The 70,266-nt window shown below is 36.2% G+C and overlaps 8 protein-coding genes, 1 non-coding gene and 1 pseudogene across 24 annotated transcripts in view; 3 read left to right on the top strand and 7 right to left on the bottom strand.

The window, feature by feature from the left end:
- Positions 1 to 5,342, bottom strand: part of LOC104603766 (uncharacterized) — a 10,197-nt gene extending 4,855 nt beyond the window's left edge. Inside the window, exons 1-5 of the mRNA XM_010267882.3 lie at positions 4,741 to 5,342; positions 4,038 to 4,083; positions 3,845 to 3,923; positions 3,703 to 3,748; positions 3,522 to 3,620 (exon numbers count right to left, since the gene is read on the bottom strand). Coding sequence (XP_010266184.1) covers positions 3,522 to 3,620; positions 3,703 to 3,748; positions 3,845 to 3,923; positions 4,038 to 4,083; positions 4,741 to 5,253 — 783 coding nt within the window. The 5' untranslated portion in view covers positions 5,254 to 5,342. The remainder of the gene's footprint in view (positions 1 to 3,521; positions 3,621 to 3,702; positions 3,749 to 3,844; positions 3,924 to 4,037; positions 4,084 to 4,740) is intronic.
- A 6,271-nt stretch (positions 5,343 to 11,613) lies between these two features.
- On the top strand, positions 11,614 to 20,255 carry LOC104603767 (uncharacterized). 3 transcript variants are annotated; one of them, XR_736261.3, is made up of 7 exons: positions 11,614 to 11,813; positions 11,895 to 12,274; positions 12,378 to 12,561; positions 13,860 to 14,066; positions 19,393 to 19,584; positions 19,667 to 19,908; positions 20,004 to 20,255. XR_736261.3 is itself a non-coding variant. In XM_010267883.3 (6 exons), the coding sequence occupies exons 2-6, from the start codon at positions 12,192 to 12,194 to the stop codon at positions 19,799 to 19,801; spliced, it is 801 nt and encodes a 266-aa protein (XP_010266185.1). In that variant the 5' UTR covers positions 11,614 to 11,813; positions 11,895 to 12,191; the 3' UTR covers positions 19,802 to 20,255. The 3 variants fall into 3 exon arrangements, 2 of the variants coding, with proteins under 2 accessions (XP_010266185.1, XP_088745241.1); XM_010267883.3 differs by having other exon boundaries at positions 19,667 to 20,255; XM_088889115.1 differs by having other exon boundaries at positions 11,614 to 12,274; positions 19,667 to 20,255.
- A 1,382-nt stretch (positions 20,256 to 21,637) lies between these two features.
- On the top strand, positions 21,638 to 24,728 carry LOC104603768 (pentatricopeptide repeat-containing protein At4g21300-like). Its single transcript, XM_010267884.3, has one exon. It carries the CDS (start codon positions 22,000 to 22,002, stop codon positions 24,445 to 24,447), a length of 2,448 nt encoding a protein of 815 aa, XP_010266186.1. The 5' UTR covers positions 21,638 to 21,999; the 3' UTR covers positions 24,448 to 24,728.
- EMB975 (Tetratricopeptide repeat (TPR)-like superfamily protein) lies at positions 24,729 to 27,321 on the bottom strand. The gene has a single exon (XM_010267885.3). The coding sequence runs from the start codon at positions 26,675 to 26,677 to the stop codon at positions 25,148 to 25,150; it is 1,530 nt and encodes a 509-aa protein (XP_010266187.1). The 5' UTR covers positions 26,678 to 27,321; the 3' UTR covers positions 24,729 to 25,147.
- Positions 27,322 to 29,688: 2,367 nt separating this feature from the next.
- Positions 29,689 to 37,367, bottom strand: LOC104603770 (RNA-binding (RRM/RBD/RNP motifs) family protein). 2 transcript variants are annotated; one of them, XM_010267886.2, is made up of 3 exons: positions 37,349 to 37,367; positions 36,763 to 36,889; positions 29,689 to 30,715 (listed from the first exon to the last, which is right to left on the bottom strand). In XM_010267886.2, the coding sequence occupies exons 2-3, from the start codon at positions 36,777 to 36,779 to the stop codon at positions 29,929 to 29,931; spliced, it is 804 nt and encodes a 267-aa protein (XP_010266188.1). In that variant the 5' UTR covers positions 36,780 to 36,889; positions 37,349 to 37,367; the 3' UTR covers positions 29,689 to 29,928. The 2 variants fall into 2 exon arrangements, with proteins under 2 accessions (XP_010266188.1, XP_010266189.1); XM_010267887.3 differs by lacking the exon at positions 37,349 to 37,367 and having other exon boundaries at positions 29,689 to 30,626; positions 36,763 to 36,901.
- LOC148791177 (small nucleolar RNA snoR101) lies at positions 32,588 to 32,652 on the bottom strand. The gene has a single exon (XR_016076984.1). It is a non-coding gene; the product is annotated as a small nucleolar RNA snoR101 (small nucleolar RNA).
- A 2,274-nt stretch (positions 37,368 to 39,641) lies between the features above and the next one.
- Positions 39,642 to 44,885, bottom strand: LOC104603886 (tyrosine decarboxylase-like; annotated as a pseudogene).
- A 4,968-nt stretch (positions 44,886 to 49,853) lies between these two features.
- Positions 49,854 to 51,553, top strand: LOC104603771 (HMG1/2-like protein). Its single transcript, XM_010267888.3, has 8 exons — positions 49,854 to 50,014; positions 50,094 to 50,148; positions 50,330 to 50,452; positions 50,583 to 50,640; positions 50,751 to 50,795; positions 50,893 to 50,973; positions 51,102 to 51,197; positions 51,286 to 51,553. Exons 2-8 carry the CDS (start codon positions 50,102 to 50,104, stop codon positions 51,301 to 51,303), a joined length of 468 nt encoding a protein of 155 aa, XP_010266190.1. The 5' UTR covers positions 49,854 to 50,014; positions 50,094 to 50,101; the 3' UTR covers positions 51,304 to 51,553.
- Positions 51,554 to 55,074: 3,521 nt separating this feature from the next.
- Positions 55,075 to 60,073, bottom strand: LOC104603772 (uncharacterized). 4 transcript variants are annotated; one of them, XR_016075883.1, is made up of 7 exons: positions 59,894 to 60,068; positions 59,680 to 59,767; positions 59,393 to 59,483; positions 56,623 to 56,707; positions 56,088 to 56,244; positions 55,631 to 55,893; positions 55,432 to 55,523 (listed from the first exon to the last, which is right to left on the bottom strand). XR_016075883.1 is itself a non-coding variant. In XM_010267890.2 (6 exons), the coding sequence occupies exons 1-6, from the start codon at positions 59,933 to 59,935 to the stop codon at positions 55,778 to 55,780; spliced, it is 579 nt and encodes a 192-aa protein (XP_010266192.1). In that variant the 5' UTR covers positions 59,936 to 60,068; the 3' UTR covers positions 55,432 to 55,777. The 4 variants fall into 4 exon arrangements, 2 of the variants coding, with proteins under 2 accessions (XP_010266192.1, XP_010266191.1); XR_736263.2 differs by having other exon boundaries at positions 55,075 to 55,523; positions 59,680 to 60,073; XM_010267890.2 differs by having other exon boundaries at positions 55,432 to 55,893.
- A 3,756-nt stretch (positions 60,074 to 63,829) lies between these two features.
- The window catches only part of DAW1 (Transducin/WD40 repeat-like superfamily protein), a 23,901-nt gene continuing 17,464 nt past the window's right edge, over positions 63,830 to 70,266 (bottom strand). For 8 of the 10 annotated variants that reach the window (XM_010267891.3, XM_010267893.3, XM_088888798.1 and 5 more), the window contains 8 exons: positions 69,661 to 69,790; positions 69,515 to 69,573; positions 67,065 to 67,161; positions 66,785 to 66,974; positions 66,343 to 66,441; positions 65,092 to 65,210; positions 64,562 to 64,621; positions 63,830 to 64,054 (listed from right to left, as the gene is read on the bottom strand). In XM_010267891.3, coding sequence (XP_010266193.1) covers positions 63,950 to 64,054; positions 64,562 to 64,621; positions 65,092 to 65,210; positions 66,343 to 66,441; positions 66,785 to 66,974; positions 67,065 to 67,161; positions 69,515 to 69,573; positions 69,661 to 69,790 — 859 coding nt within the window. In that variant the 3' untranslated portion in view covers positions 63,830 to 63,949. The remainder of the gene's footprint in view (positions 64,055 to 64,561; positions 64,622 to 65,091; positions 65,211 to 66,342; positions 66,442 to 66,784; positions 66,975 to 67,064; positions 67,162 to 69,514; positions 69,574 to 69,660; positions 69,791 to 70,266) is intronic. The other 2 variants (XM_088888794.1, XM_088888795.1) reach the window with 2 other exon arrangements.

The following is a 70,266-nucleotide window of genomic DNA, read 5'->3' as shown; positions in this document are numbered from 1 at the left end:
TTTTTTTTTGATAATAGGAGTTTTTGATTGTTTTTTGATAATAGGAGTTTTTGAATCATTAAGAACCCAGAGAATATGTAAGGCTTCTATCCCAATTTTAAACTCCCCTTACAGTTTAAACCCTTATACTCTCAACAACAAACTCCAGTTACTGACAACATCCATTACTGCTCCCCTATAATCAAACATATTAAATCTGTACTGAACCTGTTCTTACCATCACTTTTCAGCCATAATTTTAAATTCTATTTCATGACGTTCCAACATCTTTAGTCTGGTGAAACCCTTGCACCCCTCTTCCTTTAATTTAAAAAAAAATAAATAAAAAACAAAAACAAACAAACAAAAAAATGCATTCCACTTTTTTCAGTCCCTATGTATTGGCGTAATTCTTTAGTCACTAACAAAAAACTTGGAGATCCTATAGCATTGTTGAATGATGATTCTTTGTATTTCAAGTTGTTCCCCTAATAAACTCTAAATTTCCCAAACACTAGTGGTTTGGTGTCTTCTGTTGACTTGAGTTAGTTGTCATTGCTCAATGGTAAAATATTATGCTGGAAAAAACTACAAAGGTTAGATCCATATTCAGTCTACCCCTCCTAAATAGCTGGGACCATCGTTGAGTTATAGCCCTTTAACCAAATGAAAGACAAAGCCAATCCATCCCCCTTTCACTCCTTCATAACTGCATTTATCTGGTTAGAATTTATGTTACTTTCTTAATCATTGTCCAGACAAAACATTGTTCATTGAAGCTTGTCCATTTCTGTAATTGTGTCACTATTGGAAATAACTCCTAATACATGCTCATGTGGCCCTAAATCAATACAGTTCTTTTTGGCCTTTGCTGATTTTATAGTAAATGATAATGATAAGGGGGTAGGGGCTTATAGCTGATTCCTCATCCATAGTTTGATTACCTCACCATGACTTGACTCCTGTAAACTGGGTAAAATTAAATTTTGATTGCCGCAGTCTTGGTAACCGAGTTCCATCAAGAGAGTTGGAGGGGTGATCAGGAACTCTGAAGGTCCTGTTTTGGCCACCTACTCAGGAGTCAGGACCTATAGACCAAGGGAACTCGATGGGGGCAGAGCTGATGGTATTACTTTATTGTCTAAGGTATAGCAGGCTCCTTAACATCATAAATAGACCTGGAAATCGGGTTGGGTGGGTCGGTTCGGGTTGGGTCAAGGTATTTCGGGTTGGTTTCGGGTCGAGTTAGATTTCGGGTTGGGTACCTGACCCTAAATGTTCGGGTTAGGGTTGACCCATGGGTCGCTTCGGGTCATCCCAAAAAATAATTGAAATTTAAAAAATTAAAAAAAATACATGAAAAATGTCAAAATTAAAAGAATTAACCTTAAAATTCCAAATATAAAATAAAAACTTAAAAATTTAACAATTTAAAGAGTAAACAATAAAAAGTAAAGACTAAATAATAAAAATTAAAGAGTGGAAACTTCTAACAATGCATAAATAATCCCAATTAGACTTGACAATCGGGTCAGCGGGTTGACCCATGACCCAACCCAGCCCATTTTTTCGGGTCGGGTTGGGTCAACTTTTTGCCAGGTCTAATCATAAACCTTCAAGTGGAAAGTGATTCAAGGACAGTAGTAACTAGTAAGATGGATGCAGCATAAAGACCTGGTTCATAGTGGTTTAGACAAGACAGCTTTCGAGAGCCTTAAACATAAGATACATTTGGGTCCAGAGATCGGCAAATGGCTTGGTTGGTTCACTTGCCAGAAAGGGGTTATTACTTATTAGGGACCAGATGTTTTGAGGAACACTGTAAAAGGTTTTCTTGCTGCTAGATAGTATGGGCAGTTGGCTATTTATTTGTTGTATATAGCTTTTTTCTAAGTTAATGATAAAGTTTCTCATTACCTATCAAAAAATACAGTTTTATGGGTTCCATTTTTGAAATCCCATGATCTTCAAATAGGGTCAACGTGCACCATAATCTGTCCACTTTCCTGTAACTCTCTTCAGCAGCAATTTATATCTTAGCTTAAAGTCATTGTTTGTCAGAGAGTTAACACCTTTCTAAAATGTACTCTACCAGTTTTATTCCCCCACCCCTATCGGTTAGAGAATTGGCACCTTTCCTAAATGCACTCTGCTTTCTTAGTTATTCACATAGTTGTCAAGGCAGGCACCTAGGCGACAAGGCGCCCTTGGAGGTTCGCCTCGCCTAACCACCAAGTAGTTTTGTATGTTGTGTTATAAAATGCTTTTATATTTTTTTATCTTTTGAGATTATAATTATAAAAGAGACATTATTAAAACTAAAATATTCATTTTGTGTTTATATACTAATTTCTTTTTATCATTTTCTTATTTGTTAGGGTCTAATCAACCCTTGTTCTTCCACCTTTTCTTTTCTTCTTTTCCTATAAGAAAAATAAGGGTTCCGCCCCTATATTTTTGAATTTTCTTTTCTTTCTTCCTTTTCTTGTCATGAATATGTTGATTTCTATACTTTAACATGAAGTTTATACTTTCTTATGGAAATTATGGATAATTATTAAGTAAATATGATTAAGGAACCTAGGGAACTACCCTAGGATATTTGTTTTTTACTTAAAAATAAAATAAAATCCACCGCCTAGGCAGGCGCCTAGACAACTAGGTGACAAGGCGCCCCCTGTCACCTAGACTCGCCTTGGCACCTTGAAAACTATGATCATTCATCACCCCCCCCATCCATCTTTCTGTTCAGCTAGTAAACTGTTGGCCCCTCAGAAAATTACTCCCCAGTCCTAAGGGCATTACATCTCCAAGTTAAAAAGGCCATTCATCCTGCTTATAAACTGCATTGCCAAGGTCGTTTCTTCATTAATGAAATACTTTTATAAATGAAAACAACAGGAGATTGATTGAAAAAAAAAAAAGACATAAAACATGAGTTGGTTAAAATTGACATCAAGAGGGTGAAGGAGAAAAATGCTTCGTGAAATCAAATGTAGGCAATGTTATATTAAACAACATCTGTCTTACAAGTTATTTGGATCCATGAAATAGCCTAATATGAAATATACAGAGTTCAAACCAGAAGAACGGGTGTAACATTCTAACAACGACCTGTTGTTTGATGGAATAAAACCAGACCCACTCTGTTTTTTTTTGGGGGGGGCAAACAATAAAAACCAGACCCATTCTAATTACAATCTTATAATCTTGCCATATATAAACTTATAAAGTAAAAAACAAGCTTCAATGGGATGAAACTGTGTTGGTGTACCAAGAAGCACCTATTGTTCAATATCAATGAAGAAGAAGGAAAAAAAAAAGTGGCAAGGTAATTATGATCTTATAAATTCCTATGGAAGAAAAAAAGAAACATCAAAGAGCATAGGTCCATTTTCTCTTCTTTTTTTGCCTCCACGGAAAAAGGAGATCAAATAGTAAATAACAGTTAAATTCCTACATGAGAATCAACAAAGCCTATAATGAAAATCTTCCAAGATTTAAAGTGCACCTCAGACATTATCAATTAAGTATAAACTAACCTCAAATTGTTCCAAATTGGCATAAGATCCAGCAGCCAGTTTTTTCCTCACAGTTCCGAAATCCATGGGATGCTCTATAACTTCATGGTAGTCGGGAAGCTATACATAATTAATTTATCAGATTTTAGACTACAAAAAGAAGTCTAATGTCAAAATTAAATGCATTAGCTTCAAAACTCACCTCTTTTGGATCCACTGGTTCAGAGAATACACCGTACGTGTCCTTCCTGCAAGTAGATTGGATCGTTAGAAAACCTCAGTAGGCTCAAAATAAAGAGCAGAATGGGGGAATATATTAGCATTTAAGAAGCTAGAAAACACACTTCTGAAGCCTATCGAGGATGAACACCAGCAACTTTTTATCCGGTAAAGGTGTTGTGGGTCCAGACTCCAACGGTGTCCCTGTTCACAAAAAAAAAAGCATAAATAGATAAATAATTTATTGTACATTTCTGGAAATATCGTCATGAAAAAAAATGAATAGAAAAAAAAAAAACAGAGAAACAAATAGCGAACCTGGGAGATTGACTGTCCCTTTCGAGGAAGAATTCGCCTTTTCTCCCTGCAACTCAAATAAAGAACAAAAAATACAGCTATATAACTTTCTGTGGCAACAGAAGACTCAACTCGGAAGAGAGAGAGAGAGAGAGAGGAATTTACAGCAAAAACTACAAAGTCGATAAGACGCGGAGAAACTAAGCGGCAAAAAAAAAAATAGATATGCGTTTGAGAAACTGAGAACAGCAAAAAGAAAAGGACAAAATTAAACTTTTTCAGGACATGACAGTCCAGTATTATTAAGTACATATGATTCGATTAAATGCAACACCAGAATATAATAGAAACCCGTAAACAAAAATAGAAAAGGTTATCGCACACCAAATTTCAAAAACAGAAAAAAAGGAATAATCAAAACTTGACCAAGTCAAACACAATATACATCCGATTCTGAAACCCAACAAGAAAGTTGAAATAAAGAGCGAATATCAATGGAATTTCAGATCATATCGACAAAGATTCTCCAAGAAGCCAAAAAGGATCAAATAAGTAAACCGAATTCTTCTAGTATTGACAAAAATCCGGCCTTCAATATCAAATATATATATATATATATATAGATATATAGATATATAGATATATAGATATATATACTTCAAATCTCTACGTGACGAAATACAAAGAAAACAATTTTGCCAGCACAAGTCAGAAAATTCGTCACCTTTCCGTCATCAACGTTATTGGATCCATCAACGAAGGCATTGATCTTTCTCCTTTTATGCGGCGTCTCGCCATTCTCATCCTCCACGTTCGAATCGGACCCACAGGAACCAGAATTCAAAGAGGAATTGACCGAAGACATATTCTGCTGATTTGCAGGTAGTCGGAGAACAAACTTGAGCTTCTTCTCTCTCCGCCTCCCGTTCGAATCGTCGTCATCGTCGTCGTCGTCGTCGTCGTCGTCATCGTCATCGTCATCTGCACCTTCATTCCTGTCCGACGCCGCTGCGGTTCCGTCGGGATAAGGGTTCCGGCGAGTAAGTCGGTGGTTAGGGTTAGGGTTAGGGTTAGGTATGATAGGGTTTCTAAAATTATTGGAGTGAGGATTAGAGTTAGGATTCCGTTTCTGTTGCAGCTGTTGTTGCTGTTGTTGTTGTCTGAGACTTCGCTTTTGGAGATCTAAAAGAGACGGTCGTCCTTTCTTCTTCCTCTTCTTCTCCACTACCTTACCCATTGTGGCCTCACCCCGCGCGCTCTCTCTCTCTCTCTCTCTCTTTCTCTCTCTCTAAACAGGGGTAATTTTTTCTTTATTTTTTTATTTTGTTTCGGGGTTTACGACCCTTTAGGAGATCAGCTTCGCGCGTGAGAGTCACACGGTTTATGTGGGTGTGACGCGTGAGTAATCGGCACGTGATTATGTCAGCTCCACCTTCCGGGTTCCGACGTACCTTCTGTATGAACCTAGGTTGGGCAGTTCCCGCCTTCCCGGATCCAACGGGTATGTACATTTCATGTTGGGTCGGGTTGAGACAGCAAGCTCCCTCTTCGGAAGTTAAATGTCTATTCAATCACATGCACCGAGTAGGGTTATCATTCCGGGTCTAGCTCCAGGTACACATGATCCGATACCTATATCTAGAAAATGAAAATAAAACAAAGGCTTAAGAGCGGGTACATGAGTGACCCACTTACTACCGTACCCTTTTGATTTTTTTTGTAGGTCTGACTATCATACAAGAGCTGCACTCCACCATCCGAATAAATCCAAGATGTTCAACATGTGGGTCCCTCAACTGCTAAACAAAAAGAAACAATCAAATGATATTATTCGTGACCCCACTCACGAGTTATTTTTGGATAGAACAAATGAAAGCAGCAGTCTTTAAGATTAACAGTAGTCTATCAAAAGTGGACACGTCTTTTCTGCAATCTGCATGGCAAAAGAAAAGTAAGGGGCTGCAAAATCAGGTTACCCGATGAGTTAATTGAATTTAAGTGAAAGTTAAAAAATAGAAACATATAGGAGTATATAATTATTTTTTATTTTATTTTATTTTAATAATTAATGTTTATTTATATTATATATATTATTTTTAATTTTTTTATAATACAAAAATTACAATAATTAATTTCAGTCGGGCTTGTTCATCAAACTAATGAAATCAACCAATTTACCAATTAGACCTGTGTTAATCAGTTTTTTAAGTTGGCTTTGCTTTAACAATTTCCCAACCTACCTATGTTGGATTGGTTTCATTTTGGTCATTTGTAAATTCAACCAAAATCAAACGATTTTATATATTAATACGGAAAGTATGAAAATTCCCATATATTTTTTGTTTAAAATATTTTATATTATAAATTTTAATTTTAAATTTATTTTTTAATAGTCACTATAATTTTTTTAATTTATATTTATATTTTTTTAGTTTAAATGTTTTGAACCGATCGACCAAGCTGAAAATTGACCTAAACTGATACAACCCAAGTTGGCCAATTTTCACTAATGATCAGTCGATATAGGGTGGCCAAACTACCCAACCTGACCAAGTCAATTTGGTTTGCCAAACACCCTATAACCAATCCGAACCAACCCATGAACACTCTTAATTTTAACTAAATTAATAGTCTAATATCTAATAAATAACAATAGTTTAATCTCCAATAATTATTAAAAATTTATAGTGAAAATACACAATTATTGAAATATATTGATAATAAAAATTCAATAAATAACTAATAAAATGCAATAATTACAATAATTGCAAAAATACAATGAATACTAAAAAATATATTAAATTAGTCATGAAATAGTATGATCCCAAACAATAGTCTAATCTCTAATAAATATTAATCAATAAATTATAACAAAAATACAATAAGTACAATAAATTAAATTTAAAAAGTTAAATAATAGTAATTAATTTCCAATAATTATTGAAAATTTTCTATTAAATAACAAAACAAAAATAAGCTTATACTTAATTATTGAAAATATATTTATCAAAAAACACAATAAATAATAGATATTACTTTTTTGAAAGTTATTTTCTATAATTATTATTTAATATAATTGAAAATAGTTATTTACAATATTATTTAGTTATTTAAATGATATCACTATATAAATTTTAAAACATTAATTATTTATTGTATTCAATAATCCATAAAATTATAATTTATATTATTATTACATAATTCTGTTATTCATTTTGTAAAATATTAAATTATTATTAATTTGAACATTTTGTTATAATTATTTTTCTACTTTTAAGAAATTTTTTTAATTTATTACATAATTTCGTTATTTTAACTATTTAAAATCTATAATTTTCTGTTATTTGAAATTTATTTATTTTGAAGTTATTTCATAACATTAAATACTTTGTTATATAATTATTTAGATATTTTTATTATTTTTTATTTAAGATTTTTTAGTTATTACATTTTTTAAAATAATATTTTAATTTTTTATGTTATTTTTTTATTATTTTAATAATATTTAAATTGAATCAACTAGAAAATCATAATTTATAATGTTAGTATATAATTTCATGATGAATTTTGTAAAAATATAAAAATATTAATAATATGAATATATTAAATATATTATAATTATTTTTTGTGCTTTTAATAAATATTTAAATTTATTATATAATTTTGTTAGAATATTTAAATATTTTTCAAATTTTTAATTTGAACTTTTTTTAAATAGATTTAGATAAAAGGTTGGGGAGAGAATAAATAGAAATTATAGATACTTTAGAAGAAGGTGGGGGATAGTAGGGGCGGTAGTTTAGGAGAAATTTTAGGAGAGGATATGATTTAGGTTATTGACAATGTGTAGGATATATATATAAGAGAGAGAGAGAGAGAGAGAGAGTGATAGAGATTTTAGGTAATATTTTATGGGGAAAGAGAGCATCTCATTGGTTGTTTCAAAAATGACATAAATGAGTTCATATGTGCTTATTATGATCAAATTTCATATATATCTTGTTCGTGAAATACAATATTAAAGACTTTTGTACTTTATTTTATTAATAATGTATGATATTTTAGTCATTTTTAGTTTAATTTATCAACACCATTTAATATCCCATTGCAATCCTAATTTAATTCAAATTTAATATAAATCCAATGATATGATCCAATTCGAACTTAAATATGAACGAATCAACTTTGGATCTTACTATATCTAATTCAATTCAAGGGAATTTGTCAAAAACCCACCATCACTTTTTATGAATTCTCTTAAACTCACCATAACTTTGTCCAAAAACTCACCATGTTAGATGAGTTTTATTTTCCAAAACTCACCTTCCGTTAGTGCATCGTTAACGTTTCTTAACATAAATGGTCATGTCAGCATAAATAACACTTTTCATGACCAAATTACCCTTGAATGGCGAATTAGGGGAAAAGAGCCATTTAGGTTAGGGTTAGACTAAAACTCTCTCTCTTGCTCAAATATGGTTGCCGCACCATCTTCTCTCCCTCAAATTTTGAAGGTAGTCACTACATCACCCTATCTCTCGCTCAAATCTGGCAGCCGCACCACCTTCCTTTGCTCAAATTTTGAAGGTAATCACTATGTCACCCTCTATCTCGCTTAGATCTAGCCACTACACCACCTTCTCTCGCTCAGATCTTGAAGGTAGTCACTGCATCACCCTCTCTCTTTCTCAAATCTGGTCGTTGTACCACCTTCTCTCACTTAGATCTTGAAGTTAATCACCGCATCACCCTCTTTCGCTCAGATTTGGCCGCTACACCACCTTTTCTCGCACAGATCTAACTATTGCACCACCTTCTCCCTCATTCTTGAAGGTTGCCGCACCATCCTCTCTCTTGCTTATATCTTGTTGCCATCGTAGCACCTTCTCTCTCGCTCAAATATTGAAGAAGACGATCTACTAGTTTGGAGATTTGAAAGAAGACGATCATAAATTTCAAAGATCTTTTTATGTTTTGAAACATTTGCAATGTATTCTTTTGAATATGGAATGTAAATCCCCATTGAGGGTTCTACAAATTTATGCAAAAAAAATATTTTTGTAATTGTTTATCTGATTGTTTGAAATTTTGTTGCAACAATCTTCGGATTCAATGTCTAATTTTTGAAAAATTTTATCATTTTATTAGTTTGTTTGTAATTTTTTATTATCTTTTTGAAAATTGATCACTTTCTTGTGTTTTTCTACAATTTTTTACTTTTTTCTATAATATATAATTTTTTATTTTTTATCATTTTATGTATATTTGTTGTTTTCGTTTTTATCCAATCTTTATATTTTTCAAGTTTCTTTTGTATAAAAACCACTGGTTGCATAAACTTACTCCCCTCTTTTAGAATTAACAAAGTCTAAAACAGCAAAACTAAAAGTTGTCAATGGGTCAGGTCAACCAACAAAACCGAATCGATTATGTTAGTTCCATATTAATAAATGAATTAATACTAATAAACCGATTAACACCAGAGCCAACTGAGGGCTGGCTCATTGGTGTGTTAGCTGGTTTGTTCCAATATTTGATTCTGCAACCAACACTTTGGGGAAGAAGGGGGTCGGGGAAGTTATCAATGATGCATGACACTAGGAAAAAAATTAAGACTGGAAGCAATTATATACATGTTTTTCTTATAATTTTCATGTTTTTGCAATAAATCAAAAGAATTTTTGTTAAGGCTTCGTTGGAAAGAGTACACAAATATGTACAGTGTAGGTACATTATAAAATAATATAAAATTCAAGTTTTTGCACTCAACATATTTATATTTGTACTTGAGGTTGTGATTAGTTGCAAATGCAAATAAATTTGCACTGATGCAAGTTGTAACATTATAATTGATTTGTGTAAATTCTGACCTATTTTAGTTTCACATTTTAGCTTATTTTGTTTGATTGTATTACAAATGAAGAAAATTAAGACATGAAGTAAATAAAGTAAAAACCCAGAACAATATTAAATGATAATTGTTTTTTTTTTTTTTTTCATTGCACTCCTATGCATTTATACTAGTGCAAATAAAATTACGCTACAACCAAACATAGCCTAAGGCTCAATTTGGAAGGATATATATATAGTGCAAACAGTGGCGGAGCTAGGGATTTTCTTTTTTTCTTTTAGGGGGGATGGAGTTAAACAAAAACAATGTAAGAGGGAGTAAAAGCAGGGTTGGAAGGTTTGGATCTATCACAATTTTTTTAAGGGAAAATAAATATTTATTTTTAAAATTATAGGAGTTGGATGAGCAATACAAAATGATCCTTAACATCTATGTTCAAATTTGAGGAGGGCCAAACAACTATATAAATGGTGGTTTAGCAAAATGTTTGGGGGGGGGGGGTAAATACATATAGTTGGCTCTGCCCCTAAGTGTAAATACATATGAAATAATATTGATATACAAGATTTTGCACTCTACGTGTTTGTATATAGTCATTTTAAAATTTGCACCCTAAACTTTGTATTTGCACTCTTCCCAAACTAAGCCTTTGGCTGTATTTGGACATTTGAATTGGTCATCGATTCAACTATAATATGGAAAACTTGGGAAAATTTAGAGTTCAACCCACCTCAACTTGTATTGTTTTTTTTTTCCCTTAATTTTTGATTAATTCTCCCACTTTGTCAGTTGCTGTTCCCAACTGTATAAATTGTACTAAAATTTATGGGGTAGACTAAACAATAACCGAAAAAGGAAAAAAAAAAAACTTATAATCAATGAATCTCTATATCAAAACTCATGTGATTTGATTGATCAAAGCTCTTTCGGTATCGTATTAATATATATATTAGCGGAGGGGCCCTTGCTTCGCAGGGGCTGGAGTCATAACATTGCCATTTGCTACATTAAAAAAGACAATGGTTTTTTAATAAGAAACTTGACATTATAAGTACCCAAGTATTGAAACTCATATAAAGACTTAAAAGAGATCATCATGAATTCGTGACTTGGGCGGTCGATTCGTTCAATGGTTTTTGACCATTTTTTATTTTATTTTTTAATTTTTGTTGTTAGAACGGGCCATCCATTCGAACCGAACGATCGAACCGTTGACTTAGAAACCGGTGGCCATAACGGTTCCATTGCCGAGTCATTTTTTCTAGATGTCAATAATTAGACAAAATAACTTTGTAGTCATAGTCATGGGAAGGGTGAACACTGCAAGGGATTTCAAAACCTTAAAAGATCAATTCAAAGTGACCTTAAACATAAAAAAAAATTGACAATGAATCCACCAAACGGAAAAACCCAAAGAAAAAAAAATCAGAAAATCAAGTTCAAAGTTCCGCTTTAAAATAGAGCTAAACATACATGCAATCAAAGAAAGAGACAAAGCAAATATTCTTGTAAGAAAAAAAAAACATTACACAAAAAAAACCAAAAGGAATAAATTAAATGGTGATAAACCTTAGACCATTTTGGAGGATCAAGAAGAAGAAAAAAAAAAAGAAAGAAAAACAGGAAATGAAAAAAAAAAAGAGCATACCACATACGTTTGAATAAAGCCAACCGTAAAAGAACATTTGAATAGTAAAAATCTAAAATCACTGGAAATGAAAAAAACAAGAACATACTGACATGTACCTTCTCGTATATTGTAACTTCCCGAAGATCTGGTTTATCCGTTCTCCCGCAACTTCCTGTTTCTTTCATATTCTGTCTAGTATATTCAACGCCGCTTTCAGAAAATCATTTTAATAGTCAAAGAAAACAGAAGAAAAGCTTCCCTGTAGGCTGCCGCCACGAGCCGAGGTTTCACCTGCTTACAGCATCCGGTGTTACAGGTTTCTGATGACCCCAAAGCTTATCCACTTGTTATTTATTTATTTATACCAATTCATTCATTACACGTTTCGTCAATGAAGGGATATTCAACGGAACGGTGGTGAAAGTCGACTCCAATTTTATTCTCATGGAAAAATTTGCTACGTAACCATTAGGGGTTCCCTTATTCTTGCATCGGAGTTTTTTGCATTCCATCTTTTCTCAACTTTTCATTGAATTTGGTTGGCCAATTCCAAACATTGAAATCTCGAGTGGATTGAGAGGGTCAACTGGGCTAATGAATCTCCAAAAGTTGATAGTTTGATAGGATTTCGCCCCCTCGAATATTTCCTTTTGATTTTGCTAATGTTATTTTGATTGTATTTAAGTTAGATAGTATGTGCATAGCTGTGTTTGTTTGGCAAGATCACCCTCTCTATCCATTTCTTCTCTTGCTCAACAGAGATGAATATCATAACAGGTAAATTGTATTTCATTTTCAGTGAAGTTCTTATGTTTTGGTTTCATTTATGTGATTTCACGGAGTTGGTTGTGATGGGTATGTCTGTGTTGGATATATCAAGGCCTACGAAACCAATATCATGGTGGGAAGGTTGTAAAATAATGGGTGGAAGAGATGAGCGTGCAGGGGGAACATGGCTAGCCTGTACAAGAGAAGGAAAGTTGGCGTTTCTAACAAATGTACTCGAACTTAACCCTGTCCCCGAAGCAAAGAGCAGAGGTGACTTGCCTGTGCGTTTCTTGGAGGTAATTTTCTCCATCCATTACCAACATTTCATATGTTTGTTTGAATTTCCTGTTGATTCCGAGCTATGGTCTTAATTACTTGGATTTTGTTGAGAGGGAACAACCACCCATGGTTCTCTTTGATGTCCAATTGCTTTTTAGAGATCACACTTGATCTAATCGCCCCCCTTTGATTTGTTCTCTTTTGAATTTGTTTTCCCTCCAAATACATTTTATTTCCTTTAGTGGCTGATATCTGCTGTATATAGTTTTCTTAATCACCATGCAAAATCAGGTTTATAGACAACTGCATTAGAAACAAGAGGCTTTAAAATAAATAGGACTAAAACAAAAAATACACGATACAAAATTAATAATAACAGAAGTGCAAATTAGGATACACTTAGGAGCGGAGACCAAAAGATAAATCAATGTGACCCCTTTCATTACCTTGGTTCAATGATCCATAATAAAGGGGGGATTGAGGAGGATGTTGCCCATAGAATTAGAGTAGGATGGGAAAAATGGAGGGGTGCATCTGGTATCTTTATGTGATAGGTGAATAGCACTTTAGCTAGAAGGAAAATTCTATAAAACAGTTGTGAGGCCAGTTATGTTGTATAGAGTAGTGTTGGGCAGTTAAGAAACAGCATGTCCAAAAAAAAAAAAAAACGAGTGTGGTAGAAATGTGAATGCTTAGATGGATGAGTGGTAAGACTAGAAAGGACAGGGTTAGGAATCAAGTCATAGGAAGGAACCTAGAAGTAACTCAAATAAGTGATAAAATGAGAGAAAGTAAATTGAGATGGTTTGGTCACGTGCATAAAAGACCATCTATAGCACCTATTAGGAAAAGTGGCTTGTTACAAGTTGAAAGGGATAGAAGAGCTCGGGGAAAAACTGAAAGAACTCTTAATAAGTAATAAAAAATGATTTAAGTACCAATAGTTTAATGAAGGATATGGTACTGAACAGAACACAATGGCTAAACAGGATTCATGTAGCCAACCCCATATAGTTGGGACAAGGCTTTGAGTCAATTGATAGGTTTCTTATTTTTATTCAGCTTCGGTCCATTGTTCTTTCTGCTTCTTTTCAATGGAAAGTAACTGCAGGTCCAGCATGTGGTTATGACCCATTCTTTTTTATATTATCTTGCTTGGTTACTGGTCACCAGGCCATTTGTTATTTTCTTTACAACTTATTTTCCTCTATACCAGTCTTAACGGGTTAATCCCCTTGGAGTATCTCAAATGGTTATAATTCACCTCTATTTCACTTTATTGATCTTTTGTTTTTTGCTTTTCTATTGGCTGTAGAGCAGCAAGAGTCCCCTGGAGTTTGCAGAGGAAGTGGCAGAGGAAGCAGATCAGTATAATGGGTTCAACCTAATATTAACAGATTTTTGTTCCAAAGCTATGGTTTATATATCTAACAGACCAAAAGGAAAGCCTGTTTCCATTGAAGTGGTTTCACCAGGTATTCATGTGCTCTCAAATGCAAGGCTTGACTCCCCATGGCATAAGGTAAGAAACTATCAATCTCCCTAGTTTGGCAGAGTATTATGGTGAGGTAGATTTTTCCACTTCCATTTAATTTTTTTTATCTCTTCCTTTTTTTCTCAATTATAAATTTGTGAATTGTCATTTTCTCCTTGTTGAATTAAAACAGAGCTGAAATTGAAAGTAGTAAGCATCAGTGATAGGAATCTCCAATACTGCCACAAAGCAATATGTAAACCAACTCCGGTCCATGTAGTAAAATTTATCTTTTTTGAATTCAAACAGAGCTGAAATTGAAAGTGGTAAACATCCATGATTGGAACCTAAAATACTGGCCACAAAGCAATATGTAAACCAACTCCAGTCCATGTAGTACAATTTATCCATCCAAATCATTTTTTTACTAGAGGAGTGTTCTGTTCTTCCTCTCTCTATGCTACTATGTAGTTTGTGAAGCTTATTTAACTTGATAGATGGTATTTGGGAGTCCCAAGAACTATAACAGCTTACAAAGAAGGTTTTAGGCAGCTTTTTGCCTTTTACAGGGTGATCATTACACTAGGCAGGAATCCTTGTCATAGTCCAATCTCAATCATTGATTGCATCAGGAGTTGTTTTCTTAGTGTTTTTGGAGTCATTTCTCCTTGCTTCATTTGGTATTGAGTTTCTTGGGCCAGATTTCTTCTAGAGCTGGTGCTCACAGGGACTTCTTGTTTAGTGATAGCTTTCTTCCTACTTACATTTGAGTTGTAATTTCTGTGTACATCTTCTTATGTACCCACTGTTTCATTAATAAGTTACCATTTTTTTCAAAAAATTCTTCAGGACAATTAAGATAATTTTTCCTATATGCACATGATAAGTTTTAGTTTAATTTAGATACAAGCAAAGGGGAGAAGACGACTTAATGATAACCATGATGTGCCAAGTACTCTTGCAATGGCATCAATGATTAGCATATCAAAATATCTGCTATAGTAGCTAGTGAACCATAAATGATAAATCTATGACATGGCAATAATTTGCCACTTGCAGTGGAAGAGTTAACTGCTACTGATGACATTTTCTCAAGTGCATTCTCATAAATTACCCATTCAATATATGCCATATAAAGGGTTATTACCCAATGTTTTTTTTTTTTTTGAGAAAAAGTTAACCAGATTTCATTAGAAATAACAGGAAGTACATGAGCAGATGTACTACACAGAAGAACTCAGACAGCAGAAAAGCAAAATTACAAGGGGGGGAAGCCTGTTGCTTTACAGATTTTCTAATCTTGCTCCAATTTTAGCTAATCCATCTGCAATATGCTTCAACTCCCTTGGTATCCACAGCAGTTTTGCATTTATATTTTCCAAGGAGTCTCTCCTCAGCCAGATAATGACTCAACCTCCAAGGACCCCTCTCCTTGTCCTTCAGCCATTTGATAGTATTAGCAGAATCTCCTACAATGGATAAGTTCTGAATACCCAATCTTTTTATTATTCTGATTCCAGTGAGAGCTGCCATCACTTCAGCCTTTGTTGAATCAGCACTACCTATTGGGCCACTGAAAACCCAACAGATATTACCCAGATCATCCCTCAAAATACCCCCTATCCCAGCTATACTAGGATTGCCTGCAGCACTTCCATCAAAGTTTAAAATCATCTCTCCTTCATTACGCGATATCTGTAGTCTTTGGATTGGTTGAGGGTAGGTTGGAGGAAACAAGATTGTTTGGATATTGCTGTTAAGGTCATTGAGAGAGAGTCCTTGGAACAGCTCAGAATTAACTGTCCAAAAATTGCAATAAAAGGAAATATCTGAAATTAATTCTTCAAGAGATCTGCTTTTGTTGTCAAATACGCACCTGTTTCTTTCCTCCCAAATTCCCCACAATACTGTATGTAACACAGTTTGCCAGTACACTTTACCTCTTCTACTCAAACCTGATCCATGCCACTGATTGAGAAGGGTTATTACCCAATGTTGGTCCCAACTATCCAGGGTCTTGGAAGGGTTGACTGGATAGGGACCTAAATTTTGGCATTTTTTGCACAAAGTGGCTGCTCTCAGACTTGAACTGGCATTCTCATGCATGTCAACCTGAGATTTTACCATTATAACAAGCATTGGCCCCTCAAGCCAAAATAAACTATCAGAGTTTGTGCCCAATCTTGCTTCTAGTCATGAACATTTTATGTATTTTGAGGTAGTTTGAAACTTTTGAATATCACATCACCTATATATGATTGTAAACCAAAAACCTGATTCTCAACCATATAACTGATTTCTCCATATGATAAGATCATGAATCCAAATACACAATATATGCTATGAAACAGGGTAAATGGTTTTCTTAGGGTACATGGCCATACCAAGTATGTTGGAAACTTTAATTATCAAAAGAATTCATGGCTGTATCTATGGATGGATTTATGAACTCGTGGATGTCTAAATGACAGCTGACAATAAGTGATTTAAAACTGTATACTATCCTGGCATTGTTTTGGAAATGTATGTGGGATGTTGGATTGCCATAATTAACTAAAGTTGCCCAACAAAATTCAAGGACAAAGAAAACAACAAAGAAAGAAAAAAAGAAAATAGATAACCACTACAGTGCATGTGTACAGGAAAGGAGACATATACAGTTGCATCAAGAATCATGAGATAAAGCGTATAAGGCAAATGAGAAAACTTGAGAAAGTGAAGAAGAGAGGTCACCCTATGATTGTGCAAAGGAGATTTCCAATTACAGTAGGTCTACACTAGTAGAGGTTGGTGTTGAACCAGCATCTTCTTGCACTGGTTGTGAATGTGATAAACCATAAACTAGATAGTAGGTTTGTGCTGCATAGAATTCTCTCATGGCACTATATTGACTAGCATTACCCACTTACTGCTCTGATGTGTCCAAAAAGATTAAAAAATGATGTTTATCCAAAAGTAATTCTCAATGAAGAATGTCATTTTTACATGTTGACTAAAAGTTGGATGTGGTCATTGAGAAATTTACATGTAATTGGAAGTGATACCAAATAATTTCCAACTACAGCAAGAGAAAATAGGATATAGGTCATATGTCAGGTTTGAAGGGTTGAGGGGGGGATGATATGTGGGTGGATGATCAGGTAATAGGTTGGTTAGTTAAACTCGACCAAGAAAATAGGACAATGCTTGACCCCTTTAAAGTAGGAATTATAGAAATAGAGGATCTTTTTAGTAAAACTATGATTACATAAAAATAATTTACTTTAACTTAACTCAATGATACGGTTCAACATACATTCTTATTGTTGTTGTTGTTGATGATGATGATGATGTTAAAAGATAAGGTAATTGTTTTGAAGTATATCAAAAGATTTATAAATATATACATAGTAACCCATTTACACTAAGGCTGTGTCTGGTTTGAAGGAAAAAGTAGGGAAAGGAAAGGAAATGCAAAGAATCTTTACAAACCTTGTATTGGTTTTCCTACCTTTCATTTCCTTTCCTCACCTTTTCCTTCAAACCAAACGTAGCCTAAGGGACTCTAGTATTGGAAAGTATGTAAAAGATTTTATATGGCTATATCTATATGCATTAATTTCAAGCATGGTATTCTAGAATCTAGAAGGTATTACCAAAGCTTACACTTAACTGACTGTGTACATTGTGGGATCCATTATAGATGACACTGGCAGACAAAAGCTGACAGAGTTGTGCCCTGTTGGCTGTATGGTTGAAGCCCATGATGAAGCCTTTGTGATGCCTGTTAGCATGCCTCATATCTTGTTCAACACGAACTGGACTCTTTAGAGGGTTGAAGTTGAACCATTCAGTTTGGTTGATGTATTGGACTTCTGTTTGCAGATTATTTTATTTTTCTAATAGTTTTCACAGTTTTACAGTGTGAATTTGATGGTTTTTATCCATGTTTCACACAAGATTTGGCAAAGGGAGAAAAAATAGAGGGGTGAGGGGGTGTGTGTGTGGAGAGAGAGAGATCCCAAAAGTTTTGATACTTTACACTGTTTGAAGTGTTCATCAAACCTTTCTTGGCTTTTGCATTGATTTCTTTCTTTTTACACGTGGAGGGACCACTGTTTGACGTGGACAAATCTCAGACTAATAATCATGGGAATATGGGGTTGAGTCTAAGAGTATTCATTTTGTGCAAAAAATGCTGGTGGTAGGTCCATATACTATCCACCCCTCCCAATACCATGCATGGTCAGGATCAGCATTGGGTAACCCCTTCCAAGATCCCACATAACCATGATCAGCACTCGGTAATATTTTTTTTCCTTTCTGTGTTTGGTGGGGTGGGGGAGGTGATTCATAAATCTTCAGCTTCTGCTTATCTCCCTGCATACTTTTAGGGCATCTTTTTCCCTTTTTCTTTTCAGATTTGCAAGTCTCAGTTGATGAGAAACTTCCTTCTGTTGGCTTTCCTTCTATTCAATTTTATTTTGGCTTCCATCTCTGCAGTTCTTTCTTTCCAGCTTTATCCAACAATCACCTTTTTTTTTTCAAGATCCAAGAAAATAAATTTGTTTACAGCAACTACTACTATTCTTTGGAAAACTTCTTTTTTTTTTCACTTTAAATAGCTATGAAATGGTAGGCCAGAAGAAGGCAGCAGAATACCCTTTTAACTCTCCTATACAAATTATCTTTTGAAGTAATTAAATACATCACCATTTTGATTTCATGGCTCTACTGGTCCAGTTGAACCACCGAACTGTCATGTGGGTGCCAAAATCAGCAAATAAGGCAGAAAATACTTGCAATAGAAGGGATTGGGAGAGGTAATTTGCTTCAGGAGGCATGATCAGGGGTGATGCTGCAACTGGCTTACTCTCATTTCAGGTTGTATAGTTAGTAAAGAGAAATGTGCATATGGTTCATGTTTCCCTCCTAGAAGGTAGGGAATACTGCTACTGCCACTCTAATGATGCTTTGATCACGTTGCTTCAGGAGGCATGTGGCTCCACATGCTTGGCCCATGTGGAGCCACACCTAGAATTTTCTATACGCATATTAACTCCCAAACCTATATTCACACCCATTTAGTCAATCAGCTAACTATCTGTTTTTCTAAGATCCACTAGTTCTCACTATGTTATCAGCAATTATGTACAAATTGGTTAGAGATACGCTTGAGTAGAAAATATAAGAGCCAAATGGAAGTGGTTCATTGTCAGACAGTGAAGGTTGAATTTCAATTCAGGACTGGAGTACAATTCCTTGATCATCGTACCAAATGACAACAATGAAGAGAATTATTATGCTGTCTCTGTAACTATATTGGTGTCCATCACCTGACCCCTCTCAACTCTTTATGTCAATAACCAACTTTGAAAATCCATTCTCCTTGCAGGCACAGCGGTTGGGTCAGAATTTCAAAGAACTGCTATGTAAATATGGCAAAGATGAAGTCCCTGTAAAGGAGATGGTTGAACAATTGATGAAGGATACAGTTAAAGCAGATCAAAACAAGCTACCACGAATCCGCTCCCTCGAGTGGGAATTCAATACAAGTTCCATTTTTGTAGAAGTAGACACTTCATTGGTAAATTCTTCTGTTTCCTTCCTTAGTTCTAAAGTTATTTTCTGGATCCAGATATATTATTGAGTTTCTCTCCAATATCTAGGGGCGTTATGGAACTAGAAGCACTGCAGCAGTGTCTGCGAAAGAAAGTGGGGAAGTAAGCATTTTTGAGAGATATCTTGAAAAAGAAATTTGGAAAGAGCACTCTCTAAAATTCGAGATAGAGAAGGCGCACTAGATTGAGTTGGTGAGGTCAATTCTTGATCCAACTTATATTGCTAAGAATAAAAGCAGTAACTTTGGTCTACAGCAGGGGTCGGTCACCAGTACAGTTATCGCTGTCAGGTATTCTTGGCATGCCTTGAGAGGGTTAATGTTTATATGTTCTACTCTGTCATTTCTGTAATATGTGATTCTTTAAAAGTTACCTGCATCATCAGGGATACTGCCGATGATGCTGGACTGAGTCTGAGAGAGGGTTTGGCTGTTGCACACATTTGAGATGGCTGTGTATGCATTACAACTTGATCTGCTTGAGACTGAACCTTGCTGATCAAAATCAAGCCCAAGCTGTGGTTGGTTTGGGTTAACGCCTCAGGCGGTCCAGCTCAGTCTGAGTCAAACTATATTGTTAGTTATTTGTGAGCAATAATTTTTGTAATGCTCCATAGACATTGCTAAATTTCCGTTCGGATTTACGTGTCGGCCCACTTTAAGTTGGATAAGCTTGGCTTTCGTCTTTGGAAAACAAAAATGCGGCAGAAAAAAATGTTGCAGCGTTTGATAGGAGCTGCTTTTCAAGACACAGCCCGTGAGCGCGTTTTGGAGGGCTTCAACTTGGATTAAGCGTTGACTGAGCCACTTAAAAGAAATTACTAAAACTAGTTTCACCACGATGTCCATTTATTAGCTTAATTAAAGCACATTCTGGCTTTCTGGGCTTTTCATCAAACATTGCTTCTAGGCTTTCCATATGGGATCAACCTTGCAATGCCAGAAACCACTGCATGAAATATCCTTCCAACATTGCAAGGTAGGCATCACATGAAAATCTAGCAAGCTGTGTTTGGTGAAAATCCCGGAAAGCCAAAAACTACTTTAGTTAAGCTCAGAGCTTGACTTTTCGGTGAAGTTAGTTTCGAATCTTGCTTATTTGAAGCCAATTCGCTCCGTCAACGCAGATCAATCTTAAGTTAAAACACTTTTAAGCCCCAAAGCATGCCAAAACACTGCTTTTTAAATCCCAAATCACATCCAAACAAAACATGGATCATTAGACCATTTAGTACCTATTCAACTTAAGGACTCACCTTGGATCTTTCTGAGAGTACTGTTCTTCTAATCTTTTTTAAGCCAGAGAGTTCTGTTTATGTCCTCCACTGTCCAGACGTGTTAGGAAGTATAGGCATAGACTGCTTTTGACACAATTTCAAAGAATTAATTCTGATGAATTTTCTGATTTTAAATCAATTTTGAGTTTAGATTTATGAAAACAGTTGGAAACTTGGAATTACTCTTTTTAGGCTCAAAATTCATTCTTAGCTCCAAAAAGAATAATTTTTTACTCAAGCTCATATTTTCAAATAAAAGGCCTGTTGCAGTTTTCAATTCCAAATAGACGGCAGCTGATATGCCACTTTCGACATGGCGTTAGTTGGTGTGAATTTTTCTTGGGGTCCACAAACATATGATCCAGAGAGGAATGGTATCATCTCACTATCTCAGGCTGGGCCATATTAAATCCAGTGCCGGTGCCTAGTGCCAGACCTCTAGCTAGGCACACCATGCCATTGTTGTTTATATATATATATATAAGGGTCTGTAATTGGAATCGAATAGAAATTGAAATAATTTATTCCCATAATCTGTTTGGTTTAGATAGAACTGGGGATAAGAATTAGCATCAACAGGAATAAAATTTCATTCTTAAAAAAGAAACAGGGAATAGCCATTTTCTTAAATGGGGGAATATTATTCCAGTAAAAATGGGATGGAATTCTGATTCCGCTCAACCAAATTTTTGGAATCTGAATAGTCCACTCCAATTTCGATTTCAGACCCCTATTCCGTAAACGAAAGGAAGCCTAAATGTGCACATAGTTTTTGAAAATTCCCGTATAACTGAGATTGGTGAGTGTGAGTGTGAGACACAAACTGTGAAATGGATGGCTAGCGTTGTTTGTATATTTGCACCTCTAAAACTTTAGGCTATGTTTGGTTTGAAGGAAATGGTAGAGAAAGGTATTTCCCTACCTTCCCTTCCCTTCCATACTTTTTCTTTCAAACCAAACACAGCCTTAGGGTATCCAGCTAGCTAACAGCCTAACATTAGCCGCTATAGTCCCGACTCCCGAGTCATCCTTTTATATTTGTAGTAATTTCTTCTTTCTTTCAAGTTCCTCGACGCCGAGATGACACATCGGCCGTCTGATCGGAATGTTCCGTCGTTCGATCGTCGGATTCTTTCGCCAGCGAAATCACAGCAATACCGGTGCTGATTACACCGACGTCGCAGAAACGATGTCTCTGATACTTGAGAAACTTTCAAAATCAAAATCAATTACAAAATGCAAACAAATACATGCAAAGCTGATAGTCTCACACTCCACTTCCAAGATCCACACGACAAACACACTCTTGAACTTCTACTCAAGGTGCGCGGATTTACACCATGCGCACCTAGTGTTCGATCATGCCCCACAGAAGAACGTCGTGACATGGACATCCATGATTTCTGCTTACGCTCATCACGGGTTATCCCGAACAGCACTCCGGTTGTTCGAAGAAATGCTTCAAGCCGGTGAAAAACCAAACCAGTTTACTCTTTCTGTAGTTATTCGAGCATGTACAAATCTCAGTTTTATGGAATTGGGTCTGCAAGTTCATGGATTGATCGTCCATTTCGGCCTTGAGAGGGATGAGTTTGCAGGGAGTTCTCTTGTCGATATGTACTTTAAAATCGGCAGTAGTCTTCATGATGCTTGCCGTGTTTTCAATGGGTTATGTAGAAGAGATTCAGTTACCTGGAATGTTATGATCTCTGGGTTTGCTCAGGTCGGTGATTCTAGTAAAGTTCTCAGTTTGTTCTCAAAAATGCAGCTAATTGACCAGTTGAAACCAAATGATTTTACATTTACAACTTTGCTCAAGTGTTGTCATTGCTTAAGAGATGTGGACCAAATCCATGGGCTTATTTTGAAATCTGGAACTGAACTTGACGTCGTTGTTGGAAGTGCTCTAGTGGATGTGTATGGTAAGTGCGGCAGTATGCAGTCAGGGCAAAAAGTTCTCGGTGCAATGACTAGAAAAGACAGTTTTGTTTGGAGTTCGATAATATCTGGCTATGCAAGAAATGGCAGTGGAGGGGAAGCTATAATTTTGTTTAAGGATATGTGTACGGAAGGTCTGAAGCCTGACCAGCATGCTTTGTCAAGCGCTCTTAAAGCTTGTGTTGAGATTGGAGATCTAAAAACAGGAATTCAAATCCATACCCAGATGATAAAGAATGGGTACCAGAGAGACTGTTTTGTGGGTAGTGTTCTTTTAATTCTTTATACAGACTTCAACCATATGGATGATGCAGAAAAAGTTTTCAAAAGGATTTCTGACAGGGACCTTGTTTCTTGGAATTCTATGATGACGGGTTATGCTCAAATGGAAGAGGGATCTTCTCTCCACTGCATTAAACTCTACCGTGAACTTCGCCAATGTACTACTTTCAAGCCTGATGAACCCACTCTAATTGCAATTTTGAAATCTTGTCGAAGTAAAGTAGATTTGGGTATTGGTCTTCAAATCCACACTGAAATTGTTAAACTGAGCAGAGGTTACGAAATTTCTGTTGTGAATGCTGTGATCAACATGTATGCCAAGTGTGGGGAAGTTGACAATGCTCGAAGAGCCTTTGACACCATGGTTCAAAGAGATGAAGTCTCGTGGAGTTCCATCATTGGAAACTACGTGCAAAACGGGATTGACTTAGAAGCTATTAAGCTCTGCAAAGAAATGTTGTCTGCTGGGATATATCTAAGTAGTTTTAGTATCCCATCTTGCCTTACAGCTTGCTCTGGTTTGGCAGTTATCGATATGGGAAAGCAGTTCCATTCATCTGCCATTAAACTTGGTTTTGATAAAGACATCTATGTCCAAAGCTCTGTGGTAGACATGTATGCAAAGTGCGGTAATATGGAGGACTCTGTAAGAGCTTTCAATGAACAAAAAGATGTAAATGTGGTATCTTCCAATGCTTTGTTATCAGGATTTGCACAGCATGGAAAAGCCTGGGAGGCAATTGAAACATTCAACATAATGGAAAAGATGGGCATAATTCCAAACACAATCACCTTCTTGGCAGTTCTGTCAGCTTGTAGCCATGTTGGTCTTGTTGAGCAGAGCTTATTCTTCTTCAATTTGATGCAGCAGAAATATGGTATGGAGCCAGAATCAGAGCATTATTCCTGCTTAGTTGATGTATTTGGTCGTGCTGGAAGGCTTGAGGAGGCATACCTGACCCTTCAAAATAAAGTATGTCTGTCGGCATGGAGAACATTACTTAGTGCTTGTAGGATTTATGGCAACCTGAAGATAGGAGAGAAATCAGCAAGAAGGATAATGGAACTGGAGCCAAATGATCATGCTTCTTATGTTCTTCTATCAAATCTTTACTCCAGGGCTGGAAGATGGGAAGAAGCTCTGGAGTTGAGGCAGAAAATGGCAAAAGCTGGAGTTAAGAAGGATCCAGGAAATAGTTGGTTGGTCATCAGAGATCAAGTTCATGAGTTTACAGTGGGAGACTTTTCACACCCTGAAATCAGAAAGATATTGGGGCAGCTGAACAGCATTAACCAACAGATAAGAACTAATGAACTATTCTGTCATAGTTGATTGCTTACAGCACTGGAACGCAGTCAATCCACAATAACTTATGAATCAATATTTTACGGCAGTAAATGGCCCTACAAATCACTTAGCTATGGCAGTACATGCAGTCAACCCACCATGGAAGTCAAATAATATGATATGATACACATCAATGCTATTACTCCTATACTGGCCCTTGCACCACACTTCTTGAATCGAGTCTGTACTGAAATCACCCTCTTCTGAACCTGATTTTTTATGGGATGGATAGGATTATTCCAGATTGAGAAGTTTACATGATCAAATGAATACGATTGACCTGTTCATATTTATATATATATTTAATAAGACTAAAAATTGTGTACAGGACTAAGCACAACTATTAGGTCAATTTTCTTAGCCAGCTGCTTTCTCATGTAGAGGCAAGACCATTTACTATTGACAACAAAATGCCCCTCACATGATACAGATGAGTGATGCACTGATGCTTGTTCAACATCCAGAGAGTTAGCCCAGGACTATTAAATGTAATGTTTTTTGCCTCACTGATAGCAGACTTTTGAATGAATTATTCATGTCTGTCCATGGATGGCTAAAAGCCTAAAACTAGTGGAACTAAAAAGAAGGCAGGTAATTTTCTCAGTATTTTGGAAATGAGTCAAACAAGAAGCATGCCTGTTGTAAACTAATTACTTCCTGTTAATGAAATTTCCAAGAAACAGGCTCAGACTGCTCCTTCCACCTGCAACAAAAGAGAAACAATCTGTTTATCAAATTTGTATCCCGCCGTCTCTGCCTCCTTGTAGACCTCCTTACACTTGGCCGACCTTCCACAAGCTGCATATATCTTGATCATGTTTCGGTAAATGTCATATGTTGGAGTGAACCCTGCCTCCTTGAGTTTTGAAAAGTATCTTATGGCTCTCGAGATATCATTCAAAGCCACAAATAGCCCTATCACCACACGATATGCGGGAAGATCAAAGACACATTCAGATTCTTCCATTTCCCAAACTACAGCAAGAGCCTCCCTATATTTCTTCTCAGAATACCTGCTGTAAATCAAAGTAGTGTACATAACAACACTCAGTTCACGCCCAGAATCCTTGAACCAGTTAAACAGACTCTCCACAATGTCGAATCTTCCAAGCCTGATACAAACTTTCATGACTGCTGTACAGTCCTGCTGATCCAAATCCAGGTCATCTCTCTCTCCAAGCTCGTCTAATAAAGCACATACAAGTTTGTATTTGTCTGGATTCTTTCCAATCTCCAATATCAGCTTGGCATGAATGCTAACGTCCAATGTTCTTTTGTTATCCCTGGCAACCAGGAGGAGCTTACGAGCAAGATTTAAACTGCCGCTGCTTATGAATCCCCTTGCCATTGCTTCAATCACACTCCGAGTGGCCGACGTTGTAAACTTCTCCAAGTCAAATGGCTTTTTCAAATTATGGGTCCTTGCAAGGATTTCAACCGTCGAAGCGAGTATCCTATCATCTGGGAAGAGATGGGGTTGTTTCTGAGCCCAGCAAAAGGTCTGTAGAGCTCTTTCAGGTAGACCAAAATGACCCAATTCCCGAATTGTTAAGGAGAGCGACCCTTTCCTAAGGAACCGAGCCCACTTGTCCAGAACGTCAGACGCATCTTTCTCTGAAGGAAGGCTCCTGATTTCTCTGGCTACAGAGATAAGAAACTGTGGGTTCTTATATACTTGCTTGCACAAGGAAAACCTCGATGAAATCGAAGTCGGGGAGACTGTTCTCACATGTTTCTTAGATGAAGGCAGTCCCAAAGGTCGAAGTTTGTAAGGAAGTGGGAGTGGAAGAGGCCTCTCCCTGTATAGATTCCCAGGTTTTTGAGGAATTCTACCTTGGAAAAGAGATGAAATTGCTTCAATCTCATCCGGGCTCCACAACAAACCATCAGTGGTAGCAGCACTATCATCATTATCAGATGATTCAGGCCTCACGTAGCAATCCGAATGCATTTGAGGTGAGTCCGTGTCGCTAGGACTATTCTTCTTCAAAAAAATGTTAATCTTCGGGTCCGGTGGAAGCTTTGCACGCCGCGGGTAACGGAGATTTTTGGGTGGTTTTCTATGGGAAGGGCCTAAACTCGATCGAGCCAGGGCAGCAACACTAACGGGGTTCGACGAGATTCTTGTCAACTCAAATCTGCGTGGAGGCTTGAGTTGAACAGCCTGTAGTTTTACCATTAAATATACTGGAGAGGACGTAAGTAAGGACTCCATATCTGCAATTAAAATTTTAAGGGACTGGAACTCTGCGAATGGTGTGGGAGAACCAGGCGGAACGGGGCTTATGTTCTTTTCTATTTTAAAGAGGAATTTCAGCAACTTGTTTGTGTGCAATCCTGACACTTTCGATATCAATAAACCGTCTTATAAAAAATGAAATAATCGTGTTGGTTCGGCGATTCGCATCCTCCACGTGGCAGCATCTCATTCTCTTCACAAGGTTGTACCCCCTTCACCTTATTATAGAAATAGAAAAATAGATAGGTTCAAAATATCTATCCCTATCTTACTGGTATTTTTTTTGTAAGTTGCCAATACAAAATATACAAGGAATTGGAGACAATTGTCAATTTTAAAACAACAGTGTACAATAATGATGAAAAAACAAGGTAGATACGTTGATTTTTAGAAGCCAGGTAATACGTTCATTAGAACGGATTTGTAAAACAGGATTCATGTGCTCAATCCTGGGATAAGGCATGGATGGTGATGATGAATGATGAAAAAATAAGATTTTAATGAAAATTAATCTAACATTAAATAATATTGGAGGTTTTAATGGTAGATGTTAAATTTTTCAATATTGGAATAGTAATACTTTTTTTGGCTATGAACATATTATTTGACCCGGGCAGTCAATCATTTGGCCTAGAAATTGGTCGTCTATTCAATTCCATTTTTTCCCTAACTCATTCTTTTGTTAAAAGAAAAAAAAAAATCGTTGAATTGGTCAGCAAACCAATGACCCAAACTGTCAAAACGTGGAACCATTCTATCTCGACAATTGTTCGTGGTTCAATAAAAAATAATTTACATTTTTTGAATTAAAATAATTAAAAAATGGTGACAATTACTCTATAGTAGTTAACTTATCTAATAACAGCACTCTATGTTATTGAAGTCCATTAGACTCAGTTTGAAAGGAGTATAAATATAAATATGTAGAGTGCAAAATCTTATATTTTATACCTATTTGTACTGTATATATTTGTATTTGTACTCTTTCCAAACTAAGCCTTAGTTTCACAAATACAAACTTACTTGAAAGTGGGCTTAAATCACTATACCAGATGTCAAAGTTTGCCCTATGGCCAAATGTATGGCCACAACTCTCTACCCAGGGGCCCTAGTGTATGGCCTCGATGACTTTTCACTCTCTACACGGGGTTTGGGCATTCTGGATTTCCTGCCCACAACTCTCTACCCATACTCTACCTACCTTGATTGTAGTCACATTCACCATTTTGTATTGTGAGATGTGTGGCCTCAATTTACTGTGAGTAGAGAGAGTGGGCAGGAAATCTGGGTTGGGGTTTGGACCTATTGCAGAACCAGGAACTGCTGTAGACTTGCAGCTAATGACTTTGTTGTAGACCCAATGACTGATCACCACATTTTTTTGCACATGCGGTGGTCCTTTCACGAGTGGTTTACTTAATAGAGCCCATCGCTAGGCTAACAATTTTGTTATTTATCTTTTAATTTGTATAGCTAAAGGATCCTTGAATTGTACATCTTTTTCTTTTCATCCTATTTTCACCCTTTATCTCTTCCTCATCCTCTCTTCTGTACTAACTCAACTAAAGCAACCAGAGCACTTTGAATACAGATATTGATATGCCTATCCCTCCTTGTGAGTATGGTTGTGATTATATAGGTGATCTCTGCTACTCTACAAAGTCTACCCAAGTCACGTAATAGATTGAGTCTTAACACAATAATATAATAATTATTTGTCTTAATAAACTCATATAGTGATTATTTGTCAGAAACAACAGAGGCCAAAAGAGGATAAAATCATATTCAAATAATCCATTTAACTTATATTGTTGAAATATGCCAGTATTTAAAGTAGAATGAACACTTACCAAATGCTGATATCTGTATTCAAAGTGTTTTGATTGCTTTGGTTGAATCAATGTATATAGTAGCCTAAAAATCCAATGAAAACTTGCCAACACAAATATCTACATTCAAAGTGTTCATGCAATGAATCAATATATTACAGTTGTCTATCTTCAGGTTACATTCCAAACAATATTATACAACAGCCTAGAAATTCAATCAAACAAACATTAGAAACCCAATTAGAAGTAAAACATCTAGTTGTTAATCAATATGGATTTCTGACTTTCTTTGGAATTGGTAGATTGGATTCTTTTAATTATAGAGTCCTGGTTGTATGGTTGAGTTGGTGTAGAAGAAAACTAGTGGATTAGGAAGAAATGAAGAGTGAAAATAGGATGAAAAGAAAAAAATGTACACTTATATAATAACCAATTACATTAGTTCAAAGTTCAAAGAATAATGCCCAATTTAATTTAATTGAGTTGAGAATCCAAGGTTCAAAGTATCATTATGTATCAGCCCGTATCGGCCGATACGTATCATTCTGGGACCCTTCCGATACGCCCCTACAGTGGATGTATCGGGGGTCCGACCGATTCAGGGGATGGAGGAGTCCTAAACTGACTCCCCTGAACCAGTTTTGAAAAAAAAAATAAAAATAAAAAAACAAGTATCAAAATGCCCGATACGCCTGGCGTGTCAATATTTTGAACCTTGACCCGATCCTTGTCGGTTTCACTTACAACTATGAGATTATCCCATCTGGGTGACACGATGAATAACCAACCAGGTGGATTGAAAATACTGAATTCTATAATTGAACTCATTCAATTTGAATTTTCCGAGTACTTTATTGTATATGGATCACTTTTGTCAATATGGTTTACCAAGGGGAAACAACCCTTTCAATGACTTTGACGGGTTTCTGACTTGAGAGAAAAGCACATCTTTGCTTTCCAAAAAAAATGAACTCGTCTTTCAGAAAAAACACACCCATAAGCCCAATACAGATCACTGTTTTTCTAAGAACGAATTAGATAATGAACTTCATGGTTTACAATCTGAGCGACGGGTCGACCAGCCAGGTAAACTAAAAAAATTGACACGATCTGGGAGTGCAACCGGCAAAAACCCAAGTTTCTAGGACGAAATGCAGCTGACATCAATAATAACATAATAATAAAAGCCACAATTTTGATAAATTGTCTACATTATAACATTAGAAGGAATATATTAAACAACCAGAACTAAATATTCAAATAAAAGAACCTGATAGAAAGTTAGAAACCAAATTGGGGTCCCCTAGCAAAAGTAGTTGACATCGAACCAGCATGAAGTTAAACAGCCAGTACTACACCAAAAAAAAAGAAACATCATCAAGCAGACAAGCAGCCACATTAATGACCAACCAAATGCCTTGATCTTGATTCAGCTCGCCTTTCCTCTTCGGGTGTTGAAGGAAACAATTCCACATACCGAGACCCAATAGTCATCTTGTCCTTGCTCATGGCTTTCTTGGCCTCATCAGCTGAAATGAACTCCACGTACGCCTCACCAGTAGCCTTCCCATCTGGGCGGCATGCGATGTGTATCTTGTCTTCTGTCAAATCAAACTCTTCAAAGAAGTCTATAATCTCCGACTTGGTCACAGAGAACGGTAGACCTCGTAGCTTTAGAACCGCAGTGTACTCTAACTGATCCTTGTCGATGGACCTCTTTGATCGTGACGGAGGGGGGCTGCCATGGTAATCGTTGTCAAGAATTCCTTCATAGCTCACCTCAGCAGCTACCGCATTGTAGTAGTCCTGTTTCTTGCATCTAAATACCTCCACATACCTACGACCCATGTTTTGGCGATCTCTCTGGAGTGCAAAGTCAGCCTGCATTGGGCTTGCAAAGACAACAAAAGCCTCCCCTGAGAACCGTCCATTTTTGTTGACCAGAAGTGCATCCACAATATCAAGCCCAGCAAAGAACTTGAATATGTCCATGTCCGTACAGTTGAATGGTAGTCCTCGGAGACGAACCACAGGAAAGATGGGGTGAAACCCACCACCATAACTGTAAGGCTGGTAACCGCCGGCACTTCCGCTCACTGCGAAGTAGGGATTCGATTCGATCATTCTTTGTCTCTTTGAGCCGACCTCGTACCCGTCCGAAACCCCCCCGCTCCCAAACATTGCCCTTCATTTATTCAATCCCAAAGAAAACATTCCCCACACTCAACCTTGTTAATAAAACCAGACCCGACCCACCATTTTCTGACTACTTTCGTCATCTACCATTCTAAAGCATTTTACCATCCCGCATGGGAATGTATACCAAAATGACCCATAAACCAAGCAATGTAAAAGAAAGAAATACAGCATGTTTAAGCCTCCCAAAGAATGGTGGGACCTCAATCCCCCAGCCTGCAATATAGACATAAAAAGTGTCCAACCAACAGAACACCTATTGGATGAAATTCTCATAGCCACCCAAGTGGCATGCTTTGGCAGGTGAATCAACAGAACACCTATTTTGCCTGTAAACCATCCAAAAGGTGGCCTTTTAATTGAACAACTCCAATCAAGAAGTACATGGAGGCAGGGCACACCATTTTTGGGCTTAAGGTTAGAGCAATCATGCCATGTTTCCTAACAAGTACCCATAATAATATTTGCAGTATAAAGTATATACACATGGATAAGTGGCTATAACACAACATAATTCAACAAAAGCATGAAGTATTGAACACAAGATGATAGTTTTAACAAACTGAGTTTATATGACACTCAAATGTTCCAAGCTAATCTATGTTACAATTTACACACTTAATACGGAGAGGTCAGCAAAGAAATACACAGATTATCTGCTATTAAGTAAGCAAAGGGTGCAATTAGTAGGTTTGCTAAGTTCACCACAAGATCATTGTAGATAGACACTAAAAAATCAGGTTTAAGAGTGGGAGCTCTCACTAAAAGCCACATCACCAGAATAACCAAATCAGTCTATGTTAAGGAGGTAAAGAAAAATGAGTTCACATCTGCTGCAACCATTTTTCAGCATTTTCTTATAACCACCCAATAAAACATTTCCCTTTTCCATGGCTATGGCCACTTTTAAATGGAAAGCTTCCTTCATTCAAAAATATTTAACAGGATGTTTGTCTATGCTTTACTGGAAAACGGAAATAATGACTTGGCAATGGTCACAACGATTGTGAGCTCAAAAAAACTGACGCATTTGAATGAAAGAACCTAGGCAAATTCCACTCTAATTTGTCCAAAAATGAAGAACAAGGCAAACGAGGTATGTCCAAAAGTAAATGAACCCCTTGGGCAACCATGAAAACTAAATTTACCCAATTTAGAACATCTAGCATATTTTTTAACAGTACAAGGATCACTACAATGACTCCATTGAGTTCACCCCTACAGAACTTAAAAGTTACACCTATTGGTTTGACACTATACTTCAACTCGGTCCCTTGCATGGGAATAATGTACCAAACCATGGAACTTGTTCAAAAATATTGTCACTTAGGTGCATTCAGATCTATTATTTTCACACTATGGTGTGTCAGACCGTTCATGGAAACTCAACATGATCAAATTTACAAAATTGACTATAAAAAGAGGACAAAGTAGCAATAGCAATAAGAAAAATACATGGAAAAACATATATTTAACACAAACTACGTAGTATCTATTGCTTACATTCAAAAACCTTAGTAGTTTATATTTTTTATATCGTCAAAGGCTAAGAAAACATTATACAAACATTACTACAAATAAAAAAAGGTAACCCAACAGGTGATAGTCATCCCTGTTTCTTTGAAAAACCATGGACTTTGATCAACATAATATGTAATTTATGCCATTGCGGTAGCACCAAAGCTTTTAAGTACTTTAGCTGGGCTGAAATCTAGGTCCAAGCTATCTTAGCTTATTCGAGGCCAAAACAAATAAATAGTGACAAGGGAAAAATTTTGAAAAGGTAAGGTATAATGGCAAAACTAACTAAACAGTATGCACTCCGGTCACTAGCCAAAGTTAATGACTAGGCCAAAGTAAAAGCATCAGCAATATGTACTTGTCAACACATGAACTTACCTTAAGTTCAGAGATCAAGTGTAAGACATCATATGCATAGACTTCACTTAAAATGAAAGAGTAAAAAGCCCAAATTGAAAAAACAAATTTAACATCTGAAAGTATAGGCATCAAAGGCCAGAATATAAACAAGAAAATCAATTATTTTAGGCAAAAAAAATTAAAATCTAATCAGTGATGATAGTTTTTTGTTAGGTATGTTAAAAAACAAATTTAACATCTGTAAAAGAAAGACATCAAAAAGCCAGATTAAAAACAGGAAAACTAATTGTTTTAACAAAAGAAAAACTCACAATCCTATTAGTGACAAAGATAAATTTTGTCAAGTATTTTTAGATGTTTTATGTTAGCTTAGCAAGCCCAACACAACAAACAACCTCCTATATGCAGAATAAGAACTGGACAACAATCAACAAAATCCTTCCATGAGAAATACCTTTGAGCATTTACAAATCTTATTGTTATTTCATAAACTGGGGGACAAAGATAATAATCTGAGATTTGCTAGCATACTTAAAATCTGTGTTGCCTTCCCTCCTTTACATGGGGAACATTTACCTCTCCAACTTCTCCATGACTGTCCCAAATAGACAATGCTGCATTTGATCCCTAGTTTTGAATTGGTAAAACCATTAATCCATTGTAGAATCCTTATCAAGTATTTTAATTGTTTTCAAGAAGCATCAATTAAAACAATGATTGTGTCATCTTCTAAATGGAGAACCTCCACCTTCTCAAAACCAGCACCAACCCTGAAACCTCCAAGAAAGCCACTTTTGTTGTTGCCTAGCAAAAGCCACCACCCCTCTACCCTACTGAATCCCTCAAGAGCTCTTGAAGAAAACCAGTGAGTCCCATTGAGGAGAACAGAGAATTCAGGAGCAGATAATAAACACTCTTCCACATCCACCCCATTTAGCCTGGAATTCATCCTTCCTGTTTACATGATCATAAGCCTTTTATATACCAATTCTGAATAGAATAAGATCTTATGAAGATTCTTGAACCAATCAATTTTTAGCCATGAGAACATCATCCAACATCTACCTACTGGCATGCACCCTGAGACTAAGGTCTGTCACAATGTCATTCTGAAAGAAAGAACTACCAGAATCTTTAAAAAATATTCCAATTGTAGTAATTCGCCTAAAAATTTTCAGTAGCACCGCAACAACTATCTCAGGAATTGGGAGTAATGAAAGTCACATTCAGGCTTCTTCCAAAAGATGATTTTTATAAAAATTTTCCAATCCCTTTAGTACATACTACTTCACCACATCCCAATAATTCTTACAAAACAACATTGTGAAACCACCATTACCCAGAGATTTATCTTCATTGGGAGACAGCATTATTACAATATCCACCATATTTCTGACATTTGCTACCTTATCCCAACTATATGGAGCTGGTTACATGAATCACGTTTCACCATTCTATTCTGTCTAATTCCACGTTCATTGATAAATTATGAGCACTTAAATCACTTCTCACAGGTGCTGTCAATGGTGTTCTTTGCACATAAGCAAACCATCATAATCTACCTTCTCTCATTTCATCACTTATTATTGAGCTACTCCCTAGGTTCCTTCAAAGTTCAAATGACTTCATTTCTGACCCTATCCTTTGTAGTTTTTCCATTCATCCATCTCAGCATATACACATTTCTGCCACACTCATTTTTTGGACATGTTTCTTCACATATTGATATGGGAAATTGGGAACTACTCTAATGTTCTTTCATATAAATTCGTTTTTTATCCCATCCTTCCAGAGTTTCCACCCATCCATCTAAAAGTTTGTATTTCTGTCATGTCCTTTTTTGGATATATTGCTTCTTCCCTGCCCACTACTCTGCCCCATACAACATTGTTGGCCCTATAACCGTCTTATATACTTTGCTAAGAAGGGAGATGAACCTGGATGATTGTTTGTGTACATTGTAGCAACAGATTTAGAATCAACAAATCATATCTCTTTCCATTACAAGTTCAAATCGAAGTAAATAGTCAGCTGTACTACAATACGTTAGAGTACATGGGTGCTTTCCTGACCTAGTAGTGTCACTATTCAGAGTTTGACCTCTAACTCAACAAGAGAGGCAAGTTACAATGGGAACGTGTCATGCTGCAATAATTTGGGTCACATGGACTATGATTTGAAAACAAAGCATGCTTTGAAGATGATGTGCTAAGAAGGTTTGAAAACAAAGCATGCTTTGAAGGTGATTTGAAATGTTTTTTTATTTTTGTAAACTGGAATATAAATCATTCTTATCTTATATATCCCCAACAACTAGCTCAGTAATGTACTTTTTCTACAAGTAGCTCCTTGATGTACATGGACTAAGATTTATGCAAATTTATAATACAGCACTTCTTCAAAAACAGTAATTGAGTTATAATATATAACACAACTCCTCAAACTCGATGACATTGACTCAAATCATGTCTCTTATAGATCAATCATCCATCCATCTACCTTAACTGTCCTCTTTGTTCCCCATGTGGCTCCTTCACAATCAGATCTTCGCTAAATCCCCATGTTCATCCTAACTACAAGTGGGTTGATCTAAAATGTCCATTTCCAATCCAACAAAACATTCTTTAATAATGCTTCTCAACTAGGAACCAGAAATCTACCCAACAAACCATCCACAAATTTTTCATTTTAATGGATCCTGGCAATCATGATCAATTCCCATAATACTATTAAAATGTTAATTAACAACTTCCCATGCTTCCGCATCACCTTGTTCTTCATGCCACACTAATCCCTCTTGAGCATGTTGACTTTCATCCTCCATCTACTACATCTCAGGTGAAGACCCATCACCTCTACAACCCCTAACAACATGTCACTTTCCACAAGGACTTGTAATCTTGAGATTTTCCTTGACTACAACAAAACCCCCACATCAAACACATCACTACCGTCTTCCAGCTTTTTAGTTTAGACTGAATCGTTTCCCCTATCACTTAATTATGTTTGGACACCACAATAGTTAAAAAAACCAAAAAACAAAAACAAAATGTCCTCCAAATAATCCTCAAATCATCTGGACTATTAGGTGCACCAGCAATCAAGAAGTAACTTCACACCTTTCACTCTCTAAGGCAACCCATTAAGGACTTCCCTTGCTTCATTTTTGGATGACGTGATGTACAAGTAGAGATTATCAATCATTCACACCTTCACACTCAACTTCATCTTCCATATCTCAATCTCCCACCTATCCATCTGCGCCATTTCTTCAACATCTCCCTTCGCACAACATTCCCTATGTTCTCCATGCCTAGAACTGGAGCAACATTCAACTTCTTACATGCCTTTTGCCTTTGATCTCAACCGTGTCTTAGCAATTAATCCTTAGCAGCAACTAGAATAGTCGCCATTATATTCATCATGATTGACTTGGGCTAAGATCTTAATTATCCTCAAGTTCACCTTAACTCTTGGCTTGCCATAGTTACAATTTCTCTTAGGTGGTAGGAAATCTAATCAGCACAATCTTCACCCTCCCCCGACCTCCAGTTCCCCTGATAGGTTTTGGCAGTAGAGATCACCTGCACTCCTGTAGGGATCATGGCAGTGCAGAATAAGGCATTGGAAAAGGGGGAGAAACGAGTTGGTTAGAGAGTTGAGGGAGGAGGGAAGGAGGATACAAAAGGCAACTAGCCGCAAGAAGAAATAACAAGTCCAGCATACAAGGTTAGAACTATGTCCTATTCCATTACACTTGTTGATATATTAGGATTCCGGTGACATCTTTGATGCTTTGCACCAATAAATCACGCATGATCGTAAGCATAAAATACGATTTTTTCCTGGCTTTAACGGGAAAACCCTCCTAATTATTCGAATAGCCTTCCAGGATTAAAATCGTCAATTCCCCTTATGGTAAAACAAATGAGCATTCATCTATTATCTAATCTGGCCAACAATAAGCTGGTAGTGATTAGGGTTCACACAACAGCCAATACAGTCACTTAAAACCATACAAACACCATTAAAATCCTGCAAATTACGCTCCTACCTCATACAAAGCAATCAAAGGAAACAGGAATGAGAAAATAAATAACAGGCAGAGAACAGAACCGATAAAAGCAGAAAAAAAATAAGGATCTGTCGACTTACCCTCTGGATCCGTACATGGTGTTATGCCTTTGAAGGAGGGAAAGAAAGAATTTGATACTTGAACTTTTTGTAGGTAGAGCGGAGAAAATCGCCCCGAGTCCACTAGCGCCCAAAAGAAAAAGAAACCCTAGCCAGCAATTCGCCCAACTCCTTTTATACTTAATTTCTTAATGGGTAAACTTTTTAAAGTATCTCTCCTAAGTTTAGCAAATTGACTTATTCACCCTTATTGTTTAGAAATTAACTTAAAAGAAACCCTAAGTTTTATAACAATTGACAGTCATTGGTTACCGTTTAAATGAAAACTAAAATGACTATTTTACCCTTTAATTTCCCTTCAATTTTCAAAATAAAAACAACCAGCGATTCAAAAAGACTAACTTGTTTGGATTCAAAAAACATCAATGGTCTTTGAATATTTTAATTGCACATGATGGTGAGTGGTGAGAGGAAAAGGGAGGTGATGGGCTACAAAATCGGTGAAGAAAAAAAAAAAAAGAAGCAGCTGCAGATCTGAAACACCATTTTTGCCTCCAAGAAACCCTACAAACAACAGATGAGAATATAAAGAGAGAATGTCCGTTACCTTATGTATTTCGAAAGAGAGAAATAGCTTGATGCGGTTGCCTTTGAAATTCTCTTTTCGATTAATTAGAGATTTAAATCCACAACCATCGGTAAAGTACGAAACATAAATCACCTTCAATGGATGCGGTTGTTAAGGTGTTTTATGTTCAAAGGGAGCCCAGTTTCTCTGCAACCAAAACAATGAATGCGGTGATTCAATCATTACAAGCAACAGAGATGAATCGGCCTCCACCTGCACAGATCTCTCCCTCAGTTCCTCTTCAACAAGAGTTACTCCTAGTTTTTTCACCGGATCAGTCCACACGTGAACCCATCTACCTGCCCTCCTTCTTCAAACTTCAAAAAGCAATGAAGTCTCTCCCTACTAACCGCTGAACCTACGGCAGCGAGTGTGACTAACAATCATCTAAACAGAGGTAGGAGGGTATTTTTAGAATTTTTGAAAAAAAACAACGGTCACTAATGTTATGTGTGATGGAAAGCTAACAATAAGGGAATAAGGGAAGTTTTAAATAATTGTCAAAAAACTTAATCATACTTTAAGACAATTTAAGACAATATGTAAACAATAAAGGTAGAGCTACTTAATTAGATAAATCTTAAGGGTAATTTAAGAAATTTGCCATTTCTTATTGGATACCATTCTTTTACCTTGTGTTCATTGTTTGGTTTGATAGAACAGGTAGAGCTTCATTTGTTTGCTCATATTGTTCGAACAACCTCTTGCAATCTTGCATTGAGAATATCTCTCCATGAAATAAAGTGCATAAGTACAAAAATATTCCCAATGCAAGGTTGCAAAAGTTGTTTGAATTGACTTTACATTGACCAATTACAAGGTACACCGAGGGGCAAGGAAAATTGCAACCAAGCAACAGATGTGCCAACTAAGTGGTGGCTGATTGGCATGTAAACTTGGTAATTCCAGGCAATATGTGGTTGCCCCACTAACGATTCTCCCCACATTTGAGAATAATTATTAAGGTTGCTAGAAAAGTATTGTAATATATGTCAAGGAAAATTGAAATGCAGTTCGCAAAGGTGCGTGTTTCAATACCAAAAAAAGCAACAGGCGTTATAATAAAAGTCAAAAGACCAATCAGGCGGGCTTTCATCAAAATTCACTGAGTTTTGATTGGTCAAAGGCTGAAAGCCTTTCTTGTATCAAAGGTTGGATTAAGTCCTCACAACACTTATATACTCTTCATTTAGAACATCTATGTACTTATATGTTTACATTTATGGGAGATGTTCACAATGCATGATTGCAAGTGTTGTAATTATGGTGCAAGGATAAAATTGTGAAGATTAAATTTGAATTCCTGTATTGTGTCTTTCCACATCATATAAAAAGTAGGATTCAAGTTTCACTCAACACAATGAGGTATTCTATACTTTTCAAACCTTGCCTGTATCTTAGTAAATGACTTATCTGGGTAAATGTACTTATCCATGTAAATGTTTATTGAAAAATAATTATCCGAATAAGAGCACATACCATTGTTATTTTATTCTCCAAGTAAATGCATACAATGACTGTTTTTATCAAAAAAATGACATATTTAAAAGGATAATATTGTCCCGTCGTGTATTAACAATTTTAAATGCAGATGAGTATTAATTTACCCATGCATAATGAGAGTATTACTTCTCTAACTAAATGAGCCACTCATGAATTGTTCTTTTCCGTGAAACTCACTAATATTAAAAAAATGAATGCAAATTTATTTATTATTTTCATGAAATTTATCAAATTACTCACTCTCACTTCCCAAACAAAAACATTCCACAAAACATAGGCGTGACGCGTGTCATGACACACGCTCATTAGGATGATTCTTGCGGTTTCTATTTCACGCCGTTTGTATCACGTCCGTTAATTCCTTATCGTCCAAAAGGGTTTCTTCTCCCATTCTGGGTATTCTTTCTCCTATTATTGAAACCCTTGTGCCCCCTTTCGTAACCCACCCACCGAAGATAAATTCTTTTGAGTTCCGCTGGCCTACTCCAACAGCCATACAAATGGAGAGAGAGAGTATTAAGAACCGTTGTTGTAAAATCAATAATAATTTGATAGTTTCATAGTAGAAACAATTCAGTGTAAATGATTTAATAGATACAAAAGAAATTTAAGAAAAAAAATTACAAATGATGAATACGAACAAAATTAATGAACCTAAGTAATTAATTTCTTTTATTTTTTTCCTAGGTCTTACTCTTTAATTTCGTAAATTTGAATTAAACCCTCAATTCAACGAATACGGAGAGGTGGTCGCAGGTCGCCACCTTAATCAACACGCTTTGAGAATGGCCTCTGCATGTTCCTGCACTACCTTCCATGCCAAGTTCACATGGCAGTCCTCCGCAAGGCTTGCACCAACAGCGAACCTGATCATGTAAACACCCCCAACCACCGCATGTATCATGTATATGCGCCCAGTCGAGTTAATCGACTCCAACAACTTACGATTGATCTCGTTTGCACGTTCCAACTCCGACGATTGCCTGAGCGTCTCATCCTCAAGATCCTTCACCGACGGCGGTAGCAGCTGGAAGCATACCATCGCAAAATTCCTCGGCACCACAATTTCAAACCTCTTGTCCATGGTTACCTTATCTTCGAAGTGCTTAGCCATTTTCACGTGGGTCCGAAGGAAATTTCTTAGGTTGGCCACACCATAGCTCCAAAGCACCATCTAGAGCTTCATGGCTTGGAATCGACGACTGAGGGCTATTTGCCAGTCTTTGTAGTCTATCACTTGCTTTGATTCAGTAGCTTTGTTCCTCAAATACTCAGGACTAGTTGACAGGGCCTTAACAAGGGGACTAGGGTCCTTGACCCAAAGGCAGCAGCAATCGAGAGTGGTGAAGAACCACTTGTGTGCATTGAAACCGAACGAGTTTGCATCCTCTACCCCATTGATGAAGTGTCTGAACTCAGGACATATGCATGCACTTCTAGCGTATGCTGCGTCGATGTAAACCCAAACTCCATACTCTTTGGCCACTGCGCATAGAGGAGTAATTGGGTCGACGGCTGTCAACGATGTAGTTCCGACATTAGCACAAAGGAATAATGGGTTAAGCTAGTTAACTTTAACGGAAACAAATGATAATTTTTTGAATATCTTTAAATTTTCCATTCCATTTCTATAATTAATAATGAAAATGATTCTTGTTCATCACACTTATATTTGTTTAATATAACATATAATATTTGATGTTTTTCAGATTTTTATATATTTTTTGTATTTCTATCAAATTTTAATTATTTGTTTAAAAAACCGTTGGTTAACCCATTTTGCCAAAATAGCTGGATTGCTCGTTCACCACTTATATGGAAAAATAGTTTAATTTCATAGATAAAATTATTTTTATTCCACTTTGCACCATTAATAAAAAATAACGCCTACCTATGGCACTTCCGCACTTGTTCTTGTTTAGTATGATGAGCAAAAAAACAAATGTACCCAAATGTTTTTTTTTCTACAAAATTTATGCATTTTTTATTTTTTTGTGTTTTTTATAATGGAAAAAGTATGTCTACGACTTTTAATTTTTTTATATTTAATTATAACATCATTGATTGACCCATTTAACCTAAAAGGTTGATCCATTGACCCACCACCTAAATAGAAAAATGCTTTAAATTTTATGCTCATTGTACATCTTCTATTTCATTTACATCATTAACAAAATACTTTCTACCTACCATACTTAATTTTGTTTAACATGATGAATATGCAATATTAGACATGTGCCCAAATATTTTTACATTTTTTTTAGTTTTATATTTTATTTATTTATTATTCCTTCATGGGTTGACCTTTTGACCATAAAGAATGGCTTTATTTTTTAGGTCTATTTTACACACAAAAGTTGTGTATTAGTAAAATTGTAGAATTTATTGATTGATGATAAATAAAAAAATACCTTAAACATAGGATTCAATCAAAGACTTTAAGTCAACACATTAAAAATATGACTTTAATGAGACATAATTAGATGAAGTGATAAGTCAAAATTCAAATTGCATTTTACACGACCAAATCAATGAATAAAATTTCCCAACACATTAGAGCATATCAATAGGTACGTATCATATCAGTGACCCCTCCGATACATTCCTACAACAACCATTTTTAGGGTTCAACCTATTTCAAGGGGTAGGCAAGCATTTTATATCGCCCCCTAAACCAATTTGAAACCAAAACTAAAAGTGGCCAAAGATACAAGCCGATACATCGGATGGGATGTATCTACTTGCATCCATATTTAGAACCTTATACCAAATTAAAAAAGTATGGTCATTCTAGGGGGCTGTTATGTAACATGGATGAGAAATTGGTGGATAATGAATAATCCACACCAGACTATTGTTGCAGGCATGGTTAAAAGTATCAATACACCTTTGTGTATCGGCATAGGTGTATTGGTGCTTTATATAATGCACATTTTTTATTTTTTTTTCCAAAATTTAATTTGTATAAGTATTTTTATCTTAATTAATAAACAAAACAAATATGTTACTAATAGCACCTTTAAATAGATGTATTGAAACATTGCTGATACGATACAAAATGCTTAATATGGGGTGTATCGTATCAAAATTTTGAACCTTGGTAGCAAGGACCAATCCACACCATGGTGGTGTCTAAAAATGTGTGTATTGGAACTATCACCGCCAAGGGGGCATGTTGCTTGTTGAATCTATACATTTCACGTATAACTTATGAGATAATCTACGTAATGATCATGAATGGAAATTTCTTATATTTTAAGCCCAAAATAAATTGAAAAGATAATACAAAGTAATAATAGATAGAATAAAACACTAGTGTGTAATTACTAATAAATAAATAATATTTCTGTTGTATATGTCAAATATTAGAGGATGAAATGTAGAATATGAAATCATATAACGATAGAAAATCACTTTTATTAACAAAAAGAGTAATAAAAATTATTTTAAAGCATTTACTTTTTAATGTCAAATAATTTTATTAACAAAAAAAATAATGGAAATGGTACGATGTTAAACAATATCATAATATTACCTTCAAATATTAAAAATTATTGAAAATAATTTAAAAATAAAATAAAACATTTCATAGATAAAATAAAATAAGAAGGAAAATAAACTAAAAAAATAACTATGATGAATAAGTCTCACTGGCCCCGGTTAGTGGTTTGTTCGCATTAGTCCAACAACAATATATTGGTTCAATTGCCAATATCAAATTGGTATTATAGTCCCACTTTAGATGGGGTGGATGGTCCTCATCCATTAGTTTTATATGTGGACAATATATTGGGGAATGGACAGTCCTGCCTACAATATATTCATGCAACCAAATATGACATTGGCTAATATAAAGTCCAAATAGCTCATTTATTTAACATATTTGACTATAAAATGTAACAAAGGAGGATAAGAGTTAATACCTTAAATATATGACTTAATGAGAGTGACTAGTTTGGACTTAAATGTAGTAGTTAAATTATGTAATTTTGCCCTCATAGTAAAGATGAACCAAAATCAAAAGTAATGGTATTTTAGTCAATAAAAGTATATAATCTAAACCTTATACCACTCTTCAATATTAATTATAATAGTAATATAGATGGATCTTTGTCATCTAGACCGTGATTGTTTGCGATACAAAAATGAAAGTCATATACAAATTTCGAACTGAGTTAGTTATGTATTCATTTGTTTGTGCATGTGTGTATGTTCATGGGGGTCATGAGTCTATACAATCAGGGGGAGTCCATTCCCCATACTTATAATCTTCCGAATCCTAATGAAAACATGATTTGATTCCAAGTATTTGCTATAAACAACCACTTGTTTCTATTTATATGCTTTGCATTCATGATACAAAATACTTACCTTTTTCTTTATCCCTTTTACACTCACCATGAGTGCAATTTGATGCAAAAATTTTGCACCACCTTCATTCAGGCTTAAACCTCATTAATGCGGAGATCATACTATTTGGCTTGCTATTTTACCTAAACAAATAAGACAATCTCAAATGTGAAACAACAATAAACTAAAACATACTTTTAGACTACTTGCACTCTCATGAATTTACATTGCATTGCAAACAAATTGACTGTTATAGAATGTTGAAAAAAATGTTTTTTTTTCAATGGATTGTCTAATGCTATCAAATATGATATTGGTGCATTATTCTAGTTGAATTAAGGCTCAAAATATCAACATGATATGCTTAATACAAGGTGTATATCCCATTGACATGGACAGGTGGCTTGGATACACCTAGGAGAACTTTGTTTGTGTTGTCATTGTATCACATAGCATCACATTGTATCGGTGGATGTTCTTTGATACCAGTTAGTACATGTGGATATGTTGGAAGTTGGTAGAATCTTTTGCAGGTTTGGACTTTTTGACAAAATTTTCAAGACATTCAAATTTTTATCATTACATAGCATGTAATCAGCTGTGTGGGAGTTATTTCCTTACATTTTATTAAATTTAGGGAAAATTCCCGATTAGTACTTTGGGCTTAGTGCCACTTTGGTCCTTGAACTTTAAAATGTGACAATTCTATACCTAGACTTTCAAAACGTGCCAATCTAGTACTTGTCATTAACCAACCGTCAGTTATGTGTATCACGTGAATGACATGTGCGATTTAAAATGTCAAAATTATCCTCAAAACATTATTCATCATCTTCTTCCTCTAGAATTAAGATTGAACCAAAGCAATGGTGAACAACCCCAAGCTCGCCAGGAATCTAATAAATATGACGAATAATTCTATAATTTATAGTGAAATAGAAGAAAATAAATAGAAAATAAAAAATCCAAGAGCCCATTAAACTTATGTATGATTAGGGGTGCAAATGAATCAGATCATGATTCGATTCGATCCGAGATCAGTTCCTATTTGGTCGGATTTGGATTACCCCTGTTAAGATCTTCGGATCGGATCATATCATATAACAAGATTCGATCATAAATCGGATCGTGTTTGGATCACCCCTATCCGACCTGATATATATTATATATTTATAAATATAAATATAAATAATACATATACATATACATGTTATTTATTTATTTATAAATATTTTTTATATTATATTTATTATACTATTTACTTTTTTTTATAAAAACATGTATATATATGATGAAAATAATTAAAAAAATACTTGTATTTTTTTTACTTTATTTAAATTAGTATATTTTATTTCTCTTTCAATAATTTATTAATTTTTAAAGAAAATAAGTCGGACTGGATCAGATTCGAAGATCCGACTTACCGATATGATTCGAATTTAGATCGAGTCCTATTAGATATGTCCGTTTGCGTCCCTACGTATGGATTTCTTTTGGCAAGAATAGGATGGGCAGAACCATGATCCCTTTGGCATGAAAACAAGGATTAGTCGGTGGCAGAAGATGTGAAACCCTCAATCACGTTTATCACTGAGAAGAAGCTCATTACCTGCATCACCGAATCGACATTCCTCACAATAGGTATCGTTGTAATCTCATTCATCGTCATATGTATCCATCAATTGAAGATGACAGAGGGATCATGGATCATGTGTTATTCTCTTGAGAGTTGCTGTCCAATGACAAAATGCTTATTGCATGCATTTTGGCTAATAAATTGTATGGATCAAGTTACACAAGATATGGGAAAGAGACTATCGACAAAACCAGTAAAATTCCAAGTACTCTAGATATCAAGCATTTAAGTAAATGATCAAGCAACAATATGCAAGTGCTGGTTTAGAATAAATAAGAACACTAAAAAACTGTTGAATTAGTGACTACCTGCTAAGAGCTTGTCAATTATTTCTTCCACTCTGTTGCTTTCCTATGAGGATCTTCATTTTAGTGGTACTAGAAAGGTAAAAAAAAGAGCTTGTCAATTTTCCCACTTGTACCTGATTCTCTATCTCCAGATGCACGAGATTTCATCTTCCGGTGCTTACAAGTTAACCCAAACCATCGCCCCACAGTGCAAGGCTTGCTTGTAGTTTTTTACTTGGCTCAAATGGATGTAGCAAGGAGCTTAAATTTTTGGAAATGTGAAAGTGGAATCTAGTGAATAATCTGGAAGCTAAAAAGATGCGAGTTAGGATAAGGGCATTTGGATCGTTGATAAAGAAAATTAGATGACACTTAAATGGCATTTGTGTCTTTTCACATGCCTCTTAATGGATGATTAATAGTAAGTACTGGATTGACATGTTTTGAAAGTTTAGGTACTGGGTTGTCAGGTTTTAAAGTTCAGGGACCAAAGTAACACTAGGCCCAAAGTATAGGTACTAATCAGGAAATTTTCCTTAAAATTGTGCATTTTTTGGTCAAAACAAAGGAAAATCTAAAAATTACAAAAACAATTTATTTTACATTTTGTCTTAAATGATTTATATTAATGACTTATCAAATTCATTGATTTTATGTCAAACTGATATTTTTCTTAATTTATAGTAATTCAAATAAATAAAATTAATAAAAATAAAATAATTATATATATAGTGAGTGTTGATTGAAAATTCTACATTACATATTATGTATCATTTTTAAGACATGTAAAAATCAAATGGACCTTATACATTTTTAAACTAAATTGACATTTCCATAATTTACTAATTAATAACTTAATCCACAATAAACAAGTAAAAACCACGTTGATTATTTTAAGAAATAAAATTGTTATTTGTATAATAATATTAAATAAGTAAAGATCCATGGTGTTTTAAGTAAATAACAATTTATTACCTGATATTGCGATGAACTTTTAATTGATCTAAAGCTTAAACATTGTTTTATTTGTGATTAGTAAAGTTATTATATAATATCTATATGTTATGGGCTCCCATTATTGATGATTGTATTGCATCTCTTAATTAATATAAACTATCAAAGCGTATACCAATATTTTAAACATTTAGCTGAATCATAGAAAGAGCCTTTATTTTATTTAGGTTGGGAGATGGAATATAGTTCTTGCAAGTTGATCCAACGCCAGTTCTCATTGATTGCTATAGATAGAGATTCACTATTTAGGGGGTCTCGCACTCAATATTAATTCAACACCAAAAAAAAAAAAAAATCAACAACATGTAACAATTAATACAAGTTATTGAAGAAAATAATTGGTTGGTGGTAGAACATTGAAATATTTAATGCTTTGTGAATAGATCAGATTAGATTATTTATTAGGTTGTGTTTGGTTGCAATGTGAATTTATTTGCACCAATACAAATGCATGGGAATGGAAATGAAGAAAATGCAAATTTTCATTTAATTCTGTTTCGGATTTCATTTTATTCTAATTCATGTCTTGATTTACTTATTTTTCACTGAATCAAACAAAACAAATTAAAATTCAAAACAAAAATAAATCAGAATTTACAATTAAACCATTTGCACTGCCATAATTTTACATCAGTGCAAATTTAGTTGCATTGCAACTAAACACAACAGTAGAGATATTTGATCAATGATATTTTGGGTGTAGTGGACTTGTCAAATGATGACTTTGAGATGGCAAGTAGTGGTGTTGTGTCCCTAGACAGCTATTATATAAAGGATGAGAATTATATGGTCATTCTACATCGAGGGTTACCTATCCATGATACATGTATCAAGTACCATTAATTCCGTTTCCATGTATGACGCATAAAATGGGCCTGAGTGATCATCACTTGGGTCTGAACTTGGAAAAATTATTAAATTTACATGACACATTTGTATTTAAATTGAGAGCAATGTTTGCATCCCAAAAAAGGGATACGAACTTTCACACTCAATATTGGTCAATGTAAACAGGCTGATTTCAATTTAAGAGTTGGCTTTACACCCATCACCACTGTTTGGTAATAATACAAAAATATCATTGCAAAATTAAACCAATTTTGCATTTTTTATAACTAAATGTATTTATTTTTGCACTCTTTTCAAAAGTCTACTTTTTCATCATTACAAATTTATCACTGCAAAAGTAAATTGACATTATATATATATATATATTATAATCAAACATATTTGTATTTGCATTATTCTCAAAATAAAACCTATTTTTTTTTTCATGTTAATAGATTAAAGCTTTCAATGGTGGTGTGGACATGAGATTAGTGCACCGTAAATATTATAAAGAGGAAGAAGGAGAGATAAACTAGTTAGATTGGGTAGGCACAACATTGTAAGCACGTTGAACGAGCACTTTAATTTTTTTTTAACACCTGTCCCTTAAAATAACCTCAGCCCACCCTTAAAAAAAGATTAAAACCCACTTTTAATAGTTGTCAAAATATTTATTAAACGCTCATTTACCGTGCTTACTTATGTTGTAGAGGTGTAAAGTGGGCCGTGCCATACTGGCCTGCGAGCCGTGCCTCCTTTCTGAGTGAAAAATTTTGGGGTCAGCCCGGCACGGTACGGGCCCACGGCCTAGGCCCGGCACGGCACGGTACGGGCCCACGGCCTAGGCACGGCACGGTACGGCCCGGCACGGTACGGGCTCACGGCCTAGCTAAATGGTGATGAGCTGAAGAGGTGACTTTGATGCCTAACTGAATAGTGACGAGCTGGAGAGATGGCTCTATTGCCAAGCTGAATGGAGACGAGCTGGAGAGGTGGCTTTGATGTATAGTTGAGTGGTGATGAACTAGAGAGGTGGCTTTGATGCGACCTGCAAGGACACAGTGTCAGAGTGCCCGGGGTGGACACTCCGATGCTTAAGTTAGCGAATCAGAGATTTTAAGATAGCTAAACGTGAGAGAGCTGGAGAGTTGTGATAACTAAATTGCACATCTCCCCCCTAGAGTTGGAGGTAAGGCTTTTATATATATAGGCATTGTTTGGCGTGAGCATTACGCAACACATCCTGGATCTCTGGGAAGACGTGCCTAACTGCTCCAAAGTCCTCGGAGGTAGTGGCGCACGTAGGCCAATCTTTGCGCCTTACTCGGTTTATCCAAAAACATTCGATGTGAGAGTTGACTTCCGAGAGACCCGGGAGTGATGGGATGCATGCAGAAATCGACGACGAGCACGTCTTGTAGGTCACCACCTGGACCTCAGTCAGGTCGGCAAGCCCTCGAGGGAGGTCGCTCCCCACATCGAGGTCGCTTCAACCGATACTGACGAGGTACCACAGATCGGCCTTGGACGAGGTGCTGCTAGCCGCCCTGAGTTGTGGACAAGGTCACTAGTTAGGTTTCTACTAGGTTGGGGGTGGAGGTAGGTTGCCAGGTCGGCGCTAGAGGCAAGTCGCCAAGTCGGCGGTGGAGGCAGGTCGCCAAGTCGGCAACAAGGGCAGGTTGCCTAAGTGATTCTGGGTGTCACCCAGTTGTTCCGAGATGCCATGTGTCATGATGTTAGTGGAGGGCCAAATCTGACGTCATCAAATAAAATATAAACAATAATTATTAATTCAAAAAAGCACGTGGTAATAATAATAATAAGGAGGGTTGCTTCTATATATATTTTTTTAAATTATTGATTTTGCATGCGAGTCATGCACTCTGGCGGAAGTGGGGCACCCACTTTAAATGTTCAATTGTCAATTCATAGAAAAAAAAAGAAAGAATTAAATCAAATAAAACAGATTTTACGGTTTCAAAGAAAAAGTAAAATAGATGGTAAATTCTTCTATATGAAAGAAAGGGACTGATTTTTTGTGTTTTTTATTTTTACAATGGAGTTTTCCTTACACGACCAACACTACTTTTTGTTACTGACGGAAGCTGACGTGGCAGATCCAGATGGTCTACGTACCTCCACATTAGATCCAAATGATCTACATACCTCCACATCAGTCATCACATGGTATTATAGGAAGGAGTAGTTGTTTGACTTGTTTCCTCACAATCGTGACCACGGGTGCAACTGGGCCAGGTTGGACTGGGAAAACATATGCCGGATCTAGAACCTAAGCCCAATATGTTTATAGCCCATTCTTTTAAGCCAGGCAATCCGATTAAGTGAAGAGTCCGGGTCGTGGGTCGTTTATGAAGGCTCAAAACGACGACCCGACCATCAGACCTTCTTTATGAGCAATATCTATATCACCACGCATTTTTATTTTTTAAAATTTCGAGAAAGGCCCGTCCCTCTTATCCCAGCTGGTATTTTGATCAGTGCAGAGGTCGTTTTCTGTCGATAGGCTGTTGTGTAATAATCCTCAAGACTCCAACCACTTTAGATTCACATAATCCGAGGACTTGGCCCGTCATTTACGAAAAATCAAAGGGTAGAAAGATAGAAATGAGAAAAATATCTATACGCGAGTCAAAGGGTTGGGCCCAGACATAGGGCCCACCGGCCCAAAACTCACTGCATGCATAACTGGGATTAGGGAGAGCGAAGGAGCGAAATAGCAGATTGAGAACAAACACAAGGGAAAGCACAAGAGAAGGCGAAGGGCAATGAGCGAATAGAGTGAGAGCACACGGATTGCTGACGTGGCATGAATTTTCAAATCCCGCCCAAACCCGGATTTCATTTCAACTGTGATTGAATTTTGATTTTTTTTTTGCTCCCACCTTCTTATCCCCACCCTTTCTCCCTACCTCTCTCTCCCCTTCTCACACACACACGCAACATAACACATCAAACGATAATCTCCTATCTCTGACTCACTCCTTGTGAAACCCTAACCCTACGGAGGTAGTACATTCGTTGCCATTTCTGACCGGTTCCGGCCGATTTTCGACCGATTCTCACCGATTCCGTTATTTTCCTGTAGGATTCGCCATGAAAGGAGGCAAATCGAAGGCGGAAACTAAAAAGGCAGACAACAAGTAAGTTTTCATGATTTCGTATTCTCATTGCCATCGCCGAGGTGCCTAGGTTTTATGTTAGCATCGCATCCATTTGGATTATGGCGTTTCAGATCTGAGATCTATTTGTTCTTGCCTTTGTTTTTCGCCCTCTAAACACCTTGGGAAATTTATTTCTCCGTTCGTTATTTTCCACCGTTAGGCTTTCTGTAAAGAAGAAAGGCGTCGGAGCCGATAAAGTTAGCAAGAAAGCAGGGAAGAAGGAGAAGGCAGTTAAGGATCCTAACAAACCTAAAAGGCCTGCAAGTGCCTTTTTCGTTTTTATGTAAGTTTTTTTCCCCTTGTTTATTTCTCGATCAGAAGATCTGCTATTCGATTGGTTCTTTTTATTTTTTTAATCATAATCATTTCTCGGCTTGCTGACTTTGGTTTCCATTTTTTTTTTCCCAATAAAGGGAAGAGTTCAGGAAGCAGTACAAGGAGAAACACCCTAACAACAAATCAGTCTCCGTTGTGAGTTGTCTCACCTACATAGATTCGTAGATTACAAGCATTTGCACATCTCTATGAAATTCGAAATCTAATGCAAACTAATTATGGTCGTTTCTTGTAAAAAAAACCAGGTCGGCAAAGCCGGTGGAGACAAATGGAAATCGATGACAGAAGCCGTAAGTAATTTACCGGAGTAAATTCTGAATAAGAAAATTTATGTTAGTTGTTAATATCTAATAGCAATTAAACAAATTTGTTCATCAACATCTGCAGGAGAAGGCACCATATGTAGCCAAAGCAGAGAAGAGGAAGAGCGAGTACAATAAGAGCTTGCAGGCATACAACAAGAAGAAGGTATTGATTTTTAAATAGGCTATAAATATAATTTCGCTTTTATTGTCTATTACTATTGATTTTTAAATAGGCTATAAATATATAATATGTTTGATTAATCTCGTTATAAACTTTTCCTTGAAAACCAGGCCGAAGGAGCAAATGCAGCTGAAGAAGAAGAAGAGGAGTCGGACAAGTCGAAGTCTGAAGTGAACGACGACGAGGACGATGATGAGAGTGGAGAGGTTTGCTCTTTTCCTCCCTCTTTGCATGATAAACAAACATAATTTCTGTTCATTCGTAACACAACTATGATTTTTCTTCAAATTTCAGGAAGATGACGACGAGTAGGCAAAGGGGATAGTAGCTTGTGGATGGAAGAAGGGGGGCTAGTTTGTGTAGGGACCTCTGTAGGATTGCGATCTTCATTTTCTGTTACTCTATCATCAACGGAGAAAAAAAAAGATAGATGTTTTCTTTTCTTTTTTTGCTTATTTTTCTTTAAAAGAAAGGTTTCTGGAGCTTTTCCCGAAGCTCTCAAATCGCCCTGTACTTACTTTTCAGTTGCTTCATGATCTAATGATTCACTTTTAGGCACTAATTTGTGTTTTTGCTGCTTCTCCTGATTCAAAAATTTCCATTCCTCTGCCGCTAATATTATTCAATTGATATCGCGGTCGCCTTTCTCCAATAATGTTATGATAATTGAGTGTATGAATAATTGAGGGGTTGGTATTGGGGATTATTTTGTTATTACAAGTTGCAACGAACGCTGGGAAGATATTTTCTTTCTTCCCTTTCGTCTTCAGTTATTCTATTTCTCTTACCATTACATGACATAAATGGTGAATACACCGGTAAAAAAAAGGAGCTGTCGACTACAGTACATATTGATGATACGAACGCTGAGGCCGAAATGCATGTACGAGTAATGAGGGGGAGTGATTTAGACAGGTAAAAGAGCGTTTGTTCTTATATGTTTAAATGTTTGTTGTTGGCAGTAGATACATTTTTTCCAACTTGGACGACGAGCTTTAGCGCTGGGGGGGGGGTTAATGAACAATTTATCGTACCAGTGTACTACCTCCTGTCTGAGTCTATCCCTGCTATAAAAGGGAAAGGCTGGAGATGGTTGTCTGGAACAGTTAAAACTGCCCAGTTGCTCCCCGGTGTCTTCTGTTTTCCGCAATTTAAGCTCTGGTCTCTTTATGCCGTATTCCCCCTTTCGTCACGTGAGGACTCGAGGAGTAATTTACGGGCAGGTGTTTGATGAAAAGCCTTGCTGAGTATTCTCCTTCGTTCAGTCCCTCTTTGTCTCCTGCGAGGCGATGCCCGATGGATGTTCTTTTTCTGCGCGACCACATTTCAGGTGCGGCCAGCCGGCCATTTGCCTTATCTTTTTTATATCACAAGTTCGCTGTCCATCAATAACTGGAATAGTAAATTTTGTCCACCGTTGGGGGAAAACACGTAAAATAAAGTGGATGCTCGTAGGGTACGTTGTTCTCTAATTGGGGTTTGCCGGGATGAGAACGGGGTCGTTAATGTTCTAACGGTACCTACGAACACAAAAGCAGTGGGAACTGGGAAGATTGCGCTGGTTATGTCCTTGTTTCTTCGGGTACAAGGCAAGGCCAAACCACCCAAACAACAAGGTCTACGGGGAGAAAGAGGGTGTGTGTGGTTGCTTGGTAATTTTAGAATTCGGTCTTTAGATTCTCCTGGAGAGCGTTTGAGGGTGGAATTCTCGGTTACGAGGTCTAAATTAAAGTTATTAGTGGAAATTTCTAATTAGTACCCTGCACTTGGGGCTATTGTCACTTTAGTCCCCAAATTTTAAAAGGCGACAATTCAGTACCTGCTATTATTAATTAGTTCTTAACCAACTGTTAAATGACATTTGAAAAAGACAAATATCCTTCAATTGTCATCTAATTTTCTTTATCAACTATCAAAATTTTGACAAAAAATTAACAGCTTCAAGTCCTTGCCTCCTGGCCTATTCTATTCAAGAAAGTTGGGGTTACTAGAATGTCCATTCAAACGTGACTCCAACTTTTTTGAATGAAAAAGACAAGGATTCGAGACTGTTAATTTTTTGTCAATATTTAGATGATTGATAAAGAAAATTAAATAACACTTGAAGGACATTTGTATATTTTTCAAATACCACTTAATGACGGGTTAACAACTAGTTAATGATTGGTACTAGATTGTTACGTTTTTAAAGTTTGGGTACGAAATTGTTGCATTTTAAAGTTTAGGGACCAAAGTGATACTAGACCTAAAAGTACAGGGTATTAGTCGAGAATTTCCCCAAATTATTAAACTAATTTTGGATGATATCAAATTCTTGTGCAATGGAAATACTTGTGTTCAGCAATCAGCACCTCTTCTGGTTTTCTTTGGGTTACGTAATGGTATCAAATACTTGTGCAACAACATGTTTTTTTCTTTTTTAAACTTTTTAGATTTTGCGAGTCTTGTGGCGTTCCCCCCCCTCCAACACATACTCTAGGATCAGCAGCGTTTTTGGGCGTACATATGGTTTCCCTGGACCTGATTCTTGATCATCATCCATCTTGAAATCGGTTTGCAGTTAACAGTTGGCCAGAGCCGTAGGGATTTATCTTTAGCGGACAACCTTGTCTGCCTCTTAGGTCTCACAGTCACGAGGATAGATTCGTTTATTAGATAAGAGAATCCATTCCACGGATTGCCCATGTCATGTCTGCCATTCCAATTGATCTCTCTTCTTTATCCTCTTCGTGGTGAGTTGGTGACTGCCGACCGATCGATGCCCTTTCAGGCTCTCTTTTGCAAAATTTGTGCCTTATTTTTGGTAATTGCTATATATTTGCACGGGGACTGTTTGGCGGAAGATTCATACATGAATAGAGTAAATTGACGTGGTAAGGTCAATCATGTGCAGTCCTCTTAAGGGTAAAAGTCTAAAAACACCATCTAAGCTGTCATGTGAAAGATTTTGAGGGCTGATTGTTTCAATTGGTTCAGTCTTAGACACCTTGTTGATCGACTGGCTTTTAGTGCGCCCTAGTAACAGAATAGCGGGAGATGGCACAAATCTCAGGTTCGCCTGATTAACATAGGTTGCCTTTTATTTAACCAATTAGGGATGTCAATAGGGTTAGTTTCATTCTGGCTGAACCTGATTAAGGTTTTCATTCTTTAACCTGAACCGGATTCTTGGCTGACCCGGGACATTACACCTACATTTATTTAGGTATTCGACTATGATAGGGAAAAGATATGATATAGATAATGAGCATGGTGTTATTTATCAAAATTCATGGGTGGATTTTGATTGGTCAACTTTTTCCATACCATTATCTTTTTTGCATCATAGATTTTCCCTATTGTAATTTATTATAAATTCTAACTCCATATCTCTAAAAGTCAAAGTTAGAATTTCTTTTCATGTTTATTTTAATTTTTATTTTCACCAATGAGGTGACATTTTGAACCTATAAACCAACTTTCGTTGGCTTTTGAATTTTCAAAATGTTTTACAAAAAAATACAATTGAAAGGCTGTGGATCAGATCAAATTGGTAATAAGTTCAACCCGGGTCAACCGGTTGAGATTAACCCATACTGGACATATTAACATCCCTACAACTTTTGTAGATGAGTATGCGAAAAGATCATTGTTGATGCCTACTCCACAAGGACATGACAAAAATGTCCGAAATCCCTAAACCTTTTTTTTTTTTTTTCTTTTGGTTTTTCTTATGCCCTTAAAATAGAGGGAGAAACTTTCCATGCGAGGGGATCGATTTCACATTCTTTGCAATCTTTTTGGTCCCAGTTCCCGATCCGCTCTTTTTAATCTTATAAATGCTATAATTCACCATGACCATGCCTCAAGTTTCTTTATATGCAGAAACATGATATACTTTGTTATATAATTTTCAAGAAAAATTCAAAGCTTTTGATGAGGGCATTAAAAACAAAAATCAAATATCAGCCATACGTCCACAGTATCGGTCCATTTTGGCCAATACGGTTCTCATATTGGTGGGATGAGTGCATCAGTCAATTCTGTAAATACTAGTGCAATGAAATTGAGTTTGGCCATTAGGCCCATTACACCTGTGTCAAATATCCAAAAACCTCAAAAAGCAATATATGTCGGCCCATATCGGCAAATACATAATTGCACATTGATACTTTAAACCTTGGATATAGTACACTCAATGTGTAACTCTCACCAAATCCATTCACCCACCTGTTAACCCAAACACAAGCCGCTAAATAGTACGTAAATAGGTGGGTGGGTTGGATCAGAAAGTAGTAACTAGTAAGCTGACCAACTAGACTCGTGGAGAATTTTTAAAAATATTACTGAATGCAAAATCTACCATATTTTCTATGATCGGGCAACTTCATCAATCAAGTTTATCCAGCTGATGGATTACGCCTTTGAACCTCCTTACTCGATAACCACACAAAATCAAGATTGAAACAACCACCTCTGATTGCATTGAGATAGCACACTTCTTCAACAGGGCCAAGTAACAGGACATGCAAGGGTTGATGATGTATCATAGCCTAGATGTTACAATTCGTAAGTCATAAAAAATAAAAACAAAGAAAAACTGGAAAAGAGAAACCCTGAAAACTCAACTAGATGATTTATTTTAGCGTTGTGGACGTACCATGTAAACCATAGAACCTTCTTCCCCTTTACTCTTTAGTTGATTTAGAACGCTAGTCAGCTAATGAAGGAATCCTCCTTGATTTACATAAACTTCCTTGACTTATAACAGGCTATTCGAGAAGTTTCAATCAAGGCTTGCAGGTATTTAGTGCTTATGCAGCAAGGCAACCAGTTTGGTGTAAATCTGCTCCTTCATGGTGTCCCTGTTACTTGGGTTTAGTGTAAATATAGTTGCTCCTGGATGGTTCCTCAACCTTGCAACTACAGAAAGATTGGATGCCATTGTCATATATAAAAAGGGCAATGCAACTTAGCAGTTAGAAAACTCTGAGCAGGGTTTCCAAAATAACATGAACAGAAATAAAAAGTTCTCCTCCCTTAACTAGGTTACTAGTAGTAAGTAATATAATTTTGATTAGACCTACATTACTTAGACAGTCAATAAATGAACTTACCTCCAGGTATGTCACGGCCGAACTTTGGAATGGGTATGGTTGCCAAGACTGGGATATTGGATTCCAGAACCTTTAGCACTGCAGGGAAGAAAGATGAACTGTACAACTCCATCTTACCAACTTCATCAATGATGAAGAGATCAGTGTCTTCTTTAATCTGATACCGTAATACAAGATATACAATCAAACCCTTCTGTAATTAAAATGAAAAATGAACTACACAGAAGCCCAGTTATGCCAATCTTCAGTTGGATAGGATGGCTCCAAGGATTGTTCTAGACCAGAAAGAACATACCCTGAATATATGGCTAGCAACAAACTCAATTACAACCAGGATGAAAGATCAATTACTGGGACATTTATGTACGGCAGGGTGTGCCAACCAAAAGGTGCTTCCCAACTAAATAACCCAGAATTCCAGATAAATATGAAGAAAACATGCTTGTGTGGTAGTGTTCCATTTAGCATATAATTCTTGAAATTTTAACCTGTTCCATCTAACTAGTCAAATATGAAGTTCTAGGGATCACCCCACCTGTAACTCTGGCAATGCCAACAATTCAAATGATGCTACATCCACTCTGTACTTCCCCACATTAGGCCATCTGAGAGACTCTGGACTGCCATTGCAAAAGATTCTTTAGCTGGGGGTGGGGGAAAGTTGATAAAATTTACATAAAAAACTAAGATCATGAAAGCAGGTTTTGCAGCAAGCTACACATTTGCTCAAAGCTTAGAACAATTAATCTCAAAAACTGAAAAAGCTAATTATTAAACAACTCGTACAAATTAACAACTGAAAAGTCATGCAAGTACCTTATGGTTATGAAGTTCACATTCCCATAAAGTTTACACAAATAACGGAGGCAAATGGGGCTAATTTTGAAGATTCATACTGGGATAAGAGAAACAAAGGGTAAAGTATAAACTTTTTAATCTATTTAACAATGCTTGCCTCCAAAAGGAAGTGCCATACATACTGTATATGAAGCCTAGGTGCCTAAACAAGTATTGGGGCGCTATATGCATTTGTATTACTAATTGTTTTCTAGTTTTGCATCTGTACAAAATCCCTTACAATGAGAGAATTTGAATGGGGTTGAAATATGTCATAGGTATTTACTTTGTGTTGAAAAGGGCACAATACACACTTTCCTTTGGTTGATGAGAGTAGAGAAGGTGGAATACATTAGTTAAAAGGGCAAATAATGTAAATAGAGTAATGTCCAGGCAGGGCCACTATCCACCAGCAGGACTTTTTGGGTGAAGCAGCAGTACTGCAGGACTATCTTTTGTACTACTTATGCAGTTTAAATGTACACCAGCTATATAGTAACGTCTTCCAACTAAATGTAAACACTAGGTATTGTTTTAACAAATATGCAATGCCAACTTTCTGAAGAAGCAACTCTTTGCTGTTACATAGATACATCCCAGCTTTTTCAAGAACAACTCTCTGAGGAATTAGGAGAAGTAACATGTTGAAACACTACTCAAAATGTTTTCAGGCATATGGTTTTTATGCTCTCTCTGATCTAAGATTATTTCAAAGTTCAAAGTTTTGAAAATATTCCTATCATGTTGAGCATGCTGGTTACTAGTTTAAAGAAAATTTCATCTTCTTTCTGACATATGGAGTGCAATGATTTGATTTGCATGGAAAATGCCTGATCCATAATTCTAGGATGAGCCATTCAGTCATTGTCAGATTGAATTTGATTGAGATATATCATCCCATATCTGGTCCGCTTATTAAATGCATTAGATATTGCAACCTGAACCAGAATGGAGGTTTTTGCATAATGGTGGATCAGATTACATATTGTCATCTCTTCATAATAGTTTAATATCTCCCTTAGATTACCAAATCAATAATATAATATAGGCTTTATACATAATATTTCAGTTGGTCTTTTTTTTTTTTTTTTGGAGAAAGGTAACCTTCATTCAAAAAAGGGAAGGATGTAAATGAGAAAATGTACAAGAAAATAGGGAAAATCCACAAAAAGCAACAGCCTTATCAATATACCGGTAAAATATTTGCACCATACAAGCAATCCCTGCCCAAACCAGATTTGGATAAAAAAACTGCAGAATGGCTTAATTCTCTAGGAATATCTATAGATGCAGTTTAAAGAAGTAGATCCTAGATTTCACAGAGGAAGTGTGCAAACTTCCAAGGACCAGTTCCTTTGTTTTTTGCCCACCCAAATGCATTCCCGTAGTCACCTTCCACCAAAACAGAGGCAGCATGAATAGAGAGGGCAATATGCAGGCCCATAAGAGCTTGGACCTCAGCTATGGATGCATCAGATGCTGAAATGGGACCACTAGAGGCCCACTGCAAGCTCCCAACAGAATTCAAGATAACACCTCTAGTGCCTGCACCTGAAGGGGTCTCAACTGAGCCTCTGAAACTGCCATCGAACTGACGAATAAAGCTGCTCTCAGGTCTAGGAGAGGATCAACAGGAGAAGACCTAAGGAATTCCAACAGGTTTCTGTCCAAGTTTCCATAGCTGATCCCAGAAAATGCTTTATTAGCCAGCATCCGAGAGAAAATTAGATTCACAGCATGCTTTATTGGTCAGCATCCAAGAGAAAATCAGATCCACGGCATGCTTTATCGGTCAGCATCCAAGAGAAAATCAGATCCACAGCATGCTTTATTGGTCAGCATCCAAGAGAAAATTTCAGTTGATTGTTACTAGATATTGGAAAAGGATATCGATTAAGTTGTAAAATTACCCAATATACATAGCATCGACCATGATTGCAATGATCAACGATAAGGACTTATACATGAGATAGCTAAGGGGCAAATCGGTTACTGGCTTTAGCAGGTTTTGTGGGAACACAATCAATCAAGAGGGCAACTTTGTAGAGTGGGAAGCATCAAGAACCAGATGTGAGATGGAAAATCAGAAGGACTAGAATAGCACTTTTCTTGATCCTTCTAATTAAGACAACACTTTGTTTAACTTATAATATTTTATAGTTATGATGCTGTCCTCATTCTCACCGACAGGTCTACTGGATAGCCAATGCCATTGAAGGTTTTTATTGCTCCTTCATTCACATGGTTTTTCTTTTCATATCTTTGACAAGGTATTTTGCGAGAATAATATTAACTACATATATGCATGAACCTGAAAGGGGAATCAGCACACACTAATAATTGTAATTTTTTTTGATCGATACTAATAATTGATTATTTTATAAAGAAAATCATGTTCAATTAAAGAAGCTCAGAAACTGAGAAATCTTTCCAACAGGTCCCAAGAGAGAGTTGAGTTGAAGACAAACCTTGAATTTGTAGTAGATGCAAGGGGTCCCTTTCGCCCATCTAACGTTACCACCTCAAAACCCACCCTCTCAGTCCCTTGTCTAACTTCACCTGCGCATTGTGCATACAACAATTCGTGGCATTAATGGTGGAGAAGTACCTAGAGTTCTAGATAATTTAGAGAAAATAAAAGAAGAAAAGAAAGAGAAAAATGGAGAAAGTTTCATCTAGCTACTACCGCCAAAAAAAAAAAAGAATAAAACATCATACATGTAGAGATAATAAGAGAGACAGATTAAGAACATACGCGTGTAGAATCCTTGAACCTTCAAGTTAGGGTTTGTGGTTCTAATTCTCTCCAACACTCTCATCACCAGGGTGGTTTTCCCAACTCCCTGAAAAAATGAACAAGAGGGCAAAAGACAACAACAATAAGAAAAAACTGCTTGCCTGTTCAGGTTCACGAGACACTGAAACCGGGTACCAGTGTTCTCATTTGTCGGAATTTCATTTTCACTTACAGGAGGACCGGTGACAAGGAAGCATTTCCCGGGAGTTGCCATTGCTCTCTCTCTCTCTCTCGTAAAGTCGTAATAGGGAGGAGTATCATTTCATGTTGGTCCTACATCTCCTCAAGGATCCCATGCTCAATATTCCAAAAGTGCGGTAATGAGATGCACTTCAGATGCACTTTTAGAAATGCTAGCATAGTGCTTCAAAGCAGGAAAAAAAATTCTCTTGGTTTTATTAAGGATGGTTAATGTTATATCCATACATGATCCATCAAAATTATGATATATGGTGCCATACATAATTCTTCCACGAGTCCGGCTTCGGTCAGGGGAATAAATTTTACAGCCTTGAGCCTTGCGTTGAGAATAAGTCGCTAGTTATATGCATGAGGGAAATATTACAAATGCAAAATTATAAAATGTTGTTGAAACGGTGTGAGCATGGGCTTGCCCGAACTCTTCTTCTACTTACCATTCATTCTTTTATCCAGTCCGATTAGTGGTAGAGCTGTTCATAAGAATGCCCAACTCGATTAAACCGACCAGTTCGAATCGACCCAATCTGAGTCGGTTGGGTTTTCATCTGTACTGGTCGGTTTCGAGTTGGGCACATACATAAATCGAAATCTCGGGTCGGTTTTGGTTTTCTTGCGTGAAAACCAAAACCAATCCGACTCGAACCGAACTAGTATTCTACTAGTTTGATAGTTCCTACTTTCTAGTTTGAGTAGTTTCCTAATTCCTACTAGTCTTCTACTTTTAGACTTTTACTAGAATTAGAACTCTAAAAGGCCATTAGGCAATTATAATTAGAATTCAATTAGGTGTCATTTTTTAGTTTTTTATCTAGATTAGAATTTAGAAGGTTTCTAAATTTTTATTTTATTGATTTACCTACCTAGATTTACCTAGTTTTTTACTCTAGAAGGCCCATTATTGACACTTGTTTTTACATGAAGAATTTATTGATTTTATTCTTTACCTGAATTAAATTTAGATTTATCTTGGACTCTTGAATATCAAATTAACAACTAATTCAGATTTTATTTGGCTTTGTACAGGAGCAAAACCGAAACCGACCGAAACCGACCAGGTCAGTTTGGCCTGTCAGTGGGTCGGTTTCGATTCCCACCTTAGCTAACCCGACCAGGTCGGGTCGGTTGGGAAAATCCCAAGAAACCGATCCAACCCGACCCGTGAACACCCTTAGTGAGTAGATACTAAGGTTTTTCCAAACTCTCATTCATAAAACCAAGAGATTATATTATGATTTAGGGTTCGATTGTGACAAGGGAAAAAAGATGGCAGTGCAAATTTATTTGCACTAGTAAAAATGTATGGGAGTGTAAATGTAGAAAATGCAAATTTTTGTTTAATTTTGTTTTGAATTTTACTTTATTCTAATTCATGTCTTAATTTACTTCATTTATACTGTAATCAAACAAAAAATAAATCATTTGCACTGTCATGATTTTGCATCAATGCAAATTTATTTGTATTGCAATCAAACACAACCTTAGGGCTAATTAGACTTGGCAATTGGGTTGGGTGGGTTGGATTCGGGTTGGGTCAAGGTACTTTGGGTTGAATTTCGGGTTGGATTGTCAAATGCTAGACCCTAATCCTAAATGTTCGGGTTAGGTTTGACCCATGGGCCAATTCGGGTCATCCCAGAAAATAATCGAAATTAAAAAAAATAAAAAAAAAATTACATGAAAGTGTCAAAATTAAAAGAATTACCTTAAAATTCCAAATATAAAATAAAAAACTTGAACATTTAACAATTTAAAGAGTAAACGATAAAAAGTAAAGACTAAATAGAAACAATTAAAGAGTGGAAACTTCTAACAATACATAAATAATCTCAATTAGACTTGACAATTGGGTTAGCGGATTGACCCATGACCCAACCCAACCCAGTTTTTTTGAGTTGGGTCGGGTCGGGTTTGCAGGTTGGGTCAACTTTTTGCCAAGTCTAGGGCCAATCAACTGGTGTCACAAATTAGACCTGTTCATGGGTTGAGCTTGAGGTTGGCTTTTGCCAAATTTTGAATGGGGCCCGGCCTAAAGCCCGAGCCCGACACAATGTAAGTCAAGCCCAAAGCCCGGCCCGTGAACAAGTCTAGTCACAATTCACAAAAGAGGTGATCAATCGGGTGGAATGTGGTATTAATCAAAATCCATGGGGTGATTTGATTGATCAAAGATTTCCCCCCTATCATGTTTTTTTGGCATTGTAGAATTTACAAAAAAGTACGGATAGGCCCAATGCAGATTTCTGATTTCCACTGTAGAACTATAAACATTCAAAATGTCAACAACCCATACTCTATGCACCAACACCTGCCCGTGAATTGGCATCAATTTTGAGCTGGCACCCACCCCAAGAGTACTTTGGGCTTACAAATTCTGACCCTGGGCTGAACCCTCATTTTCCCTAGAATTTAAAATAAGACAAACTAGAAGATCATATTGTTAATGGGTGATTTTATTTATTTTACCATAAAAATATTGTTAATGGGTGTAAAATGGTTGATAATCTGGAATTTTCCATCGCCTTCCAAGAAATCACTCTTAGTGCATGGTTTTCAAAACTAGATAGGACCAGATGATTGGGCCGAAAAAATTGGAAACTGGTGATAGTTCCGTTTTATCCCAAAACCGTCGATTTGGTCAGCAAATCGCTGACTTAAGCAGTAAAACCGTTTGAACTGTTCAACACTTTTGACTATTTTTTATTTCTTTTGTGAAAATGGATCGTCCAACTTGGGAACTGTACCCCCGAATGGTTCATTGTCCGTTTGATTTTAAAAACTTTGCTTAGTGGTGATTAAAAAGTTATTTTCACGTTTGAAGGCTGAAATGCTTTTCTGTAAGTACCAAATGGGATCTATCAAAGAAGCTACCAACTGATGGGTGGCTTGGTACAACAAATCAAAAATTCAAAATTTCAACCACGTTCACCTAAACACTAATACCCGTTGATGCATTGTCATCAGTTCCGAGTTGGCATCTACCAAACTGTACGGTATAACTAAGAATTGTGGGGTGGATTGAACAGTAAAATGAAAATCGCCAAAAATGAAAAAGATGCATCAATGCAAGCTTGCGGATATGCATTGGATCATGAATTTGGATTGGCTCCTCACTAAGTGCATCACACAGGTGCCCCGCAGCACATCTCAGCGTACATCACGACGGGAGATGTTCTTCAATGCACAGTTAGAATGTGCCATGGCGCATGGGGCACATGTGGAGCCCAATCTATGGGGGGAGACGATGTAAATTCTTGAATCATATAAGAAAAATGTTTCCGATGTGGCGATGTGTTACAGGGAACGTGTGGGGGGAGTTGGGATCTCCTGCCAATAAAACATGTTCCAACACCTTAACAACATGATCCGACGTGCACATCTCACCATGAGAGGGCCCACATGAGATGTTTGTTGTCAGATCATGTTGGGTGTTGGAACGTATTTCGTTGGCAGGAGATACAGACGCGGTGTAGGTCTGCTCGGGGGGAGCCAATGCGAATTCTTGATCATATGCATCTGGAATTCTGCTGTTCCGGTCCTCTGGAACCGGAAGAGAGCAATATCTGGTTGAGTATGCGGGGGGAGATGTTCTCAATTCATGGGGGATAATGTGTTGTGGGTAGACGTGGGCAGAGTTCTCGTAGACAGGAGATCCCGAGTCTTTCTGATTGGCCTTTGCCTATCTGACAGTCCACCAATAGATTGATCAGATCTTTATTTTTTTGGAAAAATCTCTCTTCTCCTATTACAAACGAGCACGTTTTAAAATGGACTATATCTATGGAACACCAATGCAGCAATGCTCCTTGAATGGATCAGTTCAGCATTAACATAGTTCTTTCTTAGGCCATTTCAAAAAATTAGAAATAATAGTGTATGTCTATATGACAATAGGGAAGAAAAAGGCTCCTTCACCGGTGAAATTGGCGTTCTTATTTATCACTGTGAACAAATGTATAAGGAAAAAAAAAAGGAAACAAACAACACACTTGTTAAATCAAAGTTAAATATAACACAGGGCCTAGAAGGTTTACAAGCTTCGCCTATTCTGTTCAGCAATCTGCAGCACCTCTTTTGCCAACGCTGAGTATGATTGAGCTGTGTCCTGCATCTCTGAAGTCCGCATGCTGATTCCCTACTCAAGAAGATTAAAAAGATTTACACTTTTTTCCCTCTTCATTCCTTTCCTCTAAATCAGAAGAACCAAAAGAACGTCTGTCTTCTAGAAAATAATGGAGATAACATAATTCAAGACAGATAAATGTGTATAGAAGATCCACAAACTCTGAAGACAATATTATAATGCCTGATTGCCTGGGCAAAGGAATTTCCTGCCTACTGAATTTGAGAGCCTTGGAACAATGAACATATTTTTTATGCATATGCATGTTAATTGATAATAGACCCTGTGATTACTCAAAAGTTGACAAAAAAGACTTCAGTTTTGCAAAACCAGAAAGAATTCCTCGAAATGGCCCCACAACTAAACATCGTTTGGTGTGTCTTCAGGTTCAGAGTAGTTGATGACCGCCTAGAGAAACTGATCGCCTCATATACCCAATTTTTGTTGTTGAAAGATGTTTAAAAAACTAAGCGTGGACCTTAGAAAGATATAATAGTTTTCAGACAGCCAATGAGTTACCTGCAACTTCCTCAAATTGTTGCTAAGCTTGTTTTCTGCCATTTTAGCAATTGATGATTCCTGCACCGAAGGATGAAACAAATATACTTCTAAATCCACTTTTGTTCTATTTTAATCATGCATACACCACTTGATAAGTGACAATATAGAAAGTGCTCCTATGTGGTAAAAAAGCTACTTATCATTAGCCTGATGCTTGTCTGGCTGGTTATAGGTGGCCTCACACGAGTTGTTTGGTGTGAGGCCTATAGATGTGTGCATTATATATTTCACTACAAGTGTCATACAGCTTTGCACATGAATGAACAATAAGGTTTTACTTTTGTATACATTTATATACACATCACATCAAAGGTTTTACCAGTCAAAGGGAATTCATGAAAATTTCTCTAACTCATACTGATATGTTAAATGGCAAAATTCAATTCAGATAATGCTCAATTCCTTTTTTTTTTCCTAAACAACACGAACTGTGTCTCTATTAAATATAATGTGTTGGTAGTAGAATGGGGAAATGAATGTATACTTACACCAGTCAAAGGGAAGCCATATTTCTTCTTGATTTGATCAATTGCACTGACCTTCTCATCTTCATGCTCCTCTTTTGATGAAGTTTTTTCATTTCTGACCTTTATTTGTTTCAGTTTACCTATAATTTGAAATTGTCAGTCTTGTTCAACTATTTGCAGAAGGACAACATTGTTTCACATGAAGTGTAACTATAAAATCTATTGCCACTCAACGATGTTCTGGTCTCATTGAAAGGACTATAATGTTTTTCAAAAGAAATTGTATGTTGGGTGTTTGCCAATTTTGCATTCTTGACTCTTTCAAATTTGAAAAATACTGATACTTTTCTTTTTTTTTTGGTTATACAAAACATAGCAAAGAAATACTGGGCCCAGAAAAATTTTCTTCTTTGAGTGAAGTATCATGAAGAAACTGGAAACTATTGCAACATGGGAGTCTGAAAAGGTAGAGACAAAATTAAGCATATACTGAAAGAAGTTCAAACGGCTTCCCTGTTTCTTAAGTTTTCAGGGCAGGGAGAGTGGTTCAGTAATCTTATGTTCAAAAAAGCCATTACCCAATGTTAGTCCCAGCTACCTGGGGTCTTGGGAGGGGTGGACCATATATGGTCCTAACCTTCGGCATTTTTTTTTTGCACAAAGTGGCTTCTCTCAGACTTGAATCCATATTCTCATGCTTGACACTTGACAGCCTGAGGTTTTACCATTACACCAAGTAATGCCTCCTAATCTATGTTCAAAAGGTAGATCAATAATTTTAGTTCTCTAGGTTGTATTACTACGTACATGATAAGAAAATGTCATTATCCAATGCTGGTTCCAGCTATCTGGGGCTGGCATCAGTCCCTATGTGATCCATTAAAGATGTCTCTATGCTCAAATTTGCACACATGGCAGTTAGATCTCTTATTCCAGATTGTTTGGCATGTTAAAAAATGCAATAGATACAATGTTTTCAACTTTCCAATTGTTAGATTGTTTGTTCTGGGAGGTCCTGAAATCTGAAACAGTGGACAAATCCCCATGTGACCTGATACTCCCTCTAAGTAGCAAGTGACCACCTTTCAAAATAGTGAGGTTATAGATTTACCCAATAATATTTTTCAACATAACATAAAATTCAATAATTCATGAAACTAACCCCAAATCATTTGGAATTAAGGCAGAGTCAAATTGAGTTGAGTTTATCAACATAGGATAAAGTTAGAAAATGCAGATATAAAGACTCTTAAACATTTACTGAAGTCTGACCTTTAATTTCATGAAATTTGTTGCTCAACTTCTGCTTATTAGATGCAACCATGTTATGCCCCCTGGGTTTCTCATCTGGATCTTCAAGGTTGATATCATCTTGCATTAAACCATCATCAAGAAAAAGATTAAATAAGATAGTTGAAAGGTTGCCAAAACCTTGAGGTTATGCCCTAAAGCTAGCTAACATGAAGGGATTGAGTGAAGCAACTCCTAGATGGATCATGGCCCAAAGATCATATTAATGTTCCATCAAAACGTGAAAACATGTTGAAAATGGGTATAACTTCAAAGAAAGAAAATACTGGATGTTAGGAATACAAAGTACTAAGATAACGTGTGCTTACAAGACTTGTGGGCAATGACTTTCCGACATACTCCACAAGTCAACCCACCTGAGTTTATTCAATAGTAAGGGGTGGTGGTTTGGAGGCTAACTTACCTATACTTAACTCAATTTCATTATCATTTGTAGAAATTTCTTCCATCTTTTCAGAAGTCAATAGAAAATTATCAGTTGAAAATATGGCTGACAATTCCTCAATAGTTGCTCTGGAATCTTCAGCTTCCACATATAGATTGTGCGATGCTTTATTTCCTTTTATATCTTTAATAATAGAACTGAATATGCCCTAAATTCCAAATATTTGCAGCAAAAGTATTAGTCCATAGAAGTTACAATGTTAATGCACAGTCTGGTCAATTTTTGACATGCTACCTACCTTTTTCTTTTCTTTACAGATTGAAGATCCAGAAGCAGGGTCATCATGTAGATCCATCACATCATTCTTGTAAACCTCACTAATAGGGTCCAAAAGCCTAAAAGGGAGAAACAGAATACTACTTGATCAAATGGCCAGCACAAGATAAAGTACTGCATTATTGATGGATTATTATTTCTTCTAGAATTATCAATACAATGTAAATTATCATACCCATGTTTCTGAACACCAGAAAAAGAAGGGAAAAAAATAAATCATGCAGCACTATTATAAAAATGGCTCCCACTTTTGATTTAATCAAATTTTCCCATTGAAGAGATCAATAATCTACAATATCCTTTCAAGGTGAATTTGTATGCTTGGTTTTCAATATTAAGAAAATTGGTCAAGCAGAAGATTTCAAGTAATACTATATTCAAATTTGGCCACTGGATTGTCATTAATGTGGTCCTCTCCCTTAATTTCTGTTAAAATTGGGTAGCTATCAGTGGGGCTTTATTCAATTGAAGGATTCTTATCCAGAAATCAAAGGTTGACATTTGATCAAATGCTTAAATGAAGCAGTATTTGAAGACTGCATAGTCTACAGTTCAGCTTTAGTCAAATTTAGAGTTGTTTTATAGGTTAAATAGGTAGTCCAACCCTAGATTTTTTACCCTCTCATATTTATTTTTTATTTCATGTAGGACCCACTTGTACTCATTGTAATTGCTGCTTATTTATAACCTAGGCATTAATATGAGTCAAAGTATGAAGTTATTTTTTGAGTTTCATTTGCTTGTAGGTTGAGTTTCATATATAACCATTGGACATATTTACTTTTCTTTCTTCTTATACTTACCTTCCTAGTTCACCACTATTTTTTTGATTGGTCTCCTTTATATCATCATCAGCAGAAGTGGGAGCACTATATTTGGTAGTACTTTTACTTTTACTATTGCTGTTGTTATTGTTATTAAGCTACTTTTAAAGAAAGGTCTACTGGATTAATATATCTTTATACACAATAATGCAGAAAAGCAATATAGTTAAGCACGATGCAACTAAATATTAGATTCTCCTCAATAAGTTAATTACTCTGTTCCCAAACAGATGCAATGCGACTTGGCAGCTGATCAAGGAACTGGGCATTATGTGATCTGCTATTTCAGACCCAAAATATTCATTTAAACCAAATTGAAAATGTAAGTCAGACCTAAAGCTAAGTATTTCATTTTTATTTTGAAATTAACAAATACAGAAGGTTTAGAATACATTAGCACCAGCGTGACCACTGGCTAGATAAACCACTTGTCAAGGTTTCAAAACATTGCCAATAATTGAAGCAAATTGTGCACATCGTAATGCTGCTTTATGCTTAGTGAGCTTGTGAATGATTTACCTCAAATCATTCATTTCAACCATTGCATCCCCTTTTCTTAATCATATTCATATACTTTATGATCAAGTCCATAGAACACTATGTGAAAAGTTTTAGCCTCTTTATGTATAGATGCCTTGGTCAATGTTGCATGGAAACAGACATGGGTATCAGAACCTGACACGCTTGCCTGGGAGTCTAACTCGGCAAGACTATAAAAAGGAAACTTGTGGGCATGTCTATAGAAAAGTATATGTTTTCTGAATCCTGACATTGCATACTTAAAGAGAACCAGTCTAAAAGTTAATTTTTCTTATGCTCTTTGTGAAAATAGCACTTATTTCAATTTTCAAATAAGCAAGAACAAAAATGACAATATTGTGTAAAATGTCCCTCAAGAATCCATGGAATTTAAGAATTCAAAACATGTTTGACAATACAGTGCTGACAGTTCATCCATTATGAAAGTCCTTGCAACTGGATCTAGAGACTACGGTCCAAATTGCCTAGAGGAAGCTTTTACTCATGTCAGCCTTTGCAGTTTTTTGACAGTGAATCACCTTAGGGGGTCAGCAATTCAACTGGTGTATCTTGTGGTAGAATAATTGAAGAGAATGTAAGTCCTCTACTTCATTGCAGATTGTCTTAAAAAGTTCCTTATTGTTCAGGGGGGAAAACTTTGTGAATTGGTTTCTGTATGTCTGTGTTTTGTAACAAGGAAAAGTAGTTGGTATTTTGAAACATTTTTTAGAACTTTTCCTCATTTTTCCCTAGTATGTATCAAGCCTGTTAATTTTATTTTCTCCTTTATTCCAATAATTTCTTGTCCATATCTTTCTTGAATCAATTTTTTGCTGTTTGTTCTCCTTACAAGCTGGCATATTAGGTTTTGTATTTCTAGGCTAGTTTGATACAAGAAAAATAACCAAGGTCTTCTAAAAGATACATCTAACCTTGATGAACCCATACCTAAAAAAATTGTTTGAACAGATATATCCAATGGATAATGTATGAAGGATGAGTGTGGACATATGTAGCATATAAAAAAGAAGAAAAACCATATGCAACCATTTCAAGCATATAGGTATACCTATAGATCTCCTTCTGCTGGAAAATTGAGACAAAGAAGACTTCCTGGTCTGCATTCACCTGTGACCAAAAGGGAAATTGATTTATCAAGATGAAGCCTAAAGAAGAAAGCTTCAAGAAAAAGAGTATATATCACACCAATTTTACCAGAACAAGTTCTCCACTAGATGAAGAGCATATTGAAATTGAACTATTAGATCTTGAGTTTGGCTTTGAATTTGATAATGTAAAACCCCGTATTGAGGTTTCCTTTAGAAGATATAATTCTGGAAGGGACCTGGATTTCCGCAAATAGAATTCTCAAAAAGATATCTAATAAATGAATTAAAAATAAAGTGCAACATGTAAAATTAAATACAATCACAAAATTGAAGAGCATGGTTCACAATATTGACAATATTTTGCGAAATGTCTCCAATTGCTTTGATTTATACAAAGCAAAGATTTGTATTTATACAAAATTGAAGAGCATGGTCAAAGAGAAAGATTTGTATCCTATTTCCATTTAAGTCTTTTAATCTTCTCTATTTGATTTATACAATTGCTTGCTATGCTTTTAGCCTTAAATGTGCAATTATACTTCTTCTAGTGATTCATTAAAGGTTTATTAACTAATTCCACAATTTTAGAAAGTTATGACTTAAATATAAAATCAGTAGTAAATAATCTTTGTTGTGGGAAAAAATGACTACTAAATATTGCAGGATAGGCTTTCTACATGTTACGATATTTTAGGGATTCCTAACCTATTTA

Source organism: Nelumbo nucifera, chromosome 5 (assembly GCF_055504915.1).
Source record: "Nelumbo nucifera cultivar China Antique chromosome 5, China Antique-T2T, whole genome shotgun sequence".
Classification (NCBI taxonomy): Eukaryota; Viridiplantae; Streptophyta; class Magnoliopsida; order Proteales; family Nelumbonaceae; genus Nelumbo; species Nelumbo nucifera.
Note: the sequence above shows the minus strand (reverse complement) of the source record. Positions and strands in the feature narration are given on the sequence as shown.

Bases quoted from the DNA above. Each gene is read 5' to 3' on its own strand.
- LOC104603767 (XM_010267883.3), top strand. From the start codon at position 12,192: ATGTGCATAGCTGTGTTTGTTTGGCAAGATCACCCTCTCTATCCATTT. The intron at 14,067-19,392 runs GTAAGAAACTAT...TTCTCCTTGCAG, and splicing joins TTGACTCCCCATGGCATAAG to GCACAGCGGTTGGGTCAGAA. The intron at 19,585-19,666 runs GTAAATTCTTCT...TCCAATATCTAG, and splicing joins TAGAAGTAGACACTTCATTG to GGGCGTTATGGAACTAGAAG.
- EMB975 (XM_010267885.3), bottom strand. From the start codon at position 26,677: ATGGAGTCCTTACTTACGTCCTCTCCAGTATATTTAATGGTAAAACTA.
- LOC104603771 (XM_010267888.3), top strand. From the start codon at position 50,102: ATGAAAGGAGGCAAATCGAAGGCGGAAACTAAAAAGGCAGACAACAA. The intron at 50,796-50,892 runs GTAAGTAATTTA...CAACATCTGCAG, and splicing joins GGAAATCGATGACAGAAGCC to GAGAAGGCACCATATGTAGC. The intron at 50,974-51,101 runs GTATTGATTTTT...CTTGAAAACCAG, and splicing joins AGGCATACAACAAGAAGAAG to GCCGAAGGAGCAAATGCAGC.
- LOC104603772 (XM_010267889.2), bottom strand. From the start codon at position 59,935: ATGGCAACTCCCGGGAAATGCTTCCTTGTCACCGGTCCTCCTGTAAGT. The intron at 59,484-59,679 runs GTATGTTCTTAA...CACAATGCGCAG, and splicing joins GGTTCAAGGATTCTACACGC to GTGAAGTTAGACAAGGGACT. The intron at 56,245-56,622 runs GTGGGGTGATCC...TTACGGTATCAG, and splicing joins TGGCATTGCCAGAGTTACAG to ATTAAAGAAGACACTGATCT.
- LOC104603768 (XM_010267884.3), top strand. From the start codon at position 22,000: ATGTTCCGTCGTTCGATCGTCGGATTCTTTCGCCAGCGAAATCACAGC.